The sequence below is a fragment of the Callorhinchus milii genome, unplaced genomic scaffold (assembly GCF_018977255.1).
Source record: "Callorhinchus milii isolate IMCB2004 unplaced genomic scaffold, IMCB_Cmil_1.0 Scaffold8, whole genome shotgun sequence".
Taxonomy (NCBI): Eukaryota; Metazoa; Chordata; class Chondrichthyes; order Chimaeriformes; family Callorhinchidae; genus Callorhinchus; species Callorhinchus milii.
Window position 1 is genome coordinate 809624 of NW_024704749.1, and position 72089 is coordinate 881712.

Here is a 72089-nt window from a genome sequence, read left to right on the forward strand (position 1 = left end):
GGGATGGAGTTCCAGAGGGTGGGGGCAGAGAGGCTGAAGGCCCGACCGCCGATGGCAGTCTTTTGGTGCCGTTTTGTAGAATTCAGACAGAACGGTTGAAAAAGATTTCACCCTGAAGATTGTGGTCAGACTGAGAGGCACAGACACTCAGCAATTGCCAGCTCACAGTTCAGGCTGTGTAAAGAGTTGTTAGTGGTGGTGCCTATGGGCAGCCCACCCAGAGACCCAGAAACCCTGTAAGCCTGCAGCCCCAGCTCTTGTTTTTTTCTGAAGGTGGTACAGAGATGGGTTAGTAGACTGTGCGACACTGGAGGGCATACTGTAGAGCTCCACCCAGCCCCCCCCCACCATCCTCACACATAAAAATAATCCTTGTATTTGATATAACCCCTTACCATGTCATTGGGATGTCTCAAAGTGCTTCACAGGATATACTGTAAAGTGGTTTGACTATGTAATTTGTGGGTGAAACACACAGCAAGTTGCGCACAGTAGTGTCCAAGAAACAGCCGTGGAGTGAGTGACCAATTTTATTTATTGTGAGGAATTGTTGGCCAGGAAACCATGAGAAACTCCCTTTTCTTTTCGAATAGTGCCATGGGATCTTTAATGTCCACCTATACAGGCAGATGGGACCTTGGTTTAAACATTTCATTTGAAGGACGGCACCTCTGACAATGCAACAACCCTCCAGCGCTGCATTGGAGTGTCATCTTAGACTATGTGAGATCAAGCCCAACGTGAACTGCACGTTCTTTGCTCCGATGAAAACACGCCCAGCCTCTCCAATCTCTCCTCATAATTGTAGCCCTTCATCCCCAGAATCATTTACGTTAGCCTCCTCTGTGCCCCATTCCACGGCCCATCAATTTACTGCTCTCATCCCAGAGTGATCCAATCCTTCCTGACTTATCCTTTTACTTCCATTATGCTTCATAGAATTATGGAATTTGAAAAGAGCTTCCAATTCAACCCCACTCTCTCCCCATAGCCCTGATCAACCCCACTCCCCCGCTCTCTCCCCATAGCCCTGATCAACCCCACTCCCCCCTCTCCCCATAGCCCTGATCAACCCCACACCCCCCCCTCTCCCCATAGCCCTGATCAACCCCACTCCCCCGCTCTCTCCCCATAGCCCTGATCAACCCCACTCCCCCCATAGCCCTGATCAACCCCACTCCCCCACTCTCTCCCCATAGCCCTACAAACTTGTCCTCCCCAAATAATTATCTACTTCTCTCTTAAAAGTTGTTATTGAATCGGCTTCCACCAGCCTTTCAGGCAATGCATTCCAGGAAAGACCTTTTACAGTTTTCCTTTAATGCCGAATGATAGTCTTCAATATTGTTCGAGAGAACTGTTTGATGAGCTGCCGAACCTAAGATGGTGAGGTGAGGAGTCGGGCGGGAGCGATAGTTCCACAGTGAAGATAAAGTGTTACAAAACATGTCTACCCCTGATGTGACCTGAGAACAGTGAGAGCGGCTTGCGACTCCCACAGTCAGCATGGCGTGTGGTCACAGCATGATCCTGAGCCCCAGCCCCAGCCCCAGCACCAACACGACAGAGAGGAGGCTGGAGGTGTGGACTGGGCAGCTGTTGATGGTGGCATCTTTTGAGGCAGACACTCTCCTGCCGTTCAGAGGCTGTGGAGACCTGAAGTTATTCTGCATTTTCTGTTCAGACTCTCCGCGGGCTGAGAAGTACAGAGTGTTTGCAAACTTTATCAACTGGAGAGGGAAAGAATAAACAATAGGATGGATGGAGAGTTGTCACATTTTATTTGCAATAGTAATAATCATAATAAGTCTTATATTTGATGTAGCGCCTTTCACATCTGGAGAACATCTTGAAGCGCTTCACAGTGTTTACACTAAAATGTAGTGATTGTTGTGGAGTCTTGTAGCTCAATGGTTAGAACACTCGCCTTGCAAGCGAGAGACCTGGGTTCAATTCCAGGCAGGGAAACCTTGGGCAAGTTTCCTTACTCTACACCCCCAATAATAATCCCTCCAAAACAATAATAAATTGGTCATTTTCAATCCACGGCTGTTTGTGGGAACCTGCTGTGCGCAACTGGCTGCCGTGTTTCGCCCACTATTCACTTTATAGTATATTCTGTAAAGCACTTTAAGACGTCTAGAAGACGTGATAAGGCGCTATATCAATTGCAAGGATTATTATTATTAGTATTATATCTTGTAGCTGAAAGCGGCAGCTAATTTGCATACAGCAATGTCCCACAGACAGCCATGACGTGAATGCTAAATTCTATTTGGGGGATTGTTGGCCAGGACACCAAGAGAAACCCCCTTCTGATTTCGGGCAACAGGATGTGATGTGGAGTGAGAGACACGAGGCAGCAGGAGGTGGATGGGAGTCAAGACAACACTATCTTGGCAATGTAAGTAATTGACTGACTTTCATTTAATTTACTAATTGGTTAAAATTTAAAATGACAATGTCAGGGTTTTAACTAATTTGGTTACTGCCCGTCCACCAGAAGTTGGGGCTCACCCAATTTTCCATTCCAAGCTACGCCACCGCAAATCATCCAAAGGACGACACTGCAACACATCCCCTGCACTGCACTGCAGTGTCAGTTTAGACTGTTTGAGTTCAAAGTACCGATGTGGAGCTTGAACTTGTAGCCTTCTGACTCAGAGACTAGACTGCTAGCCAGGGGTGGTGATTGTCAAGAGTTTATTTGATTCTATCCCTTCTGTGTGTGGAGTCTCCTCAAACAGTTTCCTGTGATGGACTCTTTGTGAAATAGTTTTGGGTCTAATCTCATTGCGATATCTCCTAAGGACAGACACACACTCTCCCCCTGAACCAGCAAACACACTCATCTGAGGTATGGAACAAGTCACATTGCCTGAGCTTATGACTGAGGAGAAAGATTTGCTCTGGAACCTTCTGACTTGGGAACACTTGATACTGACATTGCAAACCAAGATTTGGAAAACAATTGTGTTCCACTTCCCAGCACTGACAGCCCTCATCTCGCCTGTAAAAAAGGGGAGACAATTCAGTATTGCTGATATTTGGGTTCACTACCCCAGCTACTCACACGAATCTCTGAGCTTTACCTGTGCTTTGCTGATGCTGATCGGCTCCTCAAACACGCTCCAAACCACAGCTTCTGAGCAGTTGGGTGTGGTCAGGGAGCCCTGGTAACGGTAATACTGGGAGAGTCTGGCCACCTTGGGCAGGATGCTGTTGAGTTGAAAGGTAGAGGACAGCCACACCTTGTCACCTGTGAGCAATAAGGCAGAGGAATTGTTTAATGACCAGCAAGCAGCAAAAAGCTCAGAGACGGAGTCTGCAGGTCCTCGTTAGGACATACAACTGATTCTCAAAGCCTCTTCCACCATTTGACTTCCCTGGCTTGTGTCCTGGCTGCTGTGAAGGAGGGCGGCCTCACTTTTTTGTGGAAGAAGCTTTAGGAAAACTCTGACTGATTGAAAGCAGGTTTTAATGGCTGGGTAACAGCCAATCAGAAGCACGGAGTTGGAAGAAAGCAAATTAAATTTTCTATTTTATATAATAATATAATTATAAAATAAATATAATAATATAATGGTAATATAATAATATAATGGTAATATAATAATAATATAATGGTAATATAATAATAATATAATAATATATATCGGGCATAGAAATCAAGATCAAAGAGGGTACTTTAAACTAGGGCAAACTGGAGCTGTGGTTTGGGTTTTGATGACACATCTAGGATCTGACTCCTGGCCCCTCATTATCTGGCTGGTGATGCTGGTACCTTACTCAGCTTTGTTTTTGAAGGATTTAGTTATCCCAGCAACTACTGGGTTCACATTATCTTGCACAATAAAATAAATCTTCTCTCGTCTTCCTTCAGGCTCATCAATGTTAACATTCCGTCTTCAGAGTCAAAGCCACACACAGAAGGGAGATAGAGAAAATAGGGAGGGGAGCAACTGTTTCCATTGGTAGGGGGGTTGGTAACCAGAGGACATAGATTTAGGATAATTGGCAAAACAACCAGAGGGGAGATGAGGAGAATTCTTTTTACCCAGAGAGTCTTTTTACAGTCTGGAATGCACGGCCTGAAAGGGTGGGGTAACAGATCGAATAACAACTTTCAAAAGGGAATTGGATAGGAACTTGAACAGGAAAAATTTAAAGAGCGAGGGAATGGGGCTGATTGGGTAGCTCTTCCAAAGAGCCGGCACAGGCAAGATGGACAAAATGGCCTCCTTCTGTGCTGTGCTGTAATATTCTATGATTCCATATGGCAGCTCCTGCACTATCTACATCCATGTGCACCTCTTCTGCAGTTCATCCACGGCTTTGCCCCCTCCTATCTCTCTGACCTGCTGACTCCCTACCAACCTGCCCGTTTCCTCCGCTCATCAGGCTCCAGCCTGTTCCATGTCTCCCACCCGACCCGCCCTACCATCGGTGGCCGAACTTTCAGCCTCTCGGCCCCCACACTCTGGAACTCCATCCCACAGTCCTTTGCCTCGCTTCCTCCCTCGCCTCCTTCAAGACCGGTCTCAAGACCCTTCTCTTCGATTGTGCTTTCAGTCTCCCTCCCACCTCTCTGCCTTCTCTCACCCCTACACCACTCCTCCCCCATGCTCGGGTCCTGACCCGACTGTTCAGGGCTTTGGGGCGTCCTCCCGACGTTAAAGGTGCTCTATAAATGTCATTTTGTTGTTGTTGTTGTTGTTCAACCTGATAGACATTCAGACTAATGTCTGTAACACCAACAACAACAGCTGGTGTTTATGTTGAGCCGGTGTGTAGAATAACCTCTCTGAGAACGTCACAATAATAATAATAATAATAATAATAATAATCCTTGCATTTGATATAGCGCTTTTCACGTCGGGAGGACATCCCAAAGCGCTTCACAGAACACACTGTAAAGTGAATTGACTGTATTTTTGTGGGCGAACGCGGCAGCCAATTGCGCACAGCAATGTCCCACAAACAGTCGTAGATTGAAAATGACCAATTTATTATCGTTTTTGGTTTTGGAGGATTATTATTAGGCTCTGTGTGGAGTAAGGAAACTTGCCCAAGGTTTCGCCCTCTGCCTGGAATTGAACTCAGGTCTCTCGCTTGCAAAGCGAGTGCTCTAACCACAAGGTCATATCGTACACTGAGCAAGGGAAGAAGGAGAGGAGGAAGGAGGGAGGGATGGGGGGAGGGAGGGAGGGAGGGAGGGAGAGAGGGTGAGACTCAGAGAGGGAAGGAAGTGGGAGATGATCTTAAGCACAGTTGAAGAAGTAGGTTTTTAGGTGGGATTTAAAGACAAATAGAGAGAGGGCGAGACAAAGGGGAGAGGAGGAAGCTCCATAGGTTAGGGATGTGCGGAGCAGAGGAGTGGGGTAGGTGAGGGTTACAGGGATAAAGCACAAAGATGAGGATGGGAACCTTGAAATTGATCCATTAGGAGACAGGGAGACAGTGGTGCCTGACAAGGGCTCGAGTGATGGATATGAGGAGCTGTTAAGTGATTAATAAAACAATTATTTCCTGATTTTATTGACATACTGTGATCAAAGCATACATACCCTGGTGTGACACTTTCTCCAGCACATCAGTGAGCGTGTTGTAGTTGGGGTTATCAGTCTCAGTCACCTGTAAGACACAATGAGGGATATTATTCGGCCATTGTCTATATTAATATTAAATTCATACCTTAGTTCAAATCAACAAACAGAACCTTGTGAAAGGGGATTGAGTGAATTTGCCTGAAAATTAATTTTTTTTTTGGTCTTTGGTCTTTTTTGGTCAATGAATTCCTCATTGTTAAATGGTGCCCAGGGCTGATGATTCACCTAGTCCTTTGTTTCACTGAAACTGTGGGTTTCCACGTAGTGAGCGCCTGATCTCACTCTTGGCCTCAGTTGTAACCCTTTGTTTCTCCCTCATAGAGACACATTTCCATTAAATTATCAGTCAGGAGGCCGGGGTGTCTGGACTCAAATCGGAGCGGTCACATTCCCTCTTCCCTAAAATGCCATTGATCTCACTCTTCCATTGAGTATTGGCCAAAATTCCAGAAGGGAAATATAAATGAAGTTCATGTACAATAACCTTTTTAAAGACAGAATGTTGTGGGATGGAAAATTCTGGGATTGCAGGACTTTTACATATGTCAAGGGAAGAAAGTGGTCAGCTTGAGAGCCAATCAGAGTCAGTGTTTCATAGCACCTCAACCCCCTTGGGCACCAGCAAACAGCTCGGTACAGAGCCAGCTGCTCACTCCACACCCCTTTTATCATGTCACAGGCACGCTCAGTTTATGAAATAATAATAATAATAATCCTTGCATTTGACATAGCGCCTTATTGTGTCTTTGACAGGATATACTGTATTTTGTGGGCGAAACGCGGAAGCCAATTGCGCACAGCAGCGTCTCATTGACAGTCGTGGATTGAGCGATCAAATTCTTCTTATTTTTTNGAAGGGATTATTACCCCCGGAAAAGCGATCCACCAATCGACTAACGTCCAGGTTCCTACTTCCTGCTGGTAAACAGAGGCGTGTGGAGTAAGGAAATTTGCCCAAAGTTTCACCCTGCTGGGAAATGAACCCAGGTCTCTCGCTTGCGAGGCGGGTGCTCTAACCACTGAGCTACAGGACTCCACAGGAAGTAGAATCATAGAAATTTATGGCACAGAAGGCCCATCACAGTCCATTGTGTCTTTGCCAATTCCTCAAGACCAATGCTTTCCCTTACCTGCCCTTTCCCCATATCCCTGTTGCTCATTCTTTCAGGGTTTCTGCCTATTTGCCTCTCGAAGGCCAATATAGATTCTGCTTCAACCACTGCTCCCGGCAGGGCATTCAATATCCTAACCACTGGGTATGTGAAAACACCTCTCCTTGCTCGTAGACCAAGTATCTTAAATTGATACCCTCTGGTTACTGACTCACCAACCAATGAAAATAATTTCACTTTTTTTTTCACTTCATAATTTTACTTCATAATTTTAAAGATCTTGATCAGGTCACCTCCAGCTTTCTTTGTTCCAACAGAAAAAGTCCCAGTTCCTCTAGATTCCGTTCATGGCCTTCATTTCCAAAGCATACCCCCTACTCCTCTGGCTGCTTCCCCTTCTTCGAGCACCTCACCCTCTTCCACCCCTCTCTCATTGAAAATCCTCCTTGTCTACCGCCCCACCTAAGCCCCCCGGCTCCTTCCACACAGACATCTCTACTCTCCTCTCTTCCATGTCCCTCTACTCCGAGCACCTGCTCACAATGGGCAATTTCAACTTCCACCTAAACTCCCCCTGCACTACTTCTGCCGATTTCACTGCCCTCCTCTCCTCCCTAAACCTTACCCTTCATATAAATTCACCCACCCACAACCGTGGTCATGCCCTTGACCTCGTTATCACCCACGGCCTTGACATTTCCGACCTTAGTATAGTGGACAAGGCCATCTCGGACCGCTTCCTCATCTCCTTCTCCTCCCACATCCCACTCTCCTCCACCAAGCCCTCAACCATCCTCTACCGCCCTTGGAAAAGGCTACCCCCTGAGACCCTCACAAAGGCTCTCGCATCATCAAACATCCTATCCCTCTGGCCTTCCACCCGCAGAGATCCTGAAGCAGCCATCCAGCTACTCCATGATCGCCTCTCCTCCACTTTCAACTCCCTCGTACCCTGAAATCCAGACCATCTCCAAACCCACCCAATCCACCGCCTGAAGACCCAAACCCGTCTGCTCGAGCGCAGATTGCAGAAAACTGGCCTGACAGTGGCTCGAGCATCTCCACAGCTACCGCCCTTCCTTGACACGCGCAAAAACGGCTTCTACTCCAACATCATCCTGGAGGCTGAACACAACCCTAAAATCCTTTTTTCCACCACCCACTACCTCCTCCGTGCCCCCCCTCAGGCCTCCTCAATCTTCACATCAAATGCCAAGTGCGAGGAGGTCATGGACTTCTTTTCATCTAAAATACTTACCATCCGCCAGGCAGCCTCAACCACCTGCCTCTTGTCACCCACCACCATGCCCTCTCTGCCCCCCTCACCTTCCCCATCATCTGCTCCTACCACCACCCCCATCCTACATTCCTTCGTCCCCATCTCTCCCTCCTCCCTCTCCACAACCATCACCTCCATGAAACCCACCACCTGCTGCCTCGACCCCCTCTCTACCAACTTACTGGTCACCCAGCTCCCCCTCCTCTGCCCACTACTGGCTGACGTCATCAACCAGTCCCTCCCTGCCCCAATCAAAACTGCTGTCATCACCCCCCTCCTGAAAAAAACCCTCCCTGAATCCCTCAAACCCCAGCCACTACTGCCCTATTTCTAACCTGCCCTTCCTCACAAAAGTTCTAGAACGTGTTGTTGCCAACCAACTCCGCACACACCTCTCCTCCCACTCCCTCTTTGAACCCTCCAGTCCGGTTTCCGCCCACAGTACAGAGACTGCGCTTGTGAAAGTCACAAACAACATCCTCTCTATCTGTGACCAGGGCTCCCTCTGCCTCCTTGTCCTCCTGGACCTCTCTGCCACGTTCGACACAGTCGATCACGCCATCCTCCTCCACCGCCTTTCCTCCGTCATCCACCTCAGTGGGACCGCACTCGCGTGGTTCGAATCCTACTTCACAAACTGCCAGCAGTACATCTGCACAAACGGCTTCTCCTCCCGCTCTCACCCGGTCACCTGCTGGTACCCCAAGGATCCATCCTTGGCCTCCTCCTCTTTCTGATCTACATGCTCCCTCCTGTCATCCGTAGACATGGGGTACACTTCCACATAATAATAATAATAATAATCCTTGCATTTGATATAGCGCTTTTCACGTCGGGAGGACGTCCCAAAGAGCTTCACAGGACACACTGTAAAGTGAATTGATTGTATATTTGTGGGCGAACGCGGCAGCCAATTGCGCACAGCAATGTCCCACAAACAGTCGTAGATTGAAAATGACCAATTTATTATTGTTTTTGGTTTTGGAGGGATTATTATTAGGCTCTGTGTGGAGTAAGGAAACTTGCCCAAGGTTTCGCCCTCTGCCGGGAATTGAACTCAGGTCTCTCACTTGCAAAGCGAGTGCTCTAACCACTGAGCTACAGGACTCCACATGTACTCACATGACACCCAACTCTATTTTTCCACCTCTCTTTGCGACCCCCAGTCCCCTGATGTTCTGCCTGTCAGATCTCAGAGGCTGGATGAGCGCAAACTTCCTTCAGCTGAACATTGACAAGACGGAAGCCATATTCTTTGGCTCTCGTCAACATCTAAAATCTCACGGTTCTCACCTCCTCCACCTACTCGACATCCCCCTAAAACTCTCCGAACCTGTACTCAACCTGGGCATCAGGTTCGACCCCCAATTGTCCTTCCTCCCCCACATCCGGTCCCTCACCAGCACCGCCTTCTTCCACCTACGACACATCGCCCGTCTCTGCCAATACCTCTCCCCAAAAGCCACTGAAACCCGGGTCCATGCCTTTGTCACCTCTCGGCTGGACTACTCTAACGCCCTCCTCACCGGTCTTCCCTCCACTGCCATCCATAAAATCCAAATCATTCAGAACTCTGCCGCCTGCATTCTCACCCGCACCAAACTCCGCTCCCCGATCCCCCCAGTCCTGACCAGACTGCACTGGCTCCTGTCCCAGAGAGGATCCACTTCAAGATCCTCACTCTGGTCTTCAAATCCCTCCACTCCTCTGCACCCCCGACCTCTCTGACCTCCTCTCTCCTCAAAACAGTACCCGTTGCCTTCGTTCCTCCGGGTCTGGCCTCCTCCTCGTCCCCCGAGTCCTCCGCTCCACCTTCGGCAGCTGTGCCTTCAGCCACTGCACCCCGAGGCTCTGGAATTCCCTTCCTCACTCCTTTCGTCTCGCTCCCTCCCTTCCCATTTTCAGGTCTCGGCTGAAGACCTTTCTTTTCGACCGCGCCTTTGGTCACCTTCCCCCCCTCCCCCTGGCTCCCCCCCTGGCTCCCCCCCTGGCTCCCCCCCTGGCTTCTCCCCCTCCCCCTGACTCAGCCCCGGGATCCGTTACTGTAAAGCGCTCTGAGACGCCGCCCGGCTTGGAGGGCGCTATATAAATCCAAGTTGTTGTTGTTGTTGGATAAACTACTCATCCCCGGTCTCATCCTAGTAAATCTCCTCCACAACCCTCTGTTCCCTGACGTCTTTCCTAAAGTGGGGTGACCAATATTGGACCCAATGTTCCTACTACGGACTAACAATTTATTCTTCTGTCGAAAGGTCATCAACCTGAATGTTAACTCATTTTCCTCTCCACAGATGCTGCCGACTTGCTGTGTGTTCCCGGCAGATTCTGTTTTTATTTCTGATTTCCAGCATCTGCAGTATTTTGCAGGGCAGGGCAGGGGAGGGCAGGGGAGGGCAGGGCAGGGGAGGGCAGGGGAGGGGAGGGGAGGGCAGGGGAGGGGAGGGGAGGGCAGGGCAGGGGAGGGGAGGGGAGGGGAGGGCAGGGGAGGGAGCGGAGGGGAGGGCAGGGCAGGGCAGGGCAGGGCAGGGCAGGGGAGGGCAGGGCAGGGGAGGGCAGGGGAGGGGAGGGGAGGGGAGGGGAGGGCAGGGGGGAGGGGAGGGGGGGAGGGCAGGGCAGGGCAGGGAGGGGAGGGGAGGGGAGGGGAGGGCAGGGGAGGGCAGGGAGGGGAGGGGAGGGGAGGGGAGGGCAGGGGAGGGATGGGGAGGGCAGGGGAGGGGAGGGGAGGGGCAGGGCAGGGAGGGGAGGGCAGGGCAGGGCAGGGCAGGGGAGGGGAGGGGAGGGGAGGGGAGGGGAGGGCAGGGCAGGGCAGGGCAGGGCAGGGCAGGGGAGGGCAGGGCAGGGGAGGGCAGGGGAGGGGAGGGGAGGGAGGGCAGGGGAGGGGAGGGCAGGGCAGGGCAGGGCAGGGCAGGGGAGGGGAGGGGAGGGGAGGGGAGGGCAGGGAGGGCAGGGCAGGGGAGGGGAGGGGAGGGCAGGGGAGGGCAGGGGAGGGGAGGGGAGGGGGGGGGGAGGGCAGGGCAGGGGAGGGGAGGGGAGGGGAGGGAGGGGAGGGGAGGGCAGGGCAGGGCAGGGCAGGGCAGGGGCAGGGGAGGGGAGGGAGGGGAGGGAGGGAGGGCAGGGCAGGGCAGGGCAGGGCAGGGCAGGGGAGGGGAGGGGAGGGGAGGGAGGGGAGGGCAGGGAGGGCAGGGCAGGGCAGGGCAGGGCAGGGGAGGGGAGGGGAGGGGAGCGGAGGGGAGGGGAGGGGAGGGCAGGGCAGGGGAGGGGAGGGGAGGGGAGCGGAGGGGAGGGGAGGGGAGGGGAGGGGAGGGGAGGGGAGGGGAGGGGAGGGCAGGGCAGGGCAGGGCAGGGAGGGCAGGGGAGGGGAGGGCAGGGCAGGGCAGGGCAGGGCAGGGCAGGGGAGGGGAGGGCAGGGCAGGGCAGGGGAGGGCAGGGGAGGGGAGGGCAGGGGAGGGGAGGGAGGGGAGGGGAGGGGAGGGGAGGGCAGGGCAGGGCAGGGCAGGGCAGGGGAGGGGAGGGAAGGGAAGGGAGGGTAGGGTAGGGTAGGGTAGGGAGGGAGGGCAGGGCAGGCAGGGCAGGGGAGGGCAGGGGAGGGGAGGGCAGGGAGAGGGCAGGGCAGGGCAGGGGAGGGCAGGGGAGGGGAGGGCAGGGAGGGCAGGGGAGGGCAGGGGAGAGCAGGGCAGGGGAGGGGAGGGGAGGGGAGGGCAGGGCAGGGCAGGGCAGGGCAGGGCAGGGCAGGGGAGGGCAGGGGAGGAGAGGGAGGGCAGGGGAGGGGAGGGGAGGTGGAGGGCAGGGCAGGGCAGGGCAGGGCAGGGCAGGGGAGGGAGGGGAGGGGAAGGGAGGGGAGGGGAGGAGAGGGCAGGGGAGGGGAGGGGAGGGCAGGGTAGGGCAGGGCAGGGCAGGGGAGGGGAGGGGAGGGGAGGGGAGGGCATGGGAGGGGAGAGCAGGGCAGGGCAGGGAGGGGAGGGCAAGGCAGGGGAGGGGAGGGGAGGGCAGGGGAGGCCACGGCAGGGGAGGGGAGGGCAGGGGAGGGCAGAGGAGGGCAGGGCAGGGCAGGGGAGGGCAGGGCAGGGCAGGGGAGGGGAGGGCAGGGCAGGGCGGGGCAGGGCAGGGGAGGGCAGAGGAGGGCAGGGCAGGGGAGGGCAGGGGAAGGAGGGGAGGGGAGGGAGGGGAGGGGAGGGAAGGGAAGGGAAGGGAAGGAGGGGAGGGAAGGGAAGGGAAGGGGAGGGGAGGGGAGGGCAGGGCAGGGAGGACAGGGCAGGGCAGAGGAGGGCAGGGGAGGGGAGCGCAGAGGAGGGGAGGGGAAGGTAGGGTAGGGTAGGGTAGAGCAGGGCAGGGCAGGGCAGGGCAGGGCAGGGCAGGGCAGGGGAGGGGAGGGCAGGGCAGGGGAGGGCAGGGCATGGGAGGGCAGGGGAGGGGAGGGCAGGGGAGGGGAGGGCAGGACAGAACAGGGAAGGGCAGGACAGGGAAGGACAGGGCAGCGGAGGGCAGGGCAGTGGAGGACAGGGCATGGGAGGGCAGGGCAGGGGAGGGCAGGGGAGGGCACACACACACTCACATACACCACCCCCCCCACACACACACACACACACACACACACACACACACACACACACACACACACACACACACACACGCACCACCCCACACACACAGACCCCTCACACACATGCACATCCACCACCCCACACACATCCACCCCCCACACACACCCACACCACCCCACCCACACCCCACACACACCCACCCCCACACACACTCACACCACCCCACCCACACCCCACACACACCCACACCCCCCACACACCCACACCCCCCACACACACACACCACCCCACCCACACCCCACACACACCCACCCCCACACACACCCACACCACCCCACACACACCCCACACACACCCCACCCCCCACACACACCCACACCACCCCACCCACACCACCCCACCCACACCCCACACACACCCACCCCCCACACACACCCACACCACCCCACCCACACCCCACACACACACACCCCCACACACACCCACACCACCCCACCCACACCCCACACACACCCACCCCCCACACACACCCACACCACCCCACCCACACCCCACACACACACACCCCCACACACACCCACACCACCCCACCCACACCCCACACACACCCACCCCCCACACACACCCACACCACCCCACCCACACCCCACACACACCCACCCCCCACACACACCCACACCACCCCACCCACACCCCACACACACCCACCCCCACACACACACACACCACCCCACCCACACCCCACACACACCCACACCCCCACACACCCACACCCCCCACACACACACACCACCCCACCCACACCCCACACACACATTCACCACCCCACACAACCCCCCCTCCCCCCCCCCACACACACACACCTCACAACAACAAAACCTTAAAAGTTAGGAAAATGAGAGAAACCTTTATTCTCGAGTACATCTCAATGTAGAAACGTCTCAGGTCTTTCACCGGACCTGGAATCATTAAACTTTCAGCTTATCTTGTAACAGTTAAATTGTGTTCAAGTTTATGTTACTGTCCCTTGTGATGCCAGCTCCTCCACATCTTATTATTATTAATATTATTATCATTATATTGTTATCATTATTATTGTTATACCTCTGGACTGAAAGTCAATGAGAGTCAAGACGATGGAGTCTGAGCCCAGATTGTAGTGACAGAACAGCTCTTCATGGGACCAGGTGAGGCGGGAATGAGAAAACTCCTTTGTGTCAAAGCGGGCAAACCAGACAAGTAATGGCCCTGATGCCTAACAATGAATAAGAAAGGTTTGTGAAATGGCTAGAGAGGACAACTGATATTGTCCAGAAAACTCCCTTGAAAAAAGTAGATGGCAAGAATGAAAATCTTCATCATACATATATATATTGTTGTGGTGATATTTTGAGTTCATTTCCTGACATTCAGAACATCTGCTTTGGGTCAAACATATGAAGGGCACAATCTGACAATCTGAAGCATAGACAAAAGCATATGTTGACAACATAAAAACAGAAGTGGCTGGGAGCACTCAGCAGGTCAGGCAGCATCTATGGAGAGTGGAAAGTAACGTTTGGTCATTGACCTGAAATATTAATTTCACTTTCCTCTCTCCATAGATGCTGCCTGACCTGCTGAGTGTTCCCAGCCACATCTGCTTCTACTTTGAGATTTCCAGCATCTACAGTCTTTTGCCTTTTGTTGATGACTGAACCTCACTATAATTGTCTGTAAATGTTTGTTACAAATGTAACATGAAGGATAGATGTTTGAGACTAAAATCTAGATGCCACACTCCGACAATCCACACAAGCAACATATTTACAACGGAAACAATGTCAAAGTTACAGAAAGCTGTGGAGAAGCCTCTCTGTGTCACTGTCCACTGGCACCATGCCTTTGGTCACCCTCCCACCCACACCCGCCCTGTCCTCCACCCCTCCTGACCCCAACTCCCAGCTCGGGCCCAAAAAACTCTGAATATCCAGCGCCCTGGACGTCTTTCCGATGTGAAGGGTGCTATATGAGTGTAATTTGTTGTTGTTGTTGTTTATGGTTTGGAGCATCTTAAAATGTGGCATTGTTGGCCACAACCCTTTCACGACAGTTATGCTTCATAGCGGAATTTCAACTGCCTGTGACCGTAAATCCACAGTTGCTTAATCTACTGTGAAGGTCAGAAAAACGTGCAGACATCTGTGCCATCAAGAAAATGCTGACAGACACCACCCCCCCACCCATTGAGGGAGGTGCCATCGCCTTAAAAAAGAATTTTGAAAAAAGCTTATTTTACTTATTTGTTGGTTTTAGACCCAGCCTACAATAAAAACTTACCATATTGCCACGATCGAGTTACCCAAACCAAACTGTTTGCCAAACACATTTTCACTAACATAGCACTGATCGTTGATAAAATAAATCAATTTTACTCAGCTCTTGTCATGGTAAATGGGACCTCATAACACTGAAGCATAACTTTGACAGTAAAAATTCAATCAGTTTAGTAATTCTGCTTCCACCTCCTGGGGACTTCCCTGGTTACAAAGATCACTTAGAAGAGCAGACATTTTTCATACCTCAAGCATAAATCCCAGAACTGCTAATCCGTCCGTTTTCTTCAATGCATCACGGATATCCGTGTACCTCTCACTCATGTGGACGATGTGAAGCTGTGGAGACAGGAACCTGATTAGAAAAAGTCTACACAGTTACCAGATCTGAATGGAAAGGACACTGATCTGCACTGGTTGTCAAAACAATTCCAAATTGAGAAGGTTTAAAGATTACAGCAACAACTTGTGTTTATGTAGTTCCCTTCATGTGCGTAGCATCTCTGAGAACTTACCAGTGGCAGAACTTAACGCCACGTCGGGGGGAGGGGGGATGAGATGTTGATGGACTGGTCAAAGAGAAAGGTATTCAGATGTGATCTGAAAACAGGCAAGGAGGGGGCAAGGCGGAGGGATTGAGGCAGAGAGTTCCAGGGTTTGGGGGCGTCGCGGCTGAAAGCACAGCCGACGATGGTGAAGCAGAGGAGACGAGGGATGTACAGAAGGCTGAAGGGACCTGAGCAAACAGGGCAAGTAGTGGAAGTCGGGAGGAGACAGGGAGCGAATTGATTTGTAAGTAAATATGAGGATCCTGAAATCGATCTATTCTGCAATAAGGATCCAAAGTATCATCAGGGACTGGGGTGATTTGGAGTTTGTACAAGTGAGAATACAAGTGGGGGAATTTCGATATGATGGGGAAGTTAAGTATTTCGGAGCCGCAGATTGACGGAGTATGGCTTCCATCTTGCTAACATTTAGCTACATAAAGTCCTGATGTCCGACAAATAAGTGGATAGAATATGGGTGGACCTGGGGTTGCGGCTGGAGGAGAAAAAGTAGTGTTATCCGCATGTGGACATTTACTCCATGTCTACGGATGACATCACCAAGAGGGAGCATGTAAACGAGGAAAAGGCGGGAGCCCAGGATAGAGCCTTGGGTACGGACAGGTGACTCGTGAGGGGAAGAGGAAAAAACATTTGCGGAGAATTATTGAAAGACGTGGACATCATCAACAAAAATGGAATGTGTTGAACACTCAGAGAGACATGTAAACTAACAACAACAAAGTACACTTGTAGAGCGCCCATCACATCGGAAAGACATCCCAGCAGTGAGTTTGGGGGCCTGACAGAAATCAACTTTGTTGCTAATTTGTTGACATGCCCATCCATAACCTGAATCTAAATCAGATCAAAATGGGCCAAAGTCCTGATTTTTAATGAACAACTGAACATTAAATCCAGGATCTGGAGTTTTGATGCAGTGCTCAGCAACATTTCACCCACAAAATATACAATTCATTCACTTTATAGTGTATCCTGTGAAGCGCTTTGAGAAATCTAGAAGGCGTGATAAGGCACGATATCAAATGCAGGGATTATTATTCTTTATTAATTTATTAATATGATTCGATATTAAACTTGGACGTTCACAATGTTTTAATGTATCTGAATTTTAATTATAAAATTCCGTGTAATCCTGAATATTCAACTACCAAATAATTGGTTGCAACACAACTAAATTGGGTCTGTTTCATGTCTCCCACCCTACCCATTCCACCATCAATAACAACAACAATTTGCATTTATTTAGCGCTTTTCACGTGGGGCAGCGTCCCAGAGCGCTTGACAGTGGCAGAGTGTGACCCTGAACCGGGGGAAGAGGGAGGGTGGAGGTGACCGGAAGCACGATCAAACAGGAAGTTCTTTAGGCAGGATCTGAAAGTGGGGCAGGAGGGGGCAAAGGGGGAGGGATTGAGGGAGAGAGTTACAGAGTTTCGGGGTGTAGTGGCTGAAGGCATGGCCACAAATGGTGGAGCAGAGGGGGTGAGGGACAAACAGGAAGCTAGAGCTGGCTGAGTGGAGGCAGCGGGTGGTGGAGTGGGGGGGGTGGTGAGCAAAAAGGATGGGTAGGTAGGTAGGTAGGGAAGGAGGGAGGGAGGGAGGGAGGGAGGAAGGGATGGAGGATGGGAGGGAGGGAGGGAGGTGCCAGGGCGCGAAGGGATTTGAAAATGAGTGAGAGGATCTCGAAATTGATCCATTCAGTAATTGGGAGCCAGTGGAGGCTGGCAAGGCTGGTGTGATGGGAGTACGGAGTTCAGTGTGGGTGAGTATCCAGGTGGCGGAGTTCTGAATCAATTGGATTTTGTGTATGGTGGGTCTGGGGAGACCAGCGAGGAGGGCATTGGAATAGTCCAACCAGGAAGTGACGATAGTTAGGTTTTCAGCCTCTCTGCTCCCACTCTCTGGAACTCCATTCTGGACTCCCTCCGTCCCTCTCCTCCCTCCCCCACCCCCCTCGCTCCCTCCCCTCGCTCCCTTCCCCCCCCCCCCCCCCCTCCTCCCCCACCTTCCTCTTTCAAGGTCCATCTTTCAAGACCTTCCTATTTGACCACGCATTTGGTCATCTTTACCCCCCCCAGAGCTGCTTGGCTCCCCCCCCCCAGCTCGGGTGCTCAGGCAGAACTGCCAAACACCTTTGAAGTTCTTCCTGATGTGAAAGAGATTTATAAATAAAAAAACATTGTTTTGTATTGTGTGTTTTTGAGACACAGCTCGAGTTTGAAACCTCAAAGACTGTGTAAAGTGCAAAATGAAGAAGAGAGAGACTGGTTTGTTACCTCCATTGGATACTGCTTCTTATTGATAGTGTGTTCTGAGCCATAACTCAAGCCGTTTCCCCAATGAAAATGTAGCTGCAGTGCTTTGTATTTACCCACCAAGCCTCCACCACTGATAGACACGTTTGTATCCAGTGTTACCTGAACTATAAGAATACAACACAGCGAGAGTTATTGTATGTAGCTAACAGATAAAGAAGGAATAACAACAACGTGCACTTATATAGCATCCCCCACGCCGGGCAGCGTCTCAGAGCTCAACAATGGTGGAGCCCGAGCCGAGCCGGGGGGGGGGGGGGAAGGTGACCATAGGCGCGGTCGAAGAGGAAGGTCTTCAGGTGCGACCTGACGATGGTGAAGGAGGGGACGAGGCCAAGGAGTTGAGGGAGGGAGTTCAAAAGCTTCGGGCTGTAGTGGCTGAATGCACGGCCGCCGATGGTGGAGCGGAGGATTCGGGGGACACGGAGGAAGCCGGACCCAGTAGAGGGTATGGAGGGAATTAAACACTAGAGTGAGGATCTTGAAGTGGATGCGCTCTGTGACAGGAGCCAGTGGAGTTTGACCAGGACTGGAGTAATGGGGCTCAGGAGTCTGGTGCAGATGAGAATACAAGTGACAGAGTTTTGATTGAGCTGCATTTTTTGAATAGTGGAGGAGGGGAGACCAGGGAGGATATTGACCATTGATTGAATTGATCAGATTAACACAGTCGCTCGTCTGTTTGCACATAATGTGGGGCGTATAAGGATAGTACCTGAATGTCCATTGTTAGCGATAGACCATTGTCCTGGAGGTACTGTGCTGTACCCTTCAAAAACGAAATGTTGTAGATTGTTATCCCTGTCTACGTTACTCATGTCAATGTTGATAGGAGATTGGCTTTTGCCTCCACAGGTACTTTGTATTTCTTTCCAGTGTTTAGGTCCTGAAATAGGAGGAAGATGTTTGTAGGATCTATTACAGTTTGAAAGTCTTTCAGAATATTCAACAATTTGCATTTATACAACACCTTTCACACACAGCCAGGTCTCAGAGCATTTGTTGTTTTGTTGTCTCAAGCTACACTCCCAGTATTTTCCAAAGCTGATAGACTTTCCCAAATAAGTTCATTTGCAAAATATGGTAATTAAATATAGACTGAAACAATACAGGAAATATATACACAAACTCGAATCCAGAAAAGCAGAAGTGAATTTGCTAAAATAATCATACAATAAAATAATTTAAATAAATGACTCCAATGCCGTCCTCACCGGTCTCCCCAGCTCCACTTCCCGCAAACTACAACTGATTCACAATTCCGCTGCCCGTATTCTCACCCACACTAAACTCCATCCCCCCATCGCCCCAATCCTCACTCAGCTCCACTGACTCCCCATCACAGAACGGATCAATTTCAAGATCCACACACCCATCTATAAATCCCTTCACACCCTGGCCCCTCCCGACCTCTCTGACCCACTTTCTTCCCACTCCATTACCTGCTGCCTCTGCTCAGCTGGGTCTGAGCTCCTGCTTGTCCCTCGTACCCTTCGCTCCACCATTGGCGGCCGCGGTTTCAACCACTACACTCCAAGGCTTTGGAACTCTCTCCCCCAATCCCTTTGCCATACTCTTTGCCTTACCCTCTTTTAGATCACAACTGAAGACCTTCCTCTTCGACCGTGCTTATAGTCACCTCCTCCCTCCCCCGACTCGGTATCAGGCTCCGCCACTGTTAAGCGCTCTGAGACGCTGCCCTGCAGTAAGGGCGCAATATAAATGCAAGTTGTTGTTGTTTGAGTTCTTGCCTGTCAATCAATTTCTTCTCCAATAGCTGTTTATTGGCCTCCTCGAGCAATAATAAAATTAACAATAATACTGCTTGTAATTGATATAGTGCTTTATCGTGTCATTGAGACGTCTCAAAGCACTTCACAGGATATACTCTGAAGTGGATTAAAGTGAGCAGTTGATCCCTTATGTTCACTGAAGTAGATTTACACAGCGAGAGGTGTAGGAATACGGGCAATGGAGGTAGATTGTGCGAGGAAGTACATTTGGAAATGAGATAGCTATTGGAGAAAAATCATTTTGTTCGCTGTGGGCTATTCTGCTATAATAATTTTAGCACATTTGTTGCCAATGTTCTTATAAATAACTAATAATAATAATCCTTGCATTTGATAACCTCCCCGTAATTGGGTACAACTATTCAAATAACTGACGGTGTCAAACAATTCATTCAGAAACTGGATACACTTTCTAATAGATTAATGATAATAATCCTTGCATTTGATACAGCGCCTTATCACGTCTTCGAGACGTCTCACAGAGTGCACTGTAAAGTGAATTGACTGCATATCTTGTGGGCAAAACGCGGCAGCCAATTGCGCACAGCAGTGTCCCACAAACAGTCATGGATTGAGGGACAATTTTTTTTTAAGAAGGTTTATTACTCCTGGAAAAGCAATCCGACAATCAGCTAACAACCGGGTTCCTGGTTACTGCTAGATAAACAGGTGTGGGGAGTAAGGAAACTTGCTCAACATTTTGCCCTGCCCAGGGATTGAGCCCAGGTCTCTCAGTGGCAAGGTGAGTGCTCTAACCACTGAGTTACAGTAGTTTAGAGCACTGAGTTAATTACCTCCATACCTTGCCCCCTCCCCCCCCCCCCCCATCTCTCTAACCTCCTCTCTCCCCACAGCAGTACCTACTGCCTCCACTCTACTGGGTCCAGCCTCCTCCGTGTCCCCCGAATCCTCTGCTCCACCATCGGCGGCCGTGCATTCAGCCACTACAGCCCGAAACTTTGGAACTCCCTCAACTCCTTGGCCTCGTCCCTTCCTTCTCCATCGTCAGGTCGCCCTGAAGACCTTCCTCTTCGACCGCGCCTATGGTCACCTTCCCCCTCCCCCCGGCTCGGCCTCGGGCTCCACCATTGTTAAGCTCTGAGACGCCGCCCGGTGTGGGGGGTGCTATATAAGTGCACGTTGTTGTTGGTGTTGTTGCTCTAACCACTGAGCTACAGGACTCCACAGTGTAAGTTGATATTCATAGTATCACACAGAACTAATCCTCATTCCTAAATCTACCACATTCCAAAACAAAGGTCAAAAAACTCACAATCTGAGAACTTTGCTGGTTCCTTGATTTGGATCGACTAATTTTGGGTGATATCTCACTCCCCACTGGGTGGTGCTGCAACAGACTGCTGCCCAAGCCTTGTGGTACACGGTCGGATTGTGATGGATTTGCCAGGAATGCTCTACTTCCAGTCAGGGATGTACCCATTACAAGTGAAGTCATCGAGGTGCAGATCTCTGCTGAAACACACATTCAGCGGCTGCCCTCTCTGGTTGCGCAGTCTCTCCAGCTTCCTCTTTTTACTGATTTTAGAATCCACTTTATTAAAGTTAATGTAGAGCATTGATAACGTGCAGATTTACAACTGATACACGCACAGAGGTCAATGTAGATCTATTATAGTTGTCATACAGTGAACCCACCTTCACCTGCAGTCTTTGCTGGTCTCTCATTATCTGGGCATATTCATGGTCTAATAATAATAATTGTTGCATTTGATATAGTGGTTTATCATGTTGTTGAGATGTCTCAAAATGCTTGACAGGATTTACTGTAAAGTGTAGTGACTGTGTATTTGCAGGTTAATACAACAGCCTATCTGCACACTGCAATACTGAACAACTAATTTTATTTGGGGGATTGTTGGCGAGGGCTCCTGGAGAAACTCCCTTCACTTTCCAAATATTGCTACAAGACTTTTTAATGACCTGAACAGGCACATTGAACCTCGGTTTAACGTTTCCATCTGTAGGATGTCACCTATCTCCATGACCTCCCAGCATTACACTGGAGTATTGACCTGCTCTAGACTGTGAGTTCAAAGTCACATCATTGGAGCTTGAACCCAGAACCGTCTGACTCAGTGTTGAGAGTGTTACTAACTGAGCCGGGCTGACACTGTGACATATTGGCAGAACTAGGATTCACTTCTTTATTTTGCTGTCAGTGAGTTAAGGGAAGGAAATGCTTTAAAGAAACAGGCTTATGGTAGCATCCCTAGAGCAAATGAAGGTGCCTTATTAAAACATTCAGAGCTGCAGAGCTTTAATAGTGATACTGCACTCCCTCTCTTTTTGCAGTGAAATGTTCAGCTTCTACTTTGCCAAAAGTCCACGGTTTGAAATCAAGGGTTTAGCAATGGGCCTTGTGTGCCCATTATTCTGTGGATCAGGGATTTGGAGCATTTCGGAGAGTTGCCCTCTACAAGGCACTCCTATCCTGGAGATTTACAAAAAGGCTGTGTGTGATGTGAATCTATTAATACAGATACATTAAAAGAAACATTGGAGTCAAACAGAAATACCACTGAAAATCTCAAAAATAATAATAATCCTTGCATTTGATTTAGCGCCTTATCACGTCTTCAAGAGTCTCAAAGCGCTTCACAGGATATACTGTAAAGTAAATTGACTGCTACCTAGCGTGTGGAGTAAGGAAACTTGCCCAATATTTTGCCTTGCCAGGAATAGAGCCCAGGTCTCCTCACTTGCGAGACAAGTGCTCTAACCACTGAGTTACAGGGCTCCATTTGTGGTGAAGCATTTCACATTCTCCCATTATCTGTGTTTAAAAAAAAACTCTTTTAAAAAAAACTCCCCATTTTTCTACCAGTAATCCTCAATTGATGCCCTGTTGCCTTTGATTTACCAAATAGTGGAGATAATCTTTCTCTATTTAGTTCATCAATAATATATATATAATTTGAAACATTTCTATTGGATTCACCTGTAATTTTCTTGTTTCCATGTGTAAAAAAAAGCTCCAACCTTCTGTTTAAAATGTCTCCTAACATCCCGTTCAGCTTTTTCTGGTAATAATGCTCAATTTATGCATTAACCAATGCATCAAGTGTTTCTGACTTTGCAGGTCATTCAGCAACACTTGATGCCTTGGTTAATGCATAAATTGAGGATTAAATCTTCTATTTATTTATCTTTTTTCACCATCTTTCTTTTGTCCCGCAGCGTAATTAATAATATATATCTTATTACTTCAAATCCTGTTCCCAATCAAGCATCCCAAAGGAAAACTTGAAGAGCAGCTAGCCTAGAATACCTCTCCAAGCTGATTCATCAATGACAGAAACTCCTTTCGGCTACAGGACAACATGTGGCAGGAGGGAGTCTCTCTATTAAGCGACAGGAAAAAATAGCAACAGTAATATTCACTTCTGTTCAGGGAGGGAGTGCATTACAGAACAAACTGTATTCCTTACTTAACACTCAACCATCAACTCTGGTGAATTAACGGTACACATAATAAAATCCTTGCAAACTCCTGTGTTTGTGAGAGGAGATGAGCATGAAGAGAGCGTGAGTGAGTGTGTTAGAAAGGAGTGAGAATGAAAGGTGTGAGAAAAAAGAGATACCCTGGTGCCCTCCTGGAGGCTATGTGATACTTCCATGGTAATAACAATCCGTACAATTGCTGTAGTGCTTTCACATCGGGAGTAAGGCTCAAAGCGCTTCACAAGAATATACTGTAAAGTGAATTGACTGTATATTTTGTGGGCGAAACATGGCAGCCAATGGCACACAGCAGCGTCCCCACAAACAGTCATGGATTGAAGTGATCAAATTATTTTTTGAGGGATTATTACCCCCAGAAAAGTGATCCGCCAATCAACTAACAACCGGATTCCTACTCACTGCTATAGAGGTGTGTGGAGTAAGGAAACTTGCCCAACGTTTCGCCCTGCCCAGGAATCGAACCCAGGTCCTCTGGCTTGCTCTCGAGTGTTCTTGTTACACCAAGTGCGTGTTTTACACATAAAAGACGCTAGGCAGACAGAGTTTAAAAAAGAGTTGTATTATTCAACATTTTGTGTATTACAAGACCTGTCCAATGATCCGGCTGGGGTAATTATCTTGGAAACTGATGCTGAGCCTGAGAAGAAGCTTTAATCTGAATCTTGTTAAGCAACTCTCTGATGCGTGTCTTTTCATAATTTAGTTCCTCCTCTAACACCTTGTTAGTGTGACCCTGGCTTAAAGATCCAGTTCGGCTCTCATTGAAATGGCATTAATTAGACTGCAGTTTGATAATGAATGTGGGAAGTGTTCTGCACACGTTCAAACGCAACAGCCTTTCTTACCTAATCGCTCTTCAAGGTCCTTATATCTACATCTTCAGGAATGAGGTTGTATCTATCTGCTGTTAACAGAACCTCAATGAGAATTGAAGATAGTATCTGCTGCCGAAACTAAATTTTGCCAATACAAAGCCTCTTGTGCACCACAACCTTCCACTGGCCAGATACTTCTGGGCAGAATCCTCCCAGCATTCTCTCAGTGACTATTTGTGGGGCTTTGCTGGATACAAAATACAAATAGCTGCCATGTTTACCTACAAAAAAGACAATAGTCACTACACGTGACAGCAGGTGCAGTGAAGCTTTTTGAGATGTTTTGATGTTCCCAGAGCTATAGAATCATAGAATATTACAGCAAAAGGAGGCCATTCGGCCCATCGTGCCTGTGCTAGCTCTTTGGGAGAGCCACCCAATCAGCCCCACTCCCCCATTATTTCCCCATATCCTTGCAAAGTTTTCCTTTTCAAGTTCCTATACAATTCCCTTTGGAAAGTTGTTATTGAATCTGTTTTCACCCTTTCAGGCCGTGCATTCCAGACCGTAACAACTCTCTCGTGGAGTCCTGTAGCTCAGAGGTTAGAGCATTCGCTTTGCAAGCGAGAGACCTGAGATCAATTCCCGGCAGAGGGCGAAACCTTGGGCAAGTTTCCTTACTCCACACAGAGCCTAATAATAATCCCTCCAAAACCAAAAACAATAATAAATTGGTCATTTTCAATCTACGACATTGCTGTGCTCAATTGGCTGCCGTGTTCGCCCACAAATATAGTCAATTCACTTTACACCGGCAGTACACCCCTACCCAGCCCACCCCCCGCCAGATCAGTCCCCCACAGGCCAAATCAGCCCCCCAGCCCAGGCCAGTCCCCACTTCAGCCCAGCCCCCACCCCATTCCAGCCCAACCCAGCCCAGCTTCCCCAGCCCTACCCAGTTCCCTCCCAGTCCAGTCGCCCTAGTTCCCCAGCCCAGCACAGTCCCCCCCAGCCAAGTCTGGCCCAGCCCAGCCCAATCCAGTCCCCCAACCCACCCCCCACCTAGCCCCCCCAACCCAGCCCAGCCCCAACCAGCCCGCACCAGCCCAATCGAGGTCCCCCATCCATCCAGCCCAACCCAGCTACCCCAGTCCAGCACCCCCGGCCCCCAAGCCCAGCCCAGCCCCCACTTCAACCTAGACCCCGAAAACACCCCCAGCCTAGCAGTATCTACAGAGTTAAATTAACATAATTTCTCTCAAAAATCTTTGAGTGTTTATCACAAATATGCAAATTCCATTTGTCTTTTTGAATTGTGTTCAGTTATGACCCGGACTCCCTGGGGAGACAGACGTGGAAGCAGAAAACGTTGAATGTCTCAAGAACAAATAAGATCGATTTCTGCTAGAAAATAATATCTGGCAAAACAGTATATAGTTTGAGACATGACATGTTAAGCGACTGCCAGGATGGTGGAAGGTGAACTGGATGGACTTGGTCTTTTGTCACCAGCAAATTCTTATGTTCTTAGGTTCTTAATTATACCCAGCATTTATACTGTGGAATATTGTTTTTTGCCTTGAATTGACCGAGGTTGTGGCTGTGTGACTGTGTGTAGGCCGGGCAGGCACTGCCTGTATCACGCTTGTGTTTCGCATTCTCATCGCATCATGACAACCCTGTGATCAACAGCATCGTAACCGCAAAAGTCCAGGAGGTCACGGTTGAGATGTGGGAGCGACAATGCTGAGGCAACAGCTCCTGCTTGGCAATGGGCCGGTACACGATGAAAATAAAACAAAAACCGTGCCACCCCTCCTCCACACCCCAAAAGCTCATGGAACAGTTACTCTAGCTTTCCCTGCTTGTTGGCTCCAATGTCTGCACTCACATGGTTCGAGTCCTATTTAACCAACTGCCTCATTTCCATCTCAGCAAATGGTTTCTCCTCCCGCCCGGCCACCTGTGGGGTTCCCCAGGGCTCTATCCTTGGCCTCTTCTTTTCCTTATCTATATGCTCCCTCTAGGTCATGTCATCCACAGACACGGGGTAAACTCCCACATGTGAGAGGATGACACACAAATCTACTTTGCCTCCAGCACCAGCTCCCCCCGATGTTCTATCAGCTTGTCTGGCAGACATCAGGGTCTGGATGAGTGTAAACTTCCTGCAGCTGAATATGGACAAGACAGAAGCCATATTCCTTGGTTCCCGTCAACCCCTTCACTCCTGTGGATCTAAACTCCTCAACCACCCCAGGCTCCTCCTCAGACTCACCGAACCAGTGCGCAACCTAGGCGCCCGTTCGACCCCCAGCTATCCTTCCTCCCCCACATCCGGTCCCTGATCAGAATCACCTTCTTCCACCTCCACCACATTGCCCGCCTCTGACTGTATGTTACCCCAAATGCAGCCGAAACCCTCGTGCATGTGTTTGTCACCTCCCGCCTGGATTACTCCAACGCACTCCTCGCCGGTCTCCCCAACTCCACCATTCACAAGATCAGCTCATTCAGACTCTGCCGCCCCCATACTGACACCCACATACCGCCCAAACTCCACGCCCACATCTCACCAGCTCTGGCCCAGGCTTCAGTGGCTCCCCATCACCAAACAGATCGACTTCAAGATCCTCACTCTCATGTTCAAATCCCTCCCCTCCCTGGCCCCTCCCTCCCTCTCCCACTTCCTCACTCCCCAACCCACCACCCGGCGCCTCCACTCGACTGGCACCGGCTCCTGCTCGTCCCTCACACCTTCCGCCCCATCATCGGAGGTCGCGCTTTCAGCCACTACACCTCAAACTCTGGAACACTCTCCCTCAATCCCTCCCCCTTGCCCCCTCCCTCCCCTCTTTCAAGTCCCGCCTGAAAACTTTCCTCATTGTCTGTGCTTACGGCCACCTCCCCCCTCCCCCCGGCTCCCCCCGGAGTCAAACTCCGCCATTGTTAAGTGCTCTGAGACGCTACCCTGTGTGGAGGGTGATATATAAGTGCAAGTTGTTGTTGTTGTCTGAACGGGCAAATAGGGCCTCGGTTTAATGTCTCATTCAAAGGACAGCACCTCCAACAACACAGGACATCCCGGACTCCCACTCAGCCTGGAGTCTTTATAGAGTCAGCCTAATGACTTTAATGGGATAGATGTTTAAACTGTTTTCGTTACCTGATTTCTTTCCCTGAGCTCCTGTTGTCCATTCTCGTGTTTTATTAACTAATTGAAAGCCAAGGATTGAAACATTGACACGGCTGCTTTTTGCTGGGCTTTTAGATGACAACATCAGAAGAAAGCTCTTCTTAAATAATGATTATTGTTTTCATAGCTTATCGTACTCCAGCTAGAACATGAAAGTAACATGCCAACGGTTTATCATTACCTCTGGGTGGTTAGGCCATAGTTAACCTGTGATTGTTTTCCCATGACGAGATGGCATTGTGAAGGAGCAACCTTCAGGCGCTTACAATTAAATTTCACCAATAAATTCTAAATGTGGCAAAGAAAAGTACATTTAACAACTCCCCCTCCCCCCAATTGATGTGATGACAGGAAGTACTGCACACTAAGGTACCTCCAGCTACATAGGGTCTTATATATTAGGTTCAGTCATGATGTGGTTCTGCTTCACTGACCCCAAATTAATGAATGTGAGAGCTTTTCCATTCTTATCTTGCTTCAGGAAATATATACAATATACAACAGCTCAATCCTGTTACCCCATCTATCAGAATCCTTAGTACCAAGACCTGTTTGATGTCAGCGAGAGGAAAGCTGCTGGAAGGTGTTACCTGGTGTCCGAGTTTGTGACACACGTTCGTACGTCCAGTGCCTGGAGCCCACCTTGATTGGCTGCAGAGAGGCCAGCAGCTGCTTAAACTCCACACCTCCAACTGGTGAAACCATCGCTCAATGGGAAGGGACGTGTGCCTGAGCTGCGGACAGGAAGATGGTGGCAATGCTCTCACACATTTCATGGTGAGCTGTGTTGCCCACCGGGAAGCTCACAGGGAGTTCCTGGTACCTGCCATCCACCAAGTGAGGCTCAAACTGGCCTTGTCGGAGTCAAACAACCAACTGGTGACTATCCTCCTTGAGGGGGAGGTAACCGGGGTCTCCTTGGAGCTGAACTGGCTCCAGGGTGACATGCCTGGCAACAGAATGTCGGAATCGAGCCAGGCCTCTGTAGGTATGATCTGACCAAAACACCATCTGATTTGAATATGACATCTGGGGATCTGATCACACCATGACAGTGAATCTGTGCTGCTCATTGGCTACCAGAATTATTATGGACCAATGAATTCCCCATGGAATTGTCAGATAAATGCTATTCATTCAGGTTTCCATCCTGTGATTAAAGGCTAATCCCACAATCTACAGATTTTTCAAACATCAACGGTGGAGTCCTGATGTAAGAGGCAAATGTCAGGGTCTTCAGTAGAAAAAGAGAAAAGTAAATGGGGAGAAAGTTGATAAAATCGTGTAATGAGTTAATGAGAAGCTGTTTAGCTGCTACTGGACTTATTGCTTAACTTACGTATTGTCAAAAGATAAGTACAGAGGTGACCACTGAAAACAAGTGCTTATATTTATCGAGTACATGGCTGGGAGCCAAGCTAGGGGAGAGTTGGGGGGGACAGGAGGTGGTTGAAAATGTGGTCTTAGAGACACGTCTTGAAGGTGGGAAAGGAGGGAGGGAAGTGCTCTGGGATGGAGATCATGAGAGAATAGCTAAAGGCTCATCCGTTGAAGGTAGGCAGTGGGCAGAGGTGGGCTTGAAGTAGGTTGGTGGTTGCTGAACAGGGGTAGTATAGGGTTGAGCAAGGACATGGGGGCATTTGAAAATGAGGACAAGAATTTGAATTTCAAAAAACATCCACAAAGAGTGAAAGTAAAGGGTTCTCTGCTAACTTAGGCATGTCCTCAATCGTATTCACCCCAATATCGGTGGACAGCCATTCTGTCCAAACCCTCTGCAACTTTCTCCCTAAATCCCTTTGTTTTGCATCTCCCCTCTCTGCTTCCAAAACCATTATAAAAACCTACCTCTTTGACTGAACCTTCAATCATTTCCCTCCTCCTCTCTGTCTCCCTCCCTCCCTCCCTGCTTGAACTTTCAACGTAGTCTCTGTGAAGCACTTTCGAGATGTTTAGCTCCAAAACATGCTATAAATGTGCAGCTTTTTGTTGTTATTGCTGTAAATGGAGAATTTTGATCATAAGATCGTGACCCAAAGATTTTATTACATTTGCCAAAGTTCATTGATGGTGGCTGAGCACACAGCACTCTTCCTCAGCCCATTAGCAAATAAGTGATAAGTTACTGTTCTGTAATTACTGTAGTAGAATGTTTAACCTTCTTACTTAATAAAATTTACTGTAAAACAAAACCGGTAAATGTGTAGAGCATCAGTCATGTAAAGTTCCTTCTAATGTAAAAGCTATTTTTCATAAAAAATCACTCAGTTCAGTATTACTCTGGTTACACACACACACTGACTTTGATTGGACGTTCAGAGACCTAAATAAATAATAATAATAATACTTATCCTTGGATTTGATATAGCGCCTTATCACATCTTCGAAGCGCTTCACAGAATATACCGTAAAGTGAATCGATTGTATACTTTGTGGGCAAAATGCGGCAGCCAATTGCACACAGCAGCGTCCCACAAACAGTCGTGGGTTGAGGGACCAAATTCTTTTTTTTATTATTTTGAATCTGCCAATCTACTAACAGTACGGTTCCTACTGCCTACTAGGTGAACAGAGGCGTGTGGACTAAGGAAACTTGTCCAACGTTTCGCCCTGCCTGGGAATTGAACCCAGGTACTCTTGCTTGTGAGTGCTCTAACCACTGAGCTACAGGCAGTAAGATATATAAAGCTGTCATCTCACAGTAAGGTTCATGTTGATCAAAATTGTTCTGACTGTAGGACGTAACTGATTCCAGCGCCTCCACACCTCAGGCACTAGCAACATCACTATCCACGGTTGCACTCTCCACCTCACTGAGCCAGTCCAGAATCTTGGCGTCTTGTTTGACCTTCACCTGTCCTTTCTACCCCACATCTGTGTCATGACCCGCTCTGCCTTCCCCCACCTCCGCAACATTGCCCGGCTCCGCCACTGCCTCACACCTCAGGCCCCCGAGACCCTCATACACGCCTTCATTACATCTAGGCTCAACTAAGCCAACTTCCTGCTTGTCGGCCTCCCCAACTCTTCCCTCCACAGGCTGCAGATAATCCAGAACTTTGCAGCTTGTGTCCTCTCTTGCACTTGCGCAACATTTTGCCCTGCCGGGAATCGAACCCAGGTCTTCTCGCTTATGAGAAGTCTGTCTGGTTTGGATACTCTTGAGCACGATGATGGGTTTCTGCATGTTTCAGAGACTTGGCCGACTAAAACCTAATGCTCGGCTTGTGTGATGTACAAGAAATGTGTTTCAGTCTCTGCAATAACATAAGGTACAGCTTGAGAAAGACAAACATCAGTGTGGGCAAACAAGAACAGTTCAATGAGACGGGTAATGATGAGTACTTACCACATGACTGGCTCTGTGAATCATAACACCAGTGAACTATATGGAGAGAGAGAGAGATAGAGAAAAGGTGAGCAAACACTGAGTAACATCTGTTCCTCCTGTACCAACAGTTCGATGTTTCAGGCCATAATGTTAGCTTTTTGCCAGCGACCTGATCAATTCACACACACAAAACATGTACTTTACATGACTCTTTTTCTCTGAGCGTATCTGAACAGCTTTCAGGGCTGCAGGTTTTCACAGTTCAGGTAAAATAATTAAAAACGAGTTCAGGTTAATGAGTTTCAGCAGAAATGTGTGATATTTATCGCAGTGTAATAAAATAGTTTTTTGATAGTTTTTTTTGTTTCTTGTGTCCAACATAATAATTCACTGTTGCTGACACATTGAATAATAATGCATGTGTGAGTGGCTTATTACTGAACTGCCTGATATATTCAGCATTGTTTTTAAATCCAATCATCAAAATCCTGTCAGACATGTGAAAGCTTACACGCGGTACCTCACTGAGGATGAAGAGAGGAACAAGATAAAATAACATGTAGCAGTTAGTAAATGCCAAATTTGGCTTTTAAAAGCCTGTTTATTGTATGAGGAGGGAGACAGCAGAAGGGAAGAATTGCCACAGTTCCGAGATTGTGGGAAAGCTCAAAATCCCTCCATGGTCTCTCTCTCCCCCCTCTCTGCAACCTCTTTCAGCCCTACTGTCCTCCCGACGTGAAAGGTGCTCTATAAATGGAATCTTGTTGTTGCTGTTGTTGTACTGACCTGGCTGCTCTATTCGCTCAGTGAATCCAACCCTATCTGCTTTCAGCCATTCTGCCCCTGTCCTCTGGAACTCCATCATAGAATCATAGAACATTACAGAAAGAAGGAGGCCATTCGGCCCATCGTGCCTGTGATGGCTCTTTCGAAGAGCTACCCAACTGGGCCACTCCCCCACTCTTTCCCCATATCCCAGCAATTATATCCTTTTCAAGTACCTATCCAATCCCCTTTTGAAAGTTGTTATGGAATCTGTTTCCACCGACCCTTTCAGGCTGTAAATTTCAGACCGTATCCTCCAGTTTCTTCAATTTGCTGACTCCCTCCCCTCATCAAGGCTCTCGTTGACTGTGCTTCCGATCACTTTCCCTTCTCCACCCCTTCAAGCACTTATCCAATTCCCTTTTTAAAGCTATTATCAAATCTATAATATTATTATTATTATTATTATTATCAAATCTGCCATAGAATCAACACTAATCCCTGTTTCTCCCCCTCAGCAATCTGTTGTCTTCCCTGTATCACACCCCCTGACACTACTGAGCTGAATGGCTTGTGTCCTTCTGTAATATTCTATGATTGTTTCATCTCTAGTGTGAAGGCAAAAGCAAATAAATGATGTGAAGTGGATACTTTATTATTCTATAATCAAACTTTTATGTTCCTACTAATTTTATAGACGAGCTTCCATTTACGTATTTACTGTACAAGGTCCTATAAACACAGCCCACATTGCAAATTCCAGCACTGCCACATTACACAATTGTAGAGTTGAGAACAAGCAGAATAATTCATTCCGAATAAAATATCTAAAGAGTACACCGCAAAGCACAGCGTTGGAACAAAGGCATCAAATGCAAGGATTATTATCATCACATTGTTGATGCACAGATATCAATATGCATGTGGTGGACTTGTCAACTTGTCAAAGTGCTTACTATGCTTCAATAATTAGCAAACGCGTTGTAAAATGTAAAGAAAACATTTTGTCTATGAACTAAAAATGTAAACCTTCATCTCTCTTGTAATGAGAAGCTAAGAGGAGAGGTTAGAACTCTTGCCATTGGTGTAGAGAAGATTGAGGGATGAGATGATAGAGGTATTGATAATGAAAGATAAGATAGTTAAAAAGTTTGAGAAAATTAATCATAAAAAGCTCTTTCCACTGGTAGGGGATAAGAGGACAAGAGGAGGAATTCAAGATTGTGACGGGGGAGGAAAAGAAGTTTGGAAGAACTTCTCTGAAAGGTTTGTTAGACTGTGGCTGTTACAGCTGTCAACTGGGGATATCTATTAACAATTTGGACCAGCAAACTCAGAGGAGGATAGTAGACGGTACATGGAACGAGCAGAGGATTGGGATTAGGATGGATGGCTTTTAGGAGAAGCAATTGTAGACATGAAAAAATGGGCCAAATGGCCTCCTACTTTTAAAGTAGACTTCTATGGTTTTTGTCCTCTATTCAACTCTCCTCGGGAAGCGTTACATTTATAAAAAATGTAAGCAATGTGCGTACTTTGTGATATTCTGTGTTTTACTTTGGTTCTCGTAATAGACAAAGAAACATCATAACGTTCCCCCAATGACCACAATATCACAATAATGTTTTACTGAAAATAGAACGCTGACGACAGCTAAGTAGTTAATGGTTTACTGAACCGTCTGAATTGACCGATCATTGCTCCCCGAATATCAAACTCAATAAAAGCTTCATTCTGTCGTTCTCTGCCAGTGCCAAGTTCTGGCAAATGGATTTCATAAAGAACTTTTGTACATTTCATGGTGACCTTTCAGTGGGAATGGGAAATGGGGGGGAGGGTGGGGGCGGGTGGTAAATCATATTTTTTTAAAAAAAAGTAAATCATTATTTCAACAGCAACAAGAACTTATTTGTATGTCGTGCTCTTCACCAGGGCAGGGTAATGGCTTGAAGCACTTTATGGGAACAGTGTTGGACCCTGAGCAGGGAGGACAAGAGAGGGGGGGATTGACCCATCAAACAGGTAGATTTTCAGGGGCGTTTTGAAACAGATGGAAGGGAGGGGGTGACAGACAGAGAGGAGGGATTTAGAGAGGAAATTCCAGACAGTGGGGAAGTTAATGGCTGATGGCTTGGCGGCACAAGGTGGGTCAGAGAGGGCGAGGAACACACAACAGCTCAAGGTTTCCTCAGCAAAGGGGCTGGACAACAGAGTGAGGCTGGAAGCTTCACAGAGGTAAAAGCATGTTGGGGTTTATAGGTGTGAGTGAGGATCTTGAAGTGGATCTGCTGGGAAACAGGAAGACAGAAGAGCTCAGTGAGCAGTGCGGACAAAGCACTATTGTAAGGGGCCATCTTTCACATCAGATATCAAATTGAGGTCCCATCTGCAGGTGGACATTAAAGCTCCCATACAGCAACAACAACAACAACAACTTTCACTTATATAGCGCCCTCCATGCAGGGTATCGTCTCAGAGCGCTTAACAGTGGCAGAGCCTGATTCCGAGCCAGGAAGGTGGGGGGCGGGGAGGTGGCCATAAGCATGATCGAAGAGGAAGGTTTTCAGGCAGGACTTCAAAAATGGGAGAGAGGGGGCAAGGCGGAGAGGTTGAGGGAGAGTGGTCCAGAGTTTCAGGGCATAGTGGCTGAAAGCGTGATAATATCTGATGAAAAGAGAAGGGAATGTTTCCAGTATCCTGGACAACAATCCTCCAGATTAATTGATCATTGAGACCTCTGCTGGTGGAAACGACTTCAGAATTTGTCTAGAGAGGGAGAATTACCCATGAAGCACTTTGAGAAGGATTGACGTGATAACACACCAAAAAAAACTTAATTGTTTCTAACTCTCTAATTATGATCTTCAGTGTTATTTTACCAGTAAACTTTCCAAAGATATCATTCTGGTAGCTTCTACAGCTTTTACCTGTTTTACTTATTCAATCCTTTTATATTATACCTACAGTAAAGTACAACATAAGTTACTTCATCTGCGAATATGATTCTTACATCGCTGCTGAAATATTGATAACCACATTCCATTAAAGATTGTCACTGAACCAAGAGTGACACCATTATTCATAACAGTTTCAGTCAAATCTGTTCAAGCAATTACCTTAGCACAGCCTGGTTCACACAACAACAACAACTTGCATTTATATAGCGCCCCCTCACGCAGGGTAGCGTCCCAGAGCGCTTGACAGAGGTGGAGCATGAAGCAGAGCCGGGGGGAGGGGGAGCCTGTAGGCACAGTCGAAGAGGAAGGTCTTGAGGCATGATCTGAAGATGGGGAAGGAGGGGACAAGGTGGAGGGCTAGAGGAAGAGTGATCCAGGATTTCGGAGCGTAGTGGCTGAAAGCGCGGCCCCCGATGGAGGAGCGGAGGGCATGGGAGACATGCAGAAAGCACACCAACGAACCCTTTCTCAGAGACCACCCTCATATAAAGGCCACTTTGGTCCAGTCCCCTGAATGGTGGTTGAAGGCAGATTTGACTGTAGTTTGAATTTGGGGATAGTTTACGCCTTTGAACAGATACAAATAATCAAATATTAATTTTATTCTGACAGTCGTATAGAAATCCTAAAGAACAGTTCGTGAAATTTCAACATTATGTCCTGTTATCAACTCCTCTCTGAATCAGATGTTCAGCTCCATGTTTCCTGCTCGTAAATGTTGATTCTAAACTGGTGCTGTTGCTGCTCTCCCATGAGTTTATGGCAACCTGCCATACATGCCCAGCTATACCTGTAAGTCCATCCATCACAAAGGCTTCAGTGAGAGTGACAGCCAAGTCATTTCTGCATGTAAAAGAAAATGAATGGATTTGGACACTCTGTTGCTCATTGTGCAGTCACTAATATTGTTGTAGATATAATTACACTTGCCTGTTGCTATTTATTGTTTATGAACATGCAGTTGTGCCAAACAGACTCCTGGAGTGATTGCCAACATTCCAATATTAGCCAGAACATTGAACGATTTCTTAGTTATATACAAAGACTAATTATTAGCATTTCCATATAATTAACAGAGGGTCAACTGAAGGAGACTGTGCAACCAAGTGAAGCAATAGCCAAGTGAGCAACTTGATTCAAAGTTCACTGATCTGGAGCAGAGCCTGTTTAATGCTGCACATCCATGCACATCAAAGGCCTCAGAAGAAGAAGGCTAAATAGAACCATCGCAGTGTCCTTTAACTTCTATATTAAGGCTAACTCAGATGATAAGGTGTAGACTGTCAGGTCCATGTTAATCCATTCATTAGATGCGTCTGTTATAATTAAGGATAGAGGAATGAGGCACTTTATTATCTAGGTCGCCACCCTGGTTGAAAATAATAGTCCCCAGAACAATACTTCCAATAAGTTTCAGATGACACGGGGACACCGAGGTGTCGAGGGCAATTTTTGGAACAGGTTACAAGAAAGAGTGGGTGAGGTCAGATCACTTGATTCCTTTAAGAAACAGATTGATTGTATAATGGGAAATAAATGGGACAAGACGTTTTCGTCATTCACCGCTCCCTTGTGTTCTTGTGAATACTGAGAATGTAATTAGTACGTTAATCAGTACTAAAATAAATTAGGTTTGTACAATGGATATATAGAGATAAATAGGCTGCAGCAGAGAAAAAAATCAATAAGGCACTTGGCCAAAGGGTGAGTTATTTGATTGTTTGGCAGAAATGGTCATTGTGTTACGGACAACTCTTGTCAGTTTTTGGAGGGACTCAAATGTAGGAATTGGAACACTGAATGCCTTACAGTGCCTCATGAAGGTTATTAGTTAATGAGCCAATTCGGAAAACTGGAGATTTCTCTTCTGCCCCAACCAACAGACCCCGGGAGCACCAGAGAAAATGGGTCCAATTTTTTAAAATACATATACAGTGCATGGCTTTGGGTCGCTACTCTGCGTGAAGGGCGCTATATAAATGCAAGTTGTTGTTGCGGCTAGGTCTAGAGGAGACTCAGACCCCCCAAAATCTCCCTGCAGGGCGAGAATAGGAGCCACCAACAGCCAGTGCTATCACCTGCTGGGTCACTGACAGGGCTCCAGGAATCGAGTGACATACTTAACCTTCAAACAGCCTCACAAGCACAAACAGGGCTCTTCCTCCCACCCGCCCACCAGCTCAGGCACAGACCCTACTCCTCTGCCCCTCGCCCAGGCCACTCCACGCCAGGACACTGCACATGGTGGGATCCCAAGAGAGCCTGGAGGAGAGCAAAGCCGCCCACCACTAAGGTGATGGGGAGCGTCAGCAATTCCCCCCCTTTTCCCATAAAAATCTCAAGCGGTGCCAGCCACCACTGGTATGAGATGTCCTCCTTTGGATGAGAAATTAAACCAAAGTCCCGTCTCTGCCTTTTCAGAGAATAAGAACATAAGAAATGCTAGACAAAAACAATGAAGGTCCATCTAGTTTGTCTTCCACCTTCCTGGTGGTCGCATGCACATAAGTCCCAAACCCCCTATGTACTATATCCCATAATGTTATTTCCTAAAAGAAAACTATCTAATCTGTGTTTGAAGGAATCAACACTTCCTACTTCAACCGTCTCCCTCGGGGGCCTGTTCCACAGGTTCACTATTCACTCACTGAAATAGTGTTTGTGTAGATTCGTTCTGAATTTACCGCCTTCAATCACAGGCTGTTAAATGTTAAAGATTTTGTGGTATTATTCCAGAAGAGAAGGGAGTTTCTCTCTCCCGTGTCTGCCCAACAATCCCCTCTGAATGAGAAAACTATCAATGTTAACAGAGAAGCATTTCAATGTTCTTTAATTTCTTTATTCCCAGCTCCTTGGAACGTCCTCCTGACCTGAAAGCTGCTACACAAATGTAATTTATTTGTTAAAGTCTAACTCAGGTTACAAGCTAGAATACTTGTGTACTTGTACTTTCAGAACCATGTAAATCCGTTCATTAGGCGAGTAATGAAGATTAAAAGGGGCTTCAGTTACAGTTAAAAACTGAGGAGCAAAGCAATTTGTTAATATTGAGAAACCTACGTCAAGGACCGAAGTCTGCAGTCCAGGTGATTAAAAATAATTAGAAAGTAAGGCAAGAAAAATCGAGAAATCACACTTAAATGATATAGTAAGCTTAGAGTTTGAAATCTCCTATGTCCCCACATCGGGTGGATGAACTCACTGCAATGCAATGCATAGAATTAGTGCCAAGAGAGGGATTACATTTTTGTTTGCGTCTCATGGAGAATGTGGGTGACTAACCAACTGACCTTCCATGTTCCTGGCTCTCCGTTAGTTAGGAAGCCCTGCCTTTATGTTGGGCCAACCTGACTCTTCATCCCAATGTTCAGTGTGTTTTATGGCACCCTGACCACGATGTCTAAACACAATAAGCATTGTAGGGACTATTTGTGAAATTGCTCAAGCACTATTCAAAATTTTAGTGGTAACAAAATGTGAAACGCAGGTTTACTGATTTTAAAATGATTTATTGAGGTTTCGTATTTAAAATCAAAATAGATGTTAAACATTGAATATAAGAACGCTCCCGCGGAGCTGAAAGCAATGCTCTTGTCATTTTTGATTGATGTTCTGAAATAAGTTATTGTACAGATTGTTCTTTTTGCCAATTAGATGTTGAATAATGTTAATGAGAAAGGAATGGCAAACTTATGTACTTCATCTATTTAACCTTCCAGTGGGTGAAGTCTTTCAACAGAGGTGCACGTAATTCTAACTTTGGGTTGTCCAGATGAGAACAGCTGGGGAAATTATAATAATAATCCTTGCATTTGATATAGCACCTTATCACATCTTCAAGATGTCTCAAAGCTCTTCATAGGACATACTGTAAAGTTAATTCACTCTATATTTTGTGGGTGAAAGGCAGCAGTACACAGCAGAGTCCCACAAACAGTCGTGAACTGAAGTGACCAATTTATTATTACCCACGGAAAATTATCCAAGAAAATAAGAATGGAAAACATTTGTGTAGCCTTATTAACATCAACACTTAAAATATTCTCTTCTTCAATGATAAGAAATCAAGGCTGCTTTATCACTCAGTAAATTCCCCATTTAGTTGTTTGTATAATTTAGTTACATTTACTTTAGCTTCAGACAGAATTGGTTTCAGTCCATTTTCTCTACACATCAGGAATATTGAATTTTACCAAATTCTGACAATTAAGAAGAGCGAGTAATAAACTTCACCAAATTAATTCCTTGCTTCTAATGTTCTAGTAGGTCTGTTTAATTCTCAGAAAACAAAGTATAAATTAGTGTTGGATCAATAAATGTACCTGAAAATGTGACATTGAACATAATCCATGCTGCTTTTTTTTACGAGCTGACAAATCATTGAACATTGAAAGCTTCAGCCCAGCATTAAATGAAGAGCTGAAGCAGACACAATACTCAAACTCCTTCCCAGCACAGGAGAGGCCACATATAATCACATCCAATTAGCTGGCTCCATTGGCAATGTTCAGCTAGTTTATCGAAACAAATTTGGAAAGAACCAGCAAGACAACATGAGAGAGAGAAGATGCCTTCAGTCGAATGAAACCACCACAGGGAGCAAAGCCACTGTGCTCCCCATCTCGCTCTCTGTGTTTATCCAGGTGAGGGATGTCATTACTAGGAAATAGAAACATTTTCTCCTCTTAACATCAGTGTCAACATCAAGGAATTTGTAGTTGGGGCACGGCTGCCTGGCTCCCTGTGGGGCAGTGGTGGGGGGTATGTGTGTGTGGGGGGTTATGTGTGTGTGTGGGGCGGGGGGGTTGGTTGTGTGAGTGTGTGGGGGTGGGGGGAGCATGTGTTAGCATGTGTGTGTAAGCGCCTATCAGGCTGATGGAAAGTGAATTGGCTGTATATTTTGTGGGCAAAATGCAACAGCCAATTGCGCACAGCACCGTCTCACAAACAGCCATTGATTGAAGTAAGAATTACCCCCCGGAAAAGTGATCCACCAATTGACTAACAACCAGGTTCCTACTTACTGATAAGTAAACAGAGGCGTGTGGAGTAAGGAAACTTGCCCAACATTTCGTCCTGCCGGGAATTGAACCCAGGTCTCTCGCTTGCGAGGCGAGTTCTCTAACCACTGAGCTACAGGACTCCACAATCTGCCTTTGTTTCACGATAATAATGATATAATGTTATCATGACCAAATGATTATTATTATTTTTGATGTGAATGATGTGAGAATATATCAAATGCAAGGATTATTAATATGATAGAGATTCACAGTTCACAGAACAGTGCAGTGTAACAACTCAGGAATTCCAGTGAATTATCTCTCTGCTGTCTGTCCAGAACCCTCCACAGACTTCATGTGGAGTCCTGTAGCTCAGTGGTTAGAGCACTCGCTTTGCAAGCGAGAGACCTGAGTTCAATTCCAGGCAGAGGGCGAAACCTTGGGCAAGTTTCCTTACTCCACACAGAGCCTAATAATAATCCCTCCAAAACTCAAAAAAAAAACAATAATAAATTGGTCATTTTCAATCTACGACTGTTTGTGGGACATTGCTGTGCGCAATTGGCTGCCGCGTTCGCCCACAAATATACAGTCAATTCACTTTACAGTATATTCTGTGAAGCGCTTTGGGATGTCCTCCCGACGTGAAAAGCGCTATATCAAATGCAAGGATTATTATATTATTATTCAGAAGCATTTAATCAGTCAGGATGAATTTTTCCCCCAAAAGATCAACTGAATCAATCATGTGTTACTGAAATCCTTTCTCCTGGTTACAAGAACCACAGGCTTCCTGTGGAGTGTTCACCGTAGCCAATTTAAGTAGTGGGACCTCTGTCAGACTGCTGAGACGGCTTCTCTGGGGTTAATGGTGTCACAGTCGACACTTCATGTTCTTAATAATTCAATAAGGGATTCAACCACTGTGAAGTCCGAAAGGATTCATTGGTAAAATGATCCATCTGTAAACATATTAGCCCAGGACCTTGCTGCATGAGATAATTTGGGGACTCTGATGTCTACAAGTGTAGCAGGTTTCACCAAATAGCAATCCATGAATGGAACTCCTGACCAATCTCCCCTTTTCTAGTCCAGGGATGCAGTATTCCAGAGCACTGCTGATGACAACACAGCCAGACTGGCTCATCGGCAGTCACTGGGGGCAGGGAGCCCTCCAACTCAGCGCCTGTTAACCCTGCAGCCAAAGCACTAATGGGTAGAGTGGTCCAAGCTGGACAAGCAGCGGGAAAGCTGGCCAGACACCAATATCATTGGCAAGCGATGCAGCTGATTAGACTCCAGCAGTTACCCCAACGCACAGTCTGTGCTCCCCAAGTCTTGGCTCTTGCCAACCTGCGCCTAATACACTCCGCAATTAGGTAAACAGGATGTGTCCCTCCAGGAAGAGAGAGCGCATTCCATTCCAACAATCTACCTCTGGGATTTCCATGTGTAGGTGGGATGCCTGGAATTCTCAGCTTAATTTGGGTAGTCGGTGAAGGGTTTCCACATGTCAGACACCTGGATGAGCAAAAAAAAACTGACACTATTTGTAGAACTTTTCCCAATCCTGACAAAATTAAATGTATTCATTGACAGCGCCTTGGAACGTCCTCTCGAAAAGTGCTCTATAAATGTAATTTTGTTGTTTTTGTTGTTGTTGATAGCATCACATTCGGGGTTCAAATGAGATTGAATAAAAAACAGGTCCCCCAATTCCTTAGCCATTTGGGGGTCCTTTGAACTATTCACATGACGGGAAGAGAGGCAGAGCTGGGAAGTAAAGACGTCAATCATATCTGGGGCCCCTCACATCTCGGGGCCCTAAATCATGGTTTTCCTGGTTTACTGGTTAATCCGGCCCTGAGTACACTGAGGTATAGATTATGCAATGCTTGGCTCCTGTCAATGCCTTCGCTCCTGCAGTTCTGAACTCCTCAACCTCCCTGGGCTCTCCCTCAGACTCACCAAATCAGTGCGCAACCTAGGCATCTGGTTCGACCCCCAACTATCCTTCCTCCCCCACATCCGGTCCCTGACCAGGACCACTTTCTTCCACCTCCACCACATTGCCCACTTCTGACCATAACTTACCCCAAATGCAGCCGAAACCCTTGTGCATGTGTTTGTCACATCTCACCTGGATTACTCCAACCCACTCCTCGCTGGTCTACCCAGTTCCACCATTCACAAGATTCACAAGCATACTGACCTGGACCAAACTCCATCCCCACGTCTCACCAGTTCTGGCCCAGGCTCCACTGGCTTCCCATCACTGAACGTGTCGACTTCAAGATCCTCACTCTCGTGTTCAAATCCCTTCCCTCCCTGACCCCCTCACTCCCCAATCCAGCACCGGGCGCCTCAGCTCGACTTGGACAGGTTCCTGCTCGTCCCTCGCACCCTCCGCCCCATCATCAGAGGTCGTACTTTCAGCCACTGCGCTCCAAAACTCTGGAACCCTCTCCCTCAATCCCTCCCCCTTGCCCCCTCTCTCCCCTTTTTCAAGACCCGCCTGAAAAGTTTCCTGTTTGACTGCGCTTACGGCCAACTCCCCCTTCCCCACGGCTTGGGAGTTAAGCTCTGAGACGCTACCCTGCGTAGAGGGTGCTATATAAGTGCAAGTTATTGTTGCTTTGTTCCACACCTGAGGTGCTTCCAAGTGCACAGAAACACTGAAATCACAGTTTGTTTTTCTCTGCAATTAATTTATTGTGACAGTAAAACTTGACCATCTAATTCTCCCACTCCATCCGAAAATTGATGTTTCTTGACAAATTAAGTTTCCAGGACTGAGTGTCAGCCTGGCACACTGGGTTCACAACTCTTGAATTAAGTCATTTTTTTTGAATCAGAAGGTTGTGGATTCAAGCCCCATTAACTGAAATGCAGTGTTTCAGATGAGATGTTAAACTGCGGTTCTCATCTGCCTGCTCAGGTGGGCAAGCAAAATTGTCTGGAACGTGTCTCCTGGTGCCTGGCCAACAATCCTCCCAATAAATTGATTATTCCTCTCAATGTGGTTTGTGGACATTCACTGCCACAAAATGACTGTCATATTTGTCTACAAAATAGTCACAACATTTGATAATAATTACCTGTGAAGTTTTGCAATGTTTTGACATGATAAGGCACGATCAAAAGGCAATTCAAGTCCTCCCTTACATGTTATAATAATAGAAAAATAATCCTTGTATTTGATATAGTGCCTTATGACGTCTCAAAGTGCTTCACAGAATATAGTGTGAAGTGAATTGACTGTGTATTTTGTGAACAAAACGTGGCTGTCAATTGCACACAGAAGCGTCCCACAAACAGCCATGGATTGAGTGACTAAATTATTATTTTTATTTTTTTGATGAGATTATCATCCCTTGGAAAAGTGATCTACTAATCGACTAACACCCGAGTTCCTACTTACTGCTAGGTAAACAATGGCGTGTGGAGTAATGAAAGTTACCTAACATTTTGCCCTGCCGGGAATTGAACCCAGGTCCTCTCACTTGCGAGGTGGGTGCTCTAACCACTGAGCTACAGAATGTTACCTTAGAGGGAAATATTGATAGCTCACCATCGATCAGAGGTGTCCTTGACGTGTTCTCAACAACACAATGGATCTGAATGGAAAATCATTGACCCTCTCCCCCAGGTTCATTTGTCCTTCACATTTAAACAACGCATAGTCCTTACAGAATTTTCCTGCAAACCATCACACTCACAATACCTAATGATGCAGAGGCAGGAAAATTACAATTTCCATAATATCAGGTACAGGTGAGAGCCCAGTTCCCCAGAACTATGTGTGAAGCCCAATTCTTCTCTCATAGCAACATAAGGGAGGAAGCCACTCAGCCCCTCGAGCCTGTTCTACCATTCTATAAGATCATGGCTGACCTGTACCTCAAGGCCAATTGCTTTGAGTAGCTATGTATTAGGGATAACATCATGGCACTAGAAAAAAGGGAAATAGCCATTAGTAAGATAAAAACAGAATCTGTGTGGATAGAGATAAAAGATAAGAAGGGATCAACCACACAAATAGGGGTACTGTACAGACCACCTAATAGTGGAAGGGAGGTAGAGGAAGAAATGTGCAAGCAAATTAGGGAAATGAGTAAAAGACATAGAGTAATAATCATGGGGGATTTCAATACCCCTAAATAAATTGGCTAGAAGAGGTAGGTAAAGGGGATGAGGGAATGGAGTTCCTTCAATGTGTAGAGGACTCCTTTCTTACCCAGTATGTAAGAGGCCCAACAAGGGAGGAATCGCTGCTGGATTCAGTAATGGGAAATGAACCAGAGCAGGTAAGAGAAGCACGAGTAGGGGAACATCTAGGCAATAGGGCAATAGATTGGGGATAAAAAGCTGATTTTGAGGGGATGGGAATGGAACTTGGGAAAATCAACTGGAAAACAATATTGGCAACAAAGAGATAGAGCAGCAATGGTCAACGTTTAAAATGGTGATCAATAGAGTCCAGGAGAAACATATTCCGCTAAAAAACAAGATAATGCTAAACAATAATGAGACACCAGATGAATAAAGACATATGGCAAAGTTGAGACTCAGGAAAGAAGCGTTCACTAAGTATATAAACAACAAGGGAGAGTATGACAAAAAACAATATGAACAGCTTAGGAAAGAAGTCAAAAAAACATTAGGAGGGCAAAAAGGAACTATGAAATTACATTATCAAGGCAGGGGGTGGGCAGTGGTGTTCCACAATGATCAGTATTGGGACCCACTGTTGTTCACATTATACATTAATGATTTGGTCTCTGGGATCAGTTGTACAATTTTAAAATTTGTGGACGACACCAAATTGGGGGAATAGTTAATACAGAGGAGGACGGCAACAAATTACAGCAAGACATTAATAAACTTGCTGAGTGGGCATTTAAATGGCAAAGTGTGAGGTTTTGGTAGAAGGAATAAGGAGGTCACATACATCCTGGAAAATGAAAACCTAAATGGTGTAGAGGAGCAAAGGGATCCAGGGGTACACATACACAATTCAATAAAAGTAGCAACGCAGGTTAATAAGGCCATAAAAAAGGCAAACCAGGCATTGGGTTCATTTCTAGAGGGATAGAAATAAAAAACAGGGAAGTTCTGGTGAACCTCTATAGAACCTTGGTTAGACCACACTTAGATACTGTGTGCAGATCTGGTCCCCACATGTCGAGGCCCTGGAGAGGGTGCAAAGGAGATTCACAAGGTTGATCCCAGAACTGAGAGGTTATACCTATCAGGAAACACTGAATATACTTTTTCTCTTGAAAAGAGGAGGGTAAGGGTTGACCTGATAGAGGTCTTTAAAATGAGGAAAGGTTTGGATTGAGTAGACATAGGGAAGATGTTTGTGGGGAGACCAAAACCAGAGGCCATCAATATAAAATAGTCACAAATAGATCAAATAGGGAAGTTAGAAGACATTTCTTCACACAGAGAGCAGTGGGAATATGGAACATGCTACCGCAAGGAGTAGTTGAGGCAAATAGCAAAGATGTATTTAAGGGAAGCTGGAGAGGTACATGAGGGAGAAAGGAATAGAAGGTTCTGCTTGAGGCTTAGTTGAGGAAGGGCAGGAGGAGGCTCATGTGGAACATAAACACCGGCGTAGACCAGTTGGGCCGAATGGCCTGTTTCTGGGCTGTATATTCTAATGTGCCCTAATATATACCCGCCCTTGCCCCGTATCCCTCTCACTCTCTTCTCTCAAATCGAAAAGTAGTCTGTTCAATAAATTTTGAACCAATTAATATATTTCAGTGGCACCAGTTTGATGGATCACATGACTGGTCTCCAGATTGCAGGTTATTAAAAAGTAATTGTGCTTTATTTTATAAATCAAAATTTTATACTGTTCAGCCATGATCTCAGAAGTACAGTCCGTGCAGCCACACAAGCCATTGAAGTGTGCTTTCATTTCCTCGTCTGTAATGTCACCTTCCACATAGCAAACCATACACTGCTAACTTCACTTTTTAAATAGAGCGGACTCCCTATGGAGACAGATTTCTGCTAGAAAATAATACCTCGGGATACAGTATATAGTTTGGGACACGACATGTCAAGCGACTGCCAGGTTGGTGGAAGGCGAACTAGATAACAACCAGGTTCGACTGAGCCAACTCCCTGCTTGTCGGCCTCCCCGACTCTTCCCTCCACAGGCGGCAGATCATCCAGAACTCTGCAGCCCGTGTCCTCTCCCGCACCAGGCTCCGTGACCCCATCACCCCAACCCTCTCCTGGGTCTACTGGCTCCCCATCTGGATAGAGTTCAAAATTCTCATCCTCATCTTCAAGGTCCTCCACGGCCTTGATCCCTCCTACATCTCTGACCTGCTGACCCCCTATCAACCTGCCCGCTCCCTCTGGTCAGCAGGCTCCGGGCTGCTCCATGTCTCCCGCCCGGCCGACCCCACCATCGGCAGTCGGGCCTTCAGCCTCTCAGCCCCGAGGCTCTGGACTCTATCCCCCAGTGCCTTCGCCGCTTCCTCCCTTTCCTCCTTCAAGGCCGGTCTCAAGACCTTTCTCTTCAACCGTGTCTTCAGCTCCCCTCTCAACTCTCTACCCCTTCCTCACTCCCTCCCATCCCTCCCCTCACCCTGACCATTTCCCCCCTGCTCGGGTCCTGACCCAACTGTCCAGCACCTTGGGACGTCCTTCCGACATGAAAGGCGCTTTATAAATGCAATCTTGTTGTTGTTGTTCTTATGTTCTTTAGCATGTCCTTGACATATTGCTCTGTGCTGGTCTGTCGTCCTCTTTCTGGTTGGGGTTGGTGTTCCCTGGGTTTTGGTTGCCCTCCGTTATCTCACAAAAGTGGTCATTAGTTATGTGTGCTTTCCAGTGATTGTCAGCAGGTCATTTGACCCTAGAGATGACCACACTCCCCACCCGGCTGCCACCCACGTACGTGGCTAGTAGAGGGTGCTGCAGAGGGAAGGAGTAGGAACTCTGAGAAGGCTGTGGTCAGGTTATCTTCTCTATGCAGTTCCAATTGAGACCAACAACGGAGCACAGCCCAGCGAGCTCCTGGTCACTGAGTTACAGCTCCGTGCACTGCCCCATTAGGGCGGCACCACATGGAAACCTGTAGCTCAGTGGTTAGAGCACTCGCCTCGTAAGCGAGAGGATCTGGGTTAATTTCCCAGCAGGGCCAAACGTTGGGCAAGTTTCCTTACTTCACACACCTCTGGTTACCAGCAGTAAGTAGGAACTCGGGTATGAGTCAATTGGTGGATCACTTTTCCGGGGGCAATAATCCCTTCAAAAAGATAATAATTTGGTCACTCAATCCACGGCAGTGTGTGGGACGCTGCCGTGAGCAATTGGCTGCTGTGTTTCGCCCACAAAATATACAGTCAATTCACTTTACAGTGTGTTCTGTGAAGCGCTTTGGGATGTCCTCCTGACATGAAAAGCCTATATCAAATGCAAGGATTATTATTATTATCATTATTATTTACAGTATATTCTGTGAAGACGTTTGAGACGTCTCGAAGACGTGATAAGGCGCTATATCAAATGCAAGGATTACTATTATTATATATTATTAGGTTATAAAGACGTGGGGACTGAGTATCCAAAGTGAAATTGGTTGGGGACATTGTATTCACTTGTAACCCAGTGTTTGCGACCCCAGCCCACAATAATTAGTACTGTGACTCAATGTTTCCTCACTGCTGTTATATGTTGGTTGTCTATTTTTTCAGTAATGACCATCTAATCATTAAAGAATTTCTCAAGTGCTCAACAAGTCCATAGAAAAGTTCAAAGCGGTTTGTTTTCACTAAATATGATAAATTGCTCCTGTAGAGCTGTAATAATATGCAAGAAAGGCAAGGTTTTTTTTTACTGTTTTTTTCAACAAAAAAAATTGCCAAAATATACAAAAGGAAAAGGCTAAGGTAGTGCTGTCAGATTGTACATCACTCTCGTATATGAAGGAAGCGTGTCTCTGAGTGCCATGGGAATATTTGATCCTCTGTGAATTGTGTGTGAGCAGGACCAAGGGGAAGCCTAGCTCAGTGACTGGCTCAACATTAGGCTGGTGACAACAACAATGACAACAACAACTTGCATTTATATAGAGCCCTTCACACTGGACGACGTCTTGGAGAGCTTCCGTGTCACAGGGATCGAGCTGTAAGCAGCACTGAGTGATTCAAATTAGGACCAGGCTCTGGGTGACAATGGGGAACACTGGGTGGCAGATCTATAATAATCCGCGCATTTGATATAGCGTCTTATCACATCTTCGAGACGTCTCAAAGCGCTTCACAGAATATACTGTAAAGTGAATTGACTGTATATTTTGTGGGAGAAACGCGGCAGCCAATTGCGCACAGCAGCGTCCCACAAACAGTCGTGGATTGAGTGACCACATTATTATTTTTTTTGAAGGGATTAATCCCCCCAGAAAAGCGATCCACCAATCGACTAACAACTGGGTTCCTACTCACTGCTAGGTAAACAGAGCCGTATGGAGTAAGGAAACTTGCCCAACATTTCGCCCTGCTGGGAATCGAACCCAGATCTCTTGCTCTAACCACTGAGCTACAGGCAGTAAAATGTATAAAGCTGTCATCTCACGGTAAGGTTCATTTTGAACAAAATTGTTCTGACTGTAGGACATCCTGTGATGAACTGCCTGTTGTTTCTTAACATTTAAATGATGGATTTATGACTTGGAGCAGCTGCCGTCATCAACAACCCAAATCATAGAATATCACAGCACAGAAGGGGCTTTGGAAGAGCGACCCAATCAATCCCACTCCCCCGCTCTTTCCCCATATCCTTGCAAAGTTTTTCCTCTTCAAGGAGCTATCCAATTCCCTTTTGAAAGTTGTTAATGAAACTGTTTCTACCAGCCTTTCAGGCGGTGAGGAATGGTTTCTTTGGCTAAGGTGGGTGCTGTATTCTGGAGTTACTCAAATGCGAGTTATTGAAAATTAAAGTCTTGCAACTTGTTGTTTACTCTGGGAAAGCGTGAGGTGTGGTAAGGGTAGCGATGTGTTTAATGTCTGCCTGAAAGACTCCTTTGATTCTCAGCTATCTTCCCACCCTCCGTGAAAATTACTAAGAATAATGTGAAGCACCTCTTAACTTTCATCTAGAATCTGCAGTAAATTTCATTTACTTTTTAGAACCCAGAAGCAGGCAGCTATTTGCAGATTATTGGACATTATTAATTTTGTTTAATCACTTGCCCTTTCTCTGCTTGACACAGTGGCATGACAGGACTGATTTATTTATTATCATTGATAATAACTCACTGTGATTTACATCAATCATTTATTATCAAGTAAGAAAAGGCTCATAACAATGTTTACTTCAAAAACTCTAACAAAAGATTAATTATTTAACTACTGTGTTAAATTCATGCATGGTTAGTTTTTAATAGTTCTTTTGAATTGCTCTGCACTACTGTTCTATGCTATACTCTGACAGTGAATTTTATGCTGGTACAGATGTGGTTTTTTTGTGATCTGTTTCAAATGCTTATTTTTCCAGTAATGTTTGCCACATGAACACTAATGAGTGAGTGCATAATGATCAAGACTGGGGGTTAGATGTACAGAAAGTATACACATCGACAGTGAACTTTGAAAGCATATCCAAACTGCATTTCTTCATTGCAAATGTATGTTGGCCACTGGGAATTATAAGGGAAAAAGCATTTGATACAGTGCCTTATCACGTCTTTGACACATCTCAAAGCACTTCACAGAATATACTGTAAAGGGTATATTTTGTGGGCGAAACATGGCAACCAATTGCACACAGCAGTGTCTCACAAATAGTCGTGCAAACAGTGGATCAGTGTTATTCAGTAATGGGCAAACAAGTAGGAAAGAGGGGACCGTCAAAGCTGCTGGTTGTGTGCATATTGAGTGGTCTACTAAACAATGAGCAGAACCCATCCGCAATATCGATCTCTCAGCATCTCTTGCTGGTTTCCCTGAAAACACTGAAATGCTCACTGAGTGACAGGCTCGTGGTCTAGCTCAGGCCACCCATCAGGCCTCTTTGGCTCACAGGATTGAGTAGATGTCGATTCCTCCACATTTGAGTGAGTGAGTGAGTGAGTGGGTGGATTGATGCTGGAAATCTGAAATAAAGAAAGTAGTCACTGGGAACACTCAGCAGGTCAGGCAGCATCTATGGGGAGAGGAAAGTGACCAAAGGTCATCGACCTGAAACATTAGCTCACTTTACTATCTCCGTGGATGCTGCCTGACCTGCTGAGTGTTCCCAGCCACTTCTGTGTTTTATTCTTAATTTTGAAGCTGGTTTCTGCAATTCTTAAAATAAGTTCTAAAATGCTAAGTGTAGATCCAGGTGGAATCCCCCCACCCCACTCCTCCTCCCTCACCTCCCCACTCCCACCTCAAGCCAGCTCAGTCTCAGGATATTGTACACAATTTATTGATTTCCAAAGAGGGAAGGGTTGGGAAGATTGGCCAGGATTCAAACCTGAAACATTCTGTTTCACCTCAACGGACTGAGGGCAACTACACTTCTCTAATAATAAGGGAGGGGTTACCATCCTTTTTTTTGATCAGCCAGGTGTCTAACGCATACGGAAATCCATCACTGTGCTTAAAGAGTATCCAAACCAAGCTGACAATTCCAGGCATCCCATCTCCACAAGGAAATCCCAGAGACAGATTGTTGGAATGGAATGCGCTCTCTCTCCCTGGAGAGACACATCCTGCTCACCCAATTCCAGAGAGTATTAGGCGCAGGTTGGTAAGTGCCAAGGCTTGGGGACCCCAGAGTGTGTGTTGGGGTAACTGCTGGAGTCTAACCAGCTAAAAGCACATAGTTTACCATTGATATCACTGTCTGGCCAGCTTTCCCACTGCTTGTCCAGCTAGAGACCACCCTCCCCGTTACAGCTTTGGCTGCAGGATTAACAGGAATGAGTGGAATGATTCCCTGCCCCCAGTGACTGGTCGGCCCTTCCAGGTCCTGACGATGAGCCAGGCTGGGCTGGGCTGTCATCAACAGTGCCCTGGAATACTACGGACCTGCTTGGCTCAGGTACCGGACTAGAGATCGTCACAGAGGCCTGGCTCGATTCCGATATTCTGTTGTCAGGCATGTTTCCGTGGGGCCAGCTCAGCTCCAAGGAGACTCCGATTACCTCCCCCCCAAGAAGGATAGTCATTAGTTGATTGTTTGACACCCAACAAGCATGGGTTTGAGCGTCACTAGGTGACTGATCCCACCTGCACATGGAAATTCCTGCCTGGAATGGAATTCTCACTCTCTCTCGCTCTCGGGAGGGATGCATTCTGCTTACCTAATTCCAAAGAGTATTAGGTACCGGTTAGCAGGAACCAAGACTTCTTAATCCTGAGTGAGTTCTGTGAGTATCTGCTGGAATTTAATCAGCTAAAACTGCATAGCTTGCCATTGAGAACACTATCTGGCAAGCTTCCTGCTGCTTGTCCAGCGAGAGCCAGTCGACCCACTAGGGCTTTGGGTTGCAGGTTAACAATATAATTTACATTTATATCGTGCCTTGGACATTGGAAGGATGTCTCAAAGCAGTTAAATAGGATGAGTAGGAAGACTCCTGCCCCCTGATTGTTCTGCTCCTCCAAGTCCTGCTGCTGAGCTGGACAAGTTGATCTGTCATCAGCAGTGCCCTGGAATACTGCAGAGCTGGCTGCACTTACCCCACTTACCCCCCTCCTGGTCCCCGCCCACCCCCTGAACTTGATCTCCCCCCCATCTGACCCCCTTCCCCACCCCGTGGTTGGTTTGCAATATATTGAATACCAATGCACTTCCTCAGGTTCAGCAAATAAGTAGGAAAATATCAACCATCCTAACACTAAAATGCCCTCAGTGACTGTCTCTGGAATCATTTTACTTTTAATCAATTGAAAGCATATCACTTGTCTGCAGAGAAACCACTGATCAGCAATCTGCTGTAATTCACAGACAATTTCCCAATTTGCCTCCAATAAACAATGGTGCTGATTGCAGCTACATTTCTGATTCTACTTGAGAGAGACAAATCACAACTTGCTAAAATGTAGATTCTTTTCCAATCACAACAGAGGAAAATCCATCTGGAGTCCAGTAGCTCAGTGATTAGAGCACTTGCCTTCCAAAAGAGAGGACCTGGGTTTGATTCCCGGGCAGAGCGAAACATTGGGCAAGTTTCCTTACTCCGCACGCCTCTATTTACCAGCAGTCAGCAGGAACCCGGTTGTTAGTCAATTGGCGGATCGCTTTTCCAAAAAAAATTAAAAATAAAAATGATTTGGTCACTCAATCCACGACTGTTTGTGGGACGCTGCTGTGTGCAATTGGCTGCGCATTTCGTCCACAAAATATACAGTTCACTACACTTTACTGTATATTCTGTGAAGACGTATGAGACGTCTCGAAGACGTGAGAAGGCGCTATATCAAATGCAAGGTTTATTATTATCTGTTTCCAGAGGATGAAGGAAGGTTTTTAATAACAAATCATTTCATGTAAAAGAGGAACATTTTGTATTATAGCACACTTCACCTTGGAAGGACATCTTCAAGGAATTCACAGGAATGACTGTGAAGTGTAGCAGCCAATTTTCCAATGTCCTTCCTACAAGCTGCCATGAAGTGAATGGCCAGTTTTGTCTGGGGGAATGTTAGTCAGAACACTCAGAAAAAACTTCCTTCTCTTTACAAATAGTGCCATTGGATTTTTAATGTCCATCTAAATAGACAGAGGGGATCTGAAGGATGGCATTTCCAACAATGCAACAACAACAAATTAAATTTGTGTAGAGCCTTTCACATCAAATGCAGCACTGTATTGGAGTTCAGCAAAGATCTGGTGTGGGGGCTTGAACCAACAAGCAAGAGTGCTACCAGCTGAGCCAGCCTGATAATTGTTTCACAGTAATAATAATAACAATCCTTGCGTTTGATACAGCACCTTATCATGTCTTCGAAAAGTCTCAAAGCGCTTCACAGAATATACTGTAAAGTGAATTGACTGTATATTTTGTGAGTGAAACCCAGCAGCCAAGTGTGCACAGCAGCGTCCCACAAACAGTTGTGGAATGAGTTACCAAATTCTTATTATTAAGAATTAATAATGTGGAGTCCTGTAGCTGAGTGCTTAGAGAACTCGCTTTGCAAGTGAGAGACCTGAGTTCAATTCCCGGCAGAGGGCGAAACCTTGGGCAAGTTTCCTTACTCCACACAGTAATGATAATTCCTCCAAAACCAAAAACAATAATAAAATTGGTCATTTTCAATCTACGACTGTTTGTGGGACATTGCTGTGCGCAATTGGCTGCCGCGTTCGCCCACAAATATACAGTCAATTCACTTTACAGTGTGTTCTGTGAAGCGCTTTGGGACGTCCTCCCGACGTGAAAAGCGCTATATCAAATGCAAGGATTATTATTATTATTATTATTTTGTTTTTTGAAGGGATTTCCCCTAGGAAAGCGATCTGCTAACCAACTAACAACCAGGTTCCTACTTACTGCTGGTAAACAGAGGTGTGTGGAGTAAGGTAACATGCACAACATTTCGCCTGTTGGTAATTCGGAATCAATTTGCAATCAAAGAAAGAATTTAAATGACAGCTCCCGCCGAGGACAATTTACACTCTAGTTTAAGTTGTAACACTTAAAACCCTTAAAGACCTTTGAAGTGAGCAACAGACACACCATTTGGAACAAACCGTGAAGAGTAAACGCATTTTCCTCAAATCCAAGATAATTCTCTTAACTCTCTGGATAAATTGCAAAACAAGATTGTGGTTGAGCTGGTGTTGCTGCTGCTCACACCGGCTCTAGAATATGAACTGCTTATTTTAATCAATGTTCCTGCCTCCGACACCTCTTCTGATCTTTACTATCGACCTTCAAAACTTCAAACAACCCACTCTACAGACTGGGAGCTTCACACAGGGGTTCATCATCTTAACTCATTATTTTTCCCACTGTAGAACTTGTCCCCCATCTCTTCCCCTCCTCCCTCCTCCTCCTCCTCCTCACCCTCTCCTCCCCCTCCTCTTCCTCCCACCCTCCTTTCCCCCTCTCCCCTCCCTCACCAGTCTTCTCTTCATTAGGCAACTATACAGCATATATTATTTGCACACTTGCATTAATGGACCAGTTCTTTCTAATTCCACTCTCTTTTGAATGTTGCTGGTGATGTGAGCTGTGGAAGTTTAACCCTTCTGCTAGGATTGATTATAAAATAGAACCATAGAATATCACAGCACAGACGGAGGCCATTCGGGCCATTGTGCCTGTGCCGGCTCTTTGGAAGAGCTACACAATCAGCCCCACTGCCCCGTTCTTTCCCCATAACCCTGCGAGTTTTTCCTTTTCAATTATAAGTTATAAAAATAATTAATAATAATTACAAAAAATGATTGCTGTAAAATAATTCTACTTGGACCATGTGAGAAATCTGAAGCTGACTGATCCCTCTGGACTGAGAATATGTTCTTAGCACAAAAGGCAGTTTCCACTCCTCCTGTTATTTCAGCTTTACCAGCTTTAACCCCACTCACTGCCCCCACAGGTTTATTCAGCACATTATGCTCACTAAAAACAGCCATTAACTTGAGTGTTTTATAAGGGAAGCAGCACCAAATAAAACTCTGCTGAAAACAACAGTCTTGCCCATTATGTGGACCGTATGTCCCTTTAGATTCAGATGTCACACCATTTCATTTAAAAAAACAAAATATTTGATGTACAATATAATGCAAAATTACATTTACACAACGACTTTCATAGGAATAGGAGGAGGCCATTCAGCCCTTGGAGCCTGTTCCACCATTTAATTAGATTACGGCTGATCTGTACCTCAACTAATCCTTTCAATTCCAATTTCTCGCTTTCTCCCCATATCCCTTAATATCCTGACCTACCAACAATCATCAACCTCACTCTTGAAGGTGTGGATGGATACAGAATCCACAGCCTTTTGGGGGAGAGAATTCCAGATTTCTCCCCTCCTTTGAGTGAAAAAATGCTTCTGATTTCACTCTTAAATGGTCTGGTTCCAATTTTAAGACGGTCCCCCCCCCTTGTTTTGGATTCCCCACCAGAGGAAATAGCTTCTCTATCCACCCGATCAAATACCTTTATCATCTTAAACACCTCAATCAAATCACCCCTCAGCCTTCTAAACTCAAGGGAACACAATCCAAGTTTACGCAGCCTTTCCTCGTAGCTTAACCCTTTCAGACCTGGTAACATTTTCATGTCGAGAGGACGCCTCAAGGCGCAGGACAGTCAGGGATTTGGACCCGAGCTGCGGGTTGGGATCGGGGAGGGGTGGAGGGCAGAGTCGGGGGATAAGGGGTAGGAGGGTGGTCGAAGGCACGGTCGAAGAGGAAGGTTTTTGAGATGTGCCTTGAAGGAGGCAAAGGAGGGAGTGGGGCGGAGGGAATGTGGGATGGAGTTCCACAGGGTGTAAACACTGGGGGAGCTTTATTGTACAAGGAAAAGGTTTATTTCGTAACCAAAGGCTTTTTTGAAAACAATGATTGGTATAAATACCGGGGGGGGGGGGGGGGGGGGTAAGCACTGCTAGTAACATGAGTATCAACTGTTTACATGAAATAAAACCATAAGTGGCTGGGAACCATGAGTATCTGACCTGCTGAGTGTTCCCAGCCACTTCTGGTTTTATTTCAGATTTCCAGCGTCTGCAGTATTTTGATGTGACGTATGTGATGATCCAGGAGACCCAGGTTTACTCGTTGCTCTGTCCTCAGTTAATTCATCTCAAATGGGAGACAATTGTGGGGCTGCAGTTGTGGGTTTGGTCCCTTGTGCCCCTCAGTCAGCTTGACGGAAAATGTGACTGAAAGTGGATCAGGCTGGATTTTGACCCCTCTCTCTCGTCCCCTCTCACCATCCACCCACCCACCCACCCACCCCAGCCACCAAAATACCTTGTACAGGGTGACCAAAAACTTGTGATAACTACTCTGTTATCTAAAAATATATATATATATCATTATTTCACCCACAAAATGTACAGTCAATTCACTTTACAGTGTATCCTATGAAGCGCTTTGAGACATCTCGAAGACGTGATAAGACACTGTATCAAATGCAAGGATTATTATTATTTCTTTAAGATTTATTAGACATTATAATGGTATCTTGATGCTTCGTTCCCTCTGCGCCTGTCACTGTCTGACCCTCCAGCCCACAATGAACAGTGACACTGATGTTATTAGGAGAAGCTGTTCTGTTGTCCCAGGAACAGTAAGGAGTGAGTTCAGAGGAGGAACGAAATGGAACAGGTTCTGGGGAACTTTTCCCCAAAAAAACTTTATTGTGTATTTGGGGCAAACATTCATTTCTGCTTTGCCAAAAAACTGCAGCATATTTAACACCACGAGTTACATAGCAAATACAGAGACTGGGGGTATAAACCCCTCACACACACACAGACTTCTCCAATGAGACTGAATAACATTGACAAACTCCTTGTATCCACCTCTGTGTCCATCAGTAGCGTTGATGTTTTCCCAGTGTCTAAACACCGGTTACTTTACTGTGTGCATTTAGATACCACACCAAGTGATGTGATGAATCAGTTGGTAATATTGGAAAGGGGGGAAAAAAATCTTAACGTAACAGACTCACCTGAACAGCAGCTCTGTGTAATTAGGGAGAGGGTGAAGAAAGTTGGGAATAACGCTGAGACGCTCCTCATGTTCCTGCCGGAAGGTTGAGATCCTGATGACAATTCCCTGTAGGACCAGAGACCAGAGAGAGAGAGAGAGAGAGAGAGGGGGAATCCTCACTCTCTCACCCACTCTCTCACTCTCTCCCTCTTTTGATTAAAAGACAAGAGATTATGTAATTGGATAAAGCGGAACTCCGTCAGAGCAGAGAAACCACAAGTGAGAAACCCGGAGTGAGCGGCACAGCGCCGCTCTCTCTCTCTCTCTCTCTCTGGGGATCCGACTTCAAATATTCATCATCGGAACTGGTCCCTGAACCCCCACTGCGGCACAACGGACACAGAGGGCCATCTCCATCACCTGCCCCTGACCACACCCACTCACACCCACTCACACCCACTCACACCCACTCACTCACACCCACTCACACCCACTCACACCCACTCACACTCACCCACTCACACCCACTCACACTCACCCACTCACACTCACCCACTCACACTCACTCACACTCACCCACTCACACCCACTCACACTCACCCACTCACACCCACTCACACTCACCCACTCACACTCACCCACTCACACCCACTCACTCACACTCACACTCACCCACTCACACACCCACTCACACTCACCCACTCACTCACTCACACCCACTCACACTCACCCACTCACTCACTCACACCCACTCACACCCACTCACACCCACCCACTCACACTCACCCACTCACACTCACCCACTCACACCCACTCACACCCACTCACACCCACCCACTCACACTCACCCACTCACACTCACCCACTCACACCCACTCACACCCACTCACTCACACTCACCCACCCACTCACACCCACTCACACCCACCCACTCACACCCTCTCACACCCACCCACTCACACCCACTCACACCCACTCACACTCACCCACTCACACCCACTCACTCACACTCACCCACTCACACTCACCCACTCACACCCACTCACACTCACCCACTCACTCACACCCACTCACACTCACCCACTCACACCCACTCACACTCACCCACTCACACCCACTCACTCACACCCACTCACACTCACCCACTCACACTCACCCACTCACACTCACCCACTCACACTCACCCACTCACACTCACCCACTCACACCCACTCACACTCACCCACTCACACTCACCCACTCACACTCACTCACACTCACCCACTCACACCCACTCACACTCACCCACTCACACTCACCCACTCACACTCACCCACTCACACCCACTCACACCCACTCACACCCACTCACACTCACCCACTCACACTCACCCACTCACACCCACTCACAATCACTCACACTCACCCACTCACACTCACCCACTCACACTCACCCACTCACACTCACCCACTCACACTCACCCACTCACACTCACCCACTCACACTCACCCGCTCACTCACACTCACCCACTCACACCCACTCACACTCACCCACTCACACTCACCCACTCACACCCACTCACCCACTCACACTCACTCACACTCACCCACTCACACTCACCCACACCCACTCACACCCACTCACACCCACCCACTCACACTCACCCACTCACACTCACACACACCCACTCACACTCACCCACTCACACCCACTCACACTCACCCACTCACACCCACTCACACCCACTCACACCCACTCACACTCACCCACTCACACTCACCCACTCACACCCACTCACACCCACTCACTCACACCCACTCACACCCACTCACACCCACTCACCCACTCATACCCACTCACACTCACCCACTCACACCCACTCACACCCACTCACCCACTCACACCCACTCACACTCACACCCACTCACACCCACTCACACTCACCCACTCACACCCACCCACTCACACCCACTCACACCCACTCACACCCACTCACACTCACCCACTCACACCCACTCACACCCACCCACTCACACTCACCCACTCACACTCACACACACCCACTCACACTCACTCACACTCACCCTCTCACACTCACCCACTCACACCCACTCACACTCACCCACTCACACTCACCCACTCACACCCACTCACACCCACTCACACCCACCCACTCACACTCACCCACTCACACCCACTCACACTCACCCACTCACACCCACTCACACCCACTCACACTCACCCACTCACACTCACACACACCCACTCACTCACACACACCCACTCACACCCACTCACACACACCCACTCACACTCACCCACTCACACCCACTCACACTCACCCACTCACACCCACTCACACTCACCCACTCACACTCACACACACCACTCACACCCACTCACACTCACCCACTCACACTCACCCACTCACACCCACTCACACCCACTCACTCACACCCACTCACACCCACTCACACCAACTCACCCACTCACACCCACTCACACTCACCCACTCACACCCACTCACACCCACTCACCCACTCACACCCACTCACACTCACACCCACTCACACCCACTCACACTCACCCACTCACACCCACCCACTCACACCACTCACACCCACTCACACCCACTCACACTCACCCACTCACACTCACCCACTCACACCCACTCACACTCACCCACTCACACTCACCCACTCACACCCACTCACACCCACTCACACTCACCCACTCACACTCACTCACACCCACTCACTCACACCCACTCACACCCACTCACACTCACCCACTCACACTCACCCACTCACACCCACTCACACCCACTCACTCACACCCACTCACACCCACTCACTCACACCCACCCACTCACACCCACTCACACCCACCCACTCACACCCACCCACTCACACTCACCCACTCACACCCACTCACACTCACCCACTCACACCCACCCACTCACACTCACCCACTCACACCCACTCACACTCACCCACTCACACCCACTCACACCCACCCACTCACACTCACCCACTCACACTCACACACACCACTCACACTCACTCACACTCACCCTCTCACACTCACCCACTCACACCCACTCACACTCACCCACTCACACCCACTCACACCCACCCACTCACACTCACCCACTCACACTCACACACACCCACTCACTCACACACACCCACTCACACCCACTCACACACACCCACTCACACTCACCCACTCACACCCACTCACACTCACCCACTCACACCCACTCACACTCACCCACTCACACTCACCCACTCACACTCACACACACCCACTCACACTCACCCACTCACACTCACCCACTCACACTCACCCACTCACACACACCCACTCACACTCACTCACCCACTCACACCCACTCACACTCACCCACTCACACTCACCCACTCACACTCACACACACCCACTCACACTCACTCACCCACTCACACCCACTCACACCCACTCACTCACACACACCCACTCACACCCACTCACACTCACCCACTCACACCCACTCACACTCACCCACTCACACCCACTCACACCCACTCACTCACACCCACCCACTCACACTCACCCACTCACACTCACCCACTCACACTCACCCACTCACACCCACTCACACCCACTCACACTCACCCACTCACACCACTCACACACACCCACTCACACCCACTCACACTCACCCACTCACCACTCACTCACACCCACTCACACACACCCACTCACACCCACTCACCCACTCACACCCACTCACACTCACCCACTCACACTCACCCACTCACACCCACTCACACTCACCCACTCACACTCACTCACCCACTCACACCCACTCACACTCACCCACTCACACTCACCCACTCACACCCACTCACACTCACCCACTCACACCCACTCACACACACCCACTCACACCCACCCACTCACACTCACCCACTCACACTCACCCACTCACACTCACACACACCCACTCACACTCACTCACCCACTCACCCACTCACACCCACTCACACTCACCCACTCACACCCACTCACACACACCCACTCACACCCACTCACACTCACCCACTCACACTCACACTCACCCACTCACACTCACACTCACACCCACTCACACCCACTCACACTCACTCACTCACACACACCCACTCACACACACTCACACTCACTCACACTCACTCACACACACACTCACTCACACACTCACTCACTCACACTCACACACACTCACTCACACTCACACTCACTCACACTCACACCCACTCACACTCACACACACTCACACACACTCACACACACTCACCCACTCACACTCACTCACACACCCACTCACACTCACACACACACACACACTCACACACACTCACACACACTCACACTCACACACACTCACTCACACACACTCACACTCACTCTCACACACACTCACTCACTCACACTCACTCACTCACACTCACACACTCACACACACTCACACTCACTCACACACACTCACACACACTCACACACTCACACACACTCACACACACTCACTCACACTCACTCACTCACACTCACACCCACTCACACTCACTCACACCCACTCACACACACTCACACTCACTCACTCACACTCACTCACACCCACTCACACTCACTCACACTCACTCACACCCACTCACACACTCCACTCACTCACTCACACCCACTCACACACACTCACACATTCACTCACACACTCACTCACACACTCACACACTCACTCACTCACTCACTCACACTCACTCTCACCCCTCTGACACAGCAGATTTGGGGGTTTAACTCACAGAGACCGGCAGTCCAGAGCAGTGCTGAGTGGACACAGCATTTTAGGTGACATCCTTCTGATGAGACGTTACACCGAGGTCCCATCTACCTGTTCCGGTGGACATTATAAATCCAATGGGTTCATTGGAAAAGAGAAGGGAGTTTCTTTCTCCTGTTGCCTCGGCCGATAGTCCCTCAGATACAATTGGACATTCACTTCAATGCTGTTTGTTGGACATTGGCTGCATTTCACCTACAAAGCTCACGTGGTAAATCACAGTAAATCCTGTGAAGTGCTTTGAGACGTCCTCCAAGTGTGAAAGGTGGTGTATCAAACACATAGATTAGCATTGCCCCAACAATCTTTAAGAAGTTTTCCCAAAGCCTATTTGCTTTTTTTAAAAAAAAATCCTTATTTTTTCCCTCCCCATATACAAGCACAAACACACACTCATATACACCCACGTTCATGTACACTCACTCACATACATACTCTCCCACATATACACTCACAAACCGTCACCCATACTCACACATACACTCACTCACATATACGCATTCACACACACTCATACACACAGCACCTTCAAATGCACTCACACATGTGCTCACACATGTATTCAAACACACTCACATACACAAACACACACATACTTACACAGCACACATGCTCACGTACATACTCACACGCAGTCAAGCATCCACACACAAACTCTCAATAACTACGACACAGTATCAGACACAAACATATAACAGGGTGGTGGTCCGGGTTGAATATAGATCAGGATTAGGAGAGAAGAATCTGAGATTTTGCTCCAGGTTTTGCCTGTTTCAGTGTTAGGCTGGAGAGAGAGGTGTGGGGGCTCAGTCACTTTAAAGGGTCAAACCTTTATTGTCTCAGGCCGGCAGAGGACGCTCACCATGCTCAATGGTATATGTATGTATATACATTATCTATTTATATCCTTTGGACGTGAGCTCGGATTAAATTTAGACTGGCTACATTTATAATGGTTTATGGTATATTTTATATCGAGCTTGCAATGAATGTTTGGGGTTGGAGCCCAATACATTCTGTTACACAATGCAGATATCGAAGGATTTATTATGTTCAGATGTAAAATAACAATACAGATGGTATTGCTGTAAATGTACACTATTGGAACATGAGATGAATCAACTGTATATAAATAAATCTGTAGATATCCCTCTCCCCCTCCCCGTTGAGTTAACAGTTCAGTGAGATATTCCGTCTAAAGCTCAGCTAATTGTTTCATTAATTCTATCGCCCTCGTGCTTTGAAGTCATTATTTTGTTACATCCTTGTGTTCAATTAACATTAACTCCAAATATATCAATATTTCCCTTAAACAAGGACTTAAGGAGCTCCCCCAGGAGTGACAGCTCTACGTGGTGTCTGGTACAGAGCTGGGCTGGTGGGGTTAGCAGGTCTCAGAGCTGAGCACCAGCCTGTGTTAGTGGGAGTATTCATGTGCCTGGAGTTAGCTTTTCTCTGCTTTGTTACCCAAATTCCCTTCGGTTCATATTCTGCTCATACAGTATCTGACCAGGAACCGTAGATGTACCTTTACCCCAGAATGGGATTAAAACGCTGTGAAAGGCTCAATAAACTGAACCTGACACTGCGGTACTTTGTGAAGTAATGTTTTATTAAACACCCAGACAATACCAATGCTCCGTTTCCAATTCCTTGTGGGATGGTGACGTGTTTACTGCATCGACCCAGGAGCAAGGCCATCACTGCTGCTCCAGTGACAGCTGACGCTGCAATAACAAGAGGAACCGAAGAAAGTCACAGAATCAATCTCTCACTGCGTGAACATTCTGATCAGTGGAAACTCTGAGCAACGTGTATTACAGCATCTGCACTGGGAATGAAGATAAACTGCCACCCACTGAAAAGACCATATATTACACGAGGCTAAGATGGAACCACAGCCATGTGTTGGCCACTAACCACGGCTCTGTCGTGGCTGCTCTTCAACTTTTACAAGAAACCTGGACCACTCTCACCACACGGTGTCTGTTGGTGGTGTCCGTCCGGCCGTGTGTGGGCACTGAATGGCAGGGGCGCCCTCTCCAGGTCAACCGGGGCATAGCGCAATAGCCGCTTCCCCAAAACTGCAACCGGCGACAAAGATAATAATAATCCTTACAATCTGACACAGCGCCTCGTCACATCTTCGAGACGTCTCAAAGCGCTACACAGAATATACTGTAAAGTGAATTGTCTGTATATGTTGGGGGCAGAACGCAGCAGCCAATTGCGCACAGCAGCGTCCCACAAACAGTCGTGGATTGAGTGATCAAATTATTAATTGTTTTGCTGCATTTACCCATCCAAAAGGTTTGTTTTGGAAACTATACGTACCTGCGGAAGTTATGGAGTATATACTAGACAGTACAAAGGTAGGTGAGAATGTTACCTTTATATAAAACCTCAGTCAGATCACTTTTGCAGTCCTGTGTACAGTTCTGGTCACCTTATTCCCGGAAGGATACTGTAGCATTGGAGAGTGTGGCTGGGGTGGATTTACAGGGATGTTACCAGGGATAAGTGGATACAGTTCATAAGAAAGATTGGGGAGTAAATAATAATAATAATCATTGCATTTGGTATAGCGCCTGATCACATCTTTGAGACGTCTCAAAGCACTTCACGGAATATACTGTAAAGTGTAGTGACTGTACATTTTATGGGCAAAACGCGGCAGCCAATTGCACATAACAGCTCCAATTTGACATGTTTAGCAACGGAATGTCAAAATCGAGCCCACCTTCTGTGGCGGTCTCAGCTATCAGCACCGGAGCCAGGTGGGTCACAGTCCTCCAGGGCATTGCTGATGTTACCATAACCAGCCTGGCTGATTAGCAGGACTTGGAAGGGTAGACCAGTCGCTGGGACTCTTTCCCACTCTTCCCACTCAGCTCCCATTAACCCCGCAAGCCAAAGCCCTAGCAGCAGTGTGGTCCTGGCTGGACAAGCAGTGGGAAAGCTGCTAATTACAATAATTAGGTAATCAGAATACATCTCTCCAGGAAGAGAGTGCTCATTCTACTCCAATAAACATTTCTGGAATTTCCATGTACAGGTGGGATCCATGGAATTCTCAGATACTCTTAAGTTTGGTGATGGAGTTCTGCAGATATCAGACAACGGTCCCAGCCCCGAAAAAGAAAGATTGGATACATTAGAGTTTTTGTCTGTGGAGATGAGACAATGGAGAGGGAACCAGATAAAGGTGATCAACACTGTGAATGGATTCGATAAGGTGGAGGTGAATAGGCTGTCTCCATTTGTTGGTGAGTCTAAAAGTAGGCGGTGAAGAGTAAGATAGTCAGTAGCAGATCTCAAAGAGAAACCAGGAGGAACCTCGTCACACAGAGCTTGTGGAACTGATTTCCAGAGCTGTGGTTGAAGCAAAAACACATTCATTGTATTTAAAGGAAACTTGATACTACATGAGGGAAAAGGGAATAGAAAGGTGTAAGAGAGGGAAATAGTGAGGTGTAAGGGAGAGGAATAGGTGGGTAAAGGAGAGAGGAATAGAGGGGTGTAGGAGTGGGGAATAGAAGGGTATAGGAGAGGCAAATAGAGGGGTGTGGGAGAGGGGAACAGGAAGGCTGATACCCATTGGGAGTATAAACATCAGCATGGCTGTGGTGGGAAGAATGGCTTATTTCAGTGCTGCAATATTCTAAGTAATTCTATGTGAAAAAATCACCCGTTTTTCAGTCAATAACTTCCAGTGACTTCACAGTCATTAACCAATCAGTGTGAATGTCAGAACGGTGGCCATGACAGCACGACCTGCCTGTAGGTCACAGCCCAGCGTCAACCATGTCCCCAGAGTCACTCCACACTCACCAGCAAACTGTTCTCCGAGGAATTCAGTTCAGGCGACACACATTTATTTCACTTCAGAGCAATTATGTATAATGTTTTCGTTTTCCACCCTCCTCTCCCAATGGCACTGACTATCCTGGAGCAACATTCCATAGGAGACTGTCGATGTGTGAACCAAGCTTCTGAGTGCCAGCATATGATGCCACTCTGACCTGGTGATGCTCTGCCTGTCCTAATGTACCACTTGTGCTCTGCCTCACAACATACTGGATAATGATAGATTTAAGAATTTGCTGGTGAAAGAAGACCGAGGTCCATCCAGTTCCCCTTCCACCATCCTGGCAGTCGCTTGACATGTCGTGTCCCAAACTATATACTGTTTCCCCAGATATTATTTTCTAGCAGAAATCAATCTCATTTGTTCTTGAAACAAACAACCTTTTCTGCTTCCACTGTCTGTCTCCCTGGGGGCCTGTTCCATAAGTTTACAACTCACTCACTGAAGTAGCGTTTCTGCAGATTTGTTCTGAATTTACCTCAATTCAATTGCAGGCCAATTTAAATAAGATTTGTCTAGTTTAACTAGATATCTCAGTTAATTCAATCTCATGTCTGTTTAGGGAAATCTCTTTTAGATTAAATGTATCAGTAATTCTGCAAAATGCATTATCCTGAGGCACTGCATGGCACAGTATTTAGTGTCTTGCACGATATTGTATTGTATTTAGTGTCTTTTTTCTCATCAAAAAATAAGCTTGGGGAGAAAGAAATTCTAATTTGCTTTGTGAAATGACAAATTAGCCAGAAAGTAAAGTATCACTGAAGTCAGATTTCAAGGCCTGGCCCAGTGTGGCCCAGTGAAGTGACTTTATAATTTAGAAAGGTGTGTGCTGCCCAACCCAGCCGAGGATCACACACAGTCTTGAATCCATCACTGACGTTTCTCTCTAGGCACGGTTGAAGAGAAGGTCTTCAGGTGCGATCTGAAGATGGGCAAGGAGGAGCAAGGCAGAGGGATTGAGTCAGGGAGTTCCAGAGTTTGGGGGCGAGTGGCTGAACGGCCCCCGATGGTGGAGCGGAGAAGATGAGGCCAGGTCAGCTGAGCAAAGAGTGCGGATAGAGGAGTGGAGTGTAAGCAGGTTGTAGAGGTAGGAAGGAGCCAGTGAGTAAAGTGATTTGCACGCAAGGATCTTGAAATCAATCTGTTTTAGGGAGCTAGTGAAGCCTGTCAAGGATTGGGGTGATGGGATGTGGAGTTGGATATGGGTGAGGATATGGATAGCAGAGCTTCAATTAAATGGATTTTATGAATGTTGGAGCTGGGTTAGAGTCCATGTACATTGGAAACATCGAGGTGGGTGGTGATAATTGCATGGATGAAGGTTTCAGCTGCATTTGGGGTGAGTTATGGTCAGAGGCAGCAATGTAACTCAGCCTTCTGGAGATGTTCAGAAATTCACCGTTGCAGTTTAATTGTGACTTATGTTGCATTTATGGGATGCAAAACACAGTATGTGAAATAAGCCCGTATAATATCAAAATTATAGAGAGGGTACAGAGTAGATTCAGGAGGACTTTACCAGAAATGAGGGCAAATGAGAAGAGGCTGGAGGAGAGGTTAGAACTCTTTGCTTTCGAGATGTGGGTTTTTTGGTCAGTCGGGTATCTGACACATGGGGAAACCCATCATCATTCTTCTTAATCAGACAAATACAAGGATTATTATTATCATATATAGAGTTCCACATATGTACAAAATACACAATCACTACATTCCTGTGAAGCATTTTGAGACATTTCGACGACGTGATAAGATGTTATCATTATGATGATTATCATTACGTAGTTACCTCCACATAGACATGTCCCTGTGTCTGGAACGCAATGCATACTCTCTCCCGAGAGGGATCTAGTTTGCTTACCTAATTCCAGAGAGTATTAGGCACAGGTCGGCAAGAGGCGAGGGATCCCAGAGTGTGTGTTGGGGTAACTGCTGGAGCAGCTAAAACCGCAGAGCTTGCCATTCAGAGTGCTGTCTGCTCCAGAGTACTGCTTATCCATCTACAACAATAACAACAACAACTTGAATTTATATAGCGTCCCTCACGCAGGGTAACATCCCAGAGTACTTGACAGTGACAGTCCTCACAGAGTGAAGTATGAATAGCAACAGGTGGCCGTTGGAGCAGACAAAATTGGAGCAATTAAAAGGGAACTAGATAATAATAATCCTTGCATTTGATATAATGCCTCTGGGTGCTACTATAAGTGAGAAGCGCAATATAAAGCACTTCACAAGATTGCAATGTCTGTTCACCGATGACCATAAAGTGCATGACCAGTTTTATCCAGAGGATCATTATAATAATAATAATCCTTGCATTTGATATAGCGCTTTTCACGTCGGGAGGACGTCCCAAAGCGCTTCACAGAACACACTGTAAAGTGAACTGACTGTATATTTGTGGGCGAACGCGGCAGCCAATTGCGCACAGCAATGCCCCACAAACAGTCGTAGATTGAAAATGACCAATTTTTATTATTGTTTTTTGGGGGTTTTTTGGTTTTGGAGGGACTATTATTAGGCTCTGTGTGGAGTAAGGAAACTTGCCCAAGGTTTCGCCCTCTGCCTGGAATTGAACTCAGGTCTCTCGCTTGCAAAGCGAGTGCTCTAACCACTGAGCTACAGGACTCCACAAATTGCCACAAATCTCCACAAATCATTGCCTGAGATATGGGTATAAAGTCTCTTCTCTTCTCAAATAGTGTGGATTCGGATCTTTAACATCACTGAACAGGCAGACAGGACCTCAGTTTAATGTTTCATTCGAAGGACAACATCTCAGTCAATGCAGCACACTCCCAGCCCTTGCACTGGAGTGTCAGCCTAGATTGTGAATTCACAGTCCCCATGTGAGGCTTGAACCCACAATTTTCTGACTCCAGAGATGAGAGTGCCACCAACTGAGCTGGGCTGACACCTGGATAGGCAAATGCAGAAGAAGCATATTCGAGGGTTTGAGGAAAGAGAAGGGAATAGATTGAGTCACCAAATTTTTTTTCAAGGTATTATTACCCCCGGAAACTGATCCGCCAAACTACTAAATACCGGGTTCCTACTTACTCCGTGTGGAGTAAGGAAACTTGCCTAACATTTCACTATGCCGGGAATCGAAACCAGGTCCTGTCATTTGCGAGGCAAATGCTCTAACCATTGAGCTACAGGACTAGATGGCTTAATTGGAGGAAAAANCACAAATGTTAAAAAAAANCTCAAGCAGCCTCCTTGTGTACTGTAGTTGTATAGTTCCATGGTGCAACAATCACATTTCCACCTGCCTCACCTCACTGCTGGGAGTGAAATAGCTTTGCTCCTGACAATGTGGGCATTTTGAGCGGAGTCCCTGGTTTATACATTCTCACCAAATTGGGTCTGAAAAAAAACAATAGATTCCTCAATATTACTTTCTTGCAAGCACCAGCTTTCTGTCTTTTATTCTTTTATCATCTGTACACATGTCTCCGTAAGACCCAGGGATCCCTTTAGCTGTGGGAGCAATATAGTCACGCTGACACTTTGCAGTTGCTGTGTACTTCAGACACAAACCTGAATCAATCTCCGATTACCCATTCAAGTATTCAGTCTTCAAATCAGAGCCTCGACAGTCATCACTTATTGTGCGTTTAATTTAATTGTGGGGATGGGAAGGGGAGGGGGAGGGGTTCCAATCACAGCCAAATATATAACAAGTAACTGTCGTTCTGATTGATATTCAAGTTTTATATCGATGTGGTGTTGGAACATTGCAATTGGCTTTAGAGCCTGGGAAAAATCTCAGCTTTGTTCTAGCTTCTATTTACAGTGACTGCTGGAAAGGATGCACATATGGACATTGGTTGAAAACTGGATCTGGCTCAGTCTTTTAAGTAGTCTCCTGAATACACATGAAGAGTGCTACTTGCATGACATACTGAGAAGCATTGCTCAAGGACAAGATCGGGGGAGGGAACAGAGGGGAAATGACCATGACAGGCAGGAACTTGCAAAGTATTTGGCAGCACTGTAAGGCTTCTTTGTCTGCAAGAAAAAAAATCAATGATGAAGGAGATCAAGTGATTTTTGATTTCATTATAATTCTGAAATAGGTCAAGAGTTGAGAGATGCTGACAAAGTTTTAATGCTGATTTAAGATTATGATAACATAAACTGTAGTGAGAATAAACAGCAATCAAAAGCTTCCAAAGGAGCCAATTGTATTTTCCAGAGGAACATCTTTATTTATGAATGCTCCTTTCTCCACAATGGATGATTGGACTTTGACCCTCTCATGTTTCTCTCCAAAAAAGCTGTTAGCATTTGTTTGTATTTCTCATGAAGTTGTGGGGAATGGTACTGTTTTCTGCACTCAATGAGAGTCTTATGCTGAATCTTAAACACCTGCACAGAGCCATCCAGTTCAGAATCCCTTTAAAAAGACATCCAGAAAACATAGCTATTTTTAGAAATCAGTGTAACATGGATCACAGGTCTATTTTGGTTGTCATCGTCAGGTCCAATCTAGATCCAAGAGCTCAAAGGACCGAGTCCTAACTCCCTACAACACCTTGCATTGAATTTGGGATTTTGCTGCTCCTGTTGGCTTGACTCACACACCAACACGGCCAAAGGGTCTGTGATACCATATTGCGGAGCTTGAGGCAGACGGACAGAAACCTTCGCTTCTGTTTGCACTGGATTCAAGTTTTTCTCTGTGAGAGGAACTTTTTACACAAACCTTTTAAAAATAGCAGATGATACAGATAGATACAATACACAAATAGCTAAGGATAAAAGTATTTTCTTCTCTATAAAGGAGGTACCTGGTCTCCATGTAATGTTCTCTCTCCACCCCGACGATAGTTGAGCTCAACGTGTGTAGAAATGTAAGTGCAAATTCTACTTTCATGAGCGCCTTCACAACAAAAACTATAAATGCAAGTTGTTGTTGCACAAATTCTACGCTCCGAAGCTCTGGAACTCTCTCCCCCAATCCCGCCACCTTGCTCCCTACCCCCAAACTTGCAAATCGTGCTTACGGTCACCTGCCCCCTCCCCCTGGCTCGGGGTCAGACTCCACCACTGTCAAGCGCTCCGGGACACCATACAACGCTATATAAATGCAAGTTGTTGTTGTTGTTGTGTCCTAGGCACAGTGAGTTGGCATCCCACTATCCTGTGCCACCTAACACACAGCATTGGTACAGCGAGTGCCAATACTGAGTTGAACCAGACCATAGTGCTAATGAAATAATAAGCACTTACATAGTTTCAGGTGAATTGGAGATGGCAAGAGCAAGTCTCCTTCACACTAACATTCATTGACTCCACATGAAACAGAAAATAAATCATTGCTGCTTCTTTTAATCAGCCACACAGTCTCTAATCCAAACACAATTGGTTCAGAGGATAGTAATATCAATACCCAGCAAATTACAATGATTTATATCAGCAGCTGAACAGCTATTGAATAACTCTGCCCCATTAGGTTGGACCAATGCTCCTATCACAGCACTCTCCAGATTAAATGCTGTCATTAAATACTTTTGTTTTTGACAAATTACCCTAATGCACCAACTGCTCTGTTTTATCCCAGTGTTGAGTGTGGCTGACTGTCTGCGATCTCCTCCAGAGGTGTGACTTTCCATTGTAATGTGGCAGGAGGCTTCTATCCTATTGAGGATACGTCACCATGTGTCAGCCTGACTCTTGCCTCTGAGTCAGAAGGTTCTGGTTGAGTCTTGAAATTCATATAGTCTGAGCTGACACTCTGATACAGGTGTCCAGAAGTGGACACAATAGTCCAGTTCCAGCCTAGCCAATGTTTATCAAGAACCTCTCACTCGCTTTCAAATTACTTAATTCCCTCCCACCTCCCTACCTCTCCAACCTGCTTACCTTAACACCACACCTGCTACTTCCGCTCAGCTGGCTCTTGTCTCCTATTTGTCCCTTGTGTTCCACCATCGGTGACCGTGCCTTCAGCCATGATACCTTGAAACTCTGGAACTCTCTCCCTCAATCATTCCGCCTTGCCCCCTCCCTCCCCACTTTCAAATCCTGCTTAAAGATCTTCCTTTTTGATTATGCTTACGGTCATCCCCGCCTCCCTCTCCCCCCTGGCTTGGTGTCAGACTCTGCCACTGTCAAGCGCTCAGGGACGCTACCCCACGTGAAGGCCACTGTATAAATGCAAGTTGTTGTTGTGATAGCATAACTTCCTTACATTTATACTCCATGCCCTGTGTATAAAACCCTGCATATTATTTGCTGCTTCACAGCCTTCATCACTTGTGATGCCACTTTCAATGATCTATGTATCTGCAGTCCTAAATTCCTATGTTCCTCTGCTCCTTATAAGACACTGCCATTCGATATTTACTCCCTTAGCTCATTTTTCTAACCAAAATGCACCACCTCACATTCCCCTCATTGAACTTCATCTGTCACTGATCAGCCCATTGCACTTATCTGTTTAAATCCTCTTACAGTATTTTTGCCATCCTCATCACTATTCACAATATTTCCTATCTTAGTATAATCCACACATATTAATACGCAAACTTTGGGAAGATGTTGGGTGGAGGGAGGAGAGGACCGGATTCCATCCACATTGCTTAAAGTGCCTCTTGTTGGACAAGTTTACAGGGCTATAGGGAGAGCGCGGGGGAATGAGATTTGTTTTGGATAGCTCTTCCAAATGGCCTCCTTCTGTGCTGTATAATTCTGTGATTCTATGATGATTGTTACACCTCAACCAAGGGACAATTTTGAAAGATTAAAAAACTAAGTGTCAATGGGTAGGATTTCTCCCACACGCCAGGCATGTGGAGAACTAGCCTTTGGGAGAAGGTAGAACAATATGTGGAGAAAAAGTTAAGAAAAGAAAACTAGCATCTTTGTATACACTTAACTCATTGAAACTGAAAAAAAATTAATTATTAATGAAAACACATGGGAATTTTCTGTACATGTAAATAATACATTTTTGGTAAATAATTCAGATTTGCAGAAAAAAGCACCATTTACTAAATGCATAGTTGACAATTCTCAATCCTTATTAATTTTTAAACTTTCACTTTTATTAGATTTTACAATAAAATTTTAAAATTACAGAATGATTACATAACTTAAAGCTCAAAATAAACAGTAAACGTATTAAGTTGTTTATGTGACTGGAAGAATCGGGACCATCAAAAAGTATATTGGAAGTAAAGAGGGAATTATAGTTAAAAAAGTGCTTTGTGTACTTCAAAAAACATATTAACCATTCCCTCTGCATACAAAAATATTCCTTTTAAAACGTTTTTGTAGTTCACCTTCTGCAATACAGTATAAGTTTACATTTATTTGGCACATTTCTTGTCGAGAGCAAGTCCCAAAGTGCTTAATAATCCTGGCTTGGCACCCAAGCTGGTGGTGGGAGCTGAAGGGGTTGGAGCGGGGGGGTGGGGGGTCGGGGCTGAGTATAAAAATGACTGAGGGCGCAGTCAAAAAGGTAAGTATTTGAGACAGACCTTGAAACAGGTGAGAAAGGGACAAAGTCGGAAGGACTCCAGGATTTTTTTACCCAGCTGGGTGGGTGTCTGACACATGCAGAAACCCATCACCGTTGCTTAAGAGTATCCAAACCGAGCTGAGATTTCCATACATCCCACCTACACACGGAAATCCCAGAGAGAGATT

At 46.8% G+C, this 72089-nt stretch overlaps 1 protein-coding gene and 1 non-coding gene across 3 annotated transcripts; one reads left to right on the forward strand and one right to left on the reverse strand.

The window, feature by feature from the left end:
• Window positions 1–1244: 1244 nt before the first annotated feature.
• Window positions 1245–55900, reverse strand: LOC103189626 (carbonic anhydrase 15). 2 transcript variants are annotated; one of them, XM_007910076.2, is made up of 8 exons: window positions 55735–55900; window positions 30377–30412; window positions 18456–18626; window positions 17702–17847; window positions 15103–15195; window positions 5568–5634; window positions 3093–3259; window positions 1245–1730 (listed from the first exon to the last, which is right to left on the reverse strand). In XM_007910076.2, exons 1-8 carry the CDS (start codon window positions 55802–55804, stop codon window positions 1518–1520), a joined length of 963 nt encoding a protein of 320 aa, XP_007908267.2. In that variant the 5' UTR covers window positions 55805–55900; the 3' UTR covers window positions 1245–1517. The 2 variants fall into 2 exon arrangements, with proteins under 2 accessions (XP_007908267.2, XP_007908268.1); XM_007910077.2 differs by lacking the exon at window positions 1245–1730 and adding an exon at window positions 2663–3010.
• Window positions 46180–46254, forward strand: trnat-cgu. Its single transcript has one exon. It is a non-coding gene; the product is annotated as a tRNA-Thr (tRNA).
• Window positions 55901–72089: the final 16189 nt, after the last annotated feature.

Bases quoted from the DNA above. Each gene is read 5' to 3' on its own strand.
- LOC103189626 (XM_007910076.2), bottom strand. From the start codon at position 55,804: ATGAGGAGCGTCTCAGCGTTATTCCCAACTTTCTTCACCCTCTCCCTA. The intron at 17,848-18,455 runs GTACTATCCTTA...GTATTCTTATAG, and splicing joins CGCTAACAATGGACATTCAG to TTCAGGTAACACTGGATACA. The intron at 15,196-17,701 runs GTAACAAACCAG...CTGTCTCCACAG, and splicing joins AGAAGCAGTATCCAATGGAG to CTTCACATCGTCCACATGAG.